Source organism: Tenrec ecaudatus, chromosome 3, assembly GCF_050624435.1.
Source record: "Tenrec ecaudatus isolate mTenEca1 chromosome 3, mTenEca1.hap1, whole genome shotgun sequence".
Classification (NCBI taxonomy): Eukaryota; Metazoa; Chordata; class Mammalia; order Afrosoricida; family Tenrecidae; genus Tenrec; species Tenrec ecaudatus.
Genome location: NC_134532.1, coordinates 54,031,207 through 54,103,295, shown reverse-complemented (window position 1 = coordinate 54,103,295; position 72,089 = coordinate 54,031,207).

Sequence of the window (72,089 nt, the reverse complement as noted above, 5' to 3'; positions counted from 1 at the left end):
CACTGGGTTGGGATGTTTTCTTGATGTGCACTTACCCTTTATATAAAACTCTCTTATTCATGTTTCTGTGGATTTGTTTCTCTAATGTACCCAGACTGAAACAATATAATTGTAGTTGTTTATTTTTAATGGAATAATGTACTGTAGTCTGAAATTGCAGTGCTAAGTGTGTCATCGTGTCCTGATACACAGTCTTTAAAACATGGGAACACAGGTACAATATTTCATTCTTGACTCTGTGAGAGCTATCGCCAGGGATTGTAACAGAAGTTCTGTGTTTCCTGGATGTCTAACAAATAAGGTGGTGAATGATCTTGGTCTCTATTCAAATATAGAGAAATGATCCAACAAAAGTAATTTTGCCAAAGAAGGGGCTTATGAAACACTTTTTTTGTGTGTGGGTGGGTCGGGAGGAAGTCTGGAAATGAGACCATTTAGCCACCATAGTGGGCTTCTGAGGGAGGTATAATGCCATCTCCTGTTTGAATATTTGGGTGCATGTGATTTGTTCTCTGCTTTTGGTAAATATTGGGGTTGGGAGAACTGACTCATATTGGAGTGGTTCTCAAGCCTCGTTACACAGCATAATCACTTATAATGAAGGTTTAAAAAAAACAGTGGATCATACCACAATCCAAATCAATTAAACTACTGAGGTGAGAGCTAGGTGATTCCTGATAGCAGTTCATACGAAGAACTGATTTGTCCACTTGCGGAGAATTAGTCACTGCAACCTCATGAATAGCAACCAAATATAAGACCTCAGTCCAGAACTCAACTCACTGCCAGTGAGTCGATGTCAACTCGTACTGACCCTATAGGACAGGATAGAAATTTCCCTCTGTGTTTCCCAGACTGTAACTCTTTAAGGGAGTAGAAAGCCCTGTCTTTCTCCCAAGGAACATTGGTGGTTTTGAAATGCTAATTAGTAGTTCATGGACCAATGCATGACTATTATGCCACCAGGGCTCTTTCTCAAGATAGAAGGCACTCAAAATATGGTCAGGGAAGAACTACCAGCTCAAAGCAGAGTTGATCATAATGATGTGAATGGAATAAGTCAGTTGAGACCTTCATTTGCTGATAGAAGATGTCTCAATATGAGAAGAAACAGTGACAATTATTTAATCATTGAAACTCAGAATTTTGAAGTACTAATATAGAAAAACTAGAAGTCATAAAATATTACATGGAACTCATAAAGATCAATACACTAGGTGTTAATGAGCTGAAACGGACTGATATCTGCCATTTTGAATCAGACAGTCAAACAGTTTGCTGTGCTGGGAATGACACATGCAAGTGGAATCACATTCATCTTCCTAAAGAACGTTTCAAGATCGACTTGAAGTACGATGCTAATGTGATAAAATACTATCTATCTGCAGACAAGAAAATCCAGTCAATACGGTTATTTAAATTGATGCACCAACTACTAAAGCTGATGATGAAGAATCTGATGGATTTTACCATCATCTTCAGTGTGAAATTGATCAAACACACAATCTGAATGCATGGATAACTATTGGCGATTGGAATTCAAAAGTTGGAAACAAAGAGGAAGGAATAATAATTGGAAAATATGGTCCTGGTGATAGAAATAAATCTGGAGATCACATGATAGAATTTTACAAGGCTAACAACTTGTTCATAGCAAATACTTGTGGGCACAGACAGGAATCAAATTGACTACATTTGTGGGAAGAGAAGATGGAGAAGCTAAATGTCAGCCGCTAAAATCTGTCCAGTAGTCAACTGTGGAACATGCCATCAATTGCTTGTAGCTAAGTTCAGATTCAAGCTGAAGAAAATTACAACAGGCCCACGGGAGCCAAATACAACCTTGAGTCTATCTCACCTGAATATTGAGATGTCAGGAGCATATCTGACTCACTAAACACTAAGGATATCACCGAGAACATGAAGAAAGCGAAAGGTCATTGAAGAGACAGGAAAGAAAGGCTCAAACTGGATGTCAGAAGAGACTCTGAAACTTGCTTTTAATCATGGAGTAGCTAGGGCACTTAATAAGAAATGATGTCAAGGAGCTGAACAAAAACTTTCAGAAAGCAGCCGGAGAAGTACTATAATGAAATGTGCAAAGACCTAGAGTGAGAAAACCAAAATAGAAGAACATGTTCAGTATATCTTAAAATAACTGAAGAAAAACAAATCTGAGCTTTGAGGTACTCTACTGAAATATTCTATGGGGTAAATATTGAATGATCCAGGAAGCATGAAGTGAAGATGGAAAGAATACACATTATTCTACCAAGAAGAATTAGTTGGCATTCCACCCTTTCAAGAGGAAGGATATAAACAAGAACCAACAGTACTAATGGAAGATACTCAAGCCACACTGATGGAATTAGCCAAAACCAGTTGCCAAGCATTGACTGAATTCAATTTAAAAAGTTTCAACAAATTGATGAAGCACTGGAAGCATTGGTGAAATGATGTTTTGGGGTTCTGGGACCCTGCTGGAATGACGCTCTGAGGGATCCATGACCCCGCCAGAATGATGCTATTTGGGGTCCGGACCAAACCAGAATGATGCTCTAGGAGTCTGGGACTTGCCAGAAAAAAAATTGTTGGTGTATCTGAGACCTCTCCAGAAAGTTGCTCTCCCACCAGAGAGATTCTCTGGGGGACTGGACCCCTCCGGAACCATCATCCACTAAGTGCATGCTTCTATGGGGGTGCCGAAAAGCCCCTTCCCTCAAGTATACTTCTTGCAGTATTCCCGCTCCACAACACTCCATTCACCTACTCTCAGCACAGACTGGTGCCGACAAAAATTAAGAACAATTATTGTTAGTAGGCATTGTGTTTGGTCCTAGAGAATCTTTATAATAAAAGACTTACTTGAAGCATAAACTCTCCAGATCAAGACAAACTATTTAGAGTGTAATAAATGTCAAGTTTATAAATAATGTACTATAATGGAGCAGAGGAGTGAACTTTGAATAAGATGTGAGAAGGCTAAACATTTAAACTGAGACCTGAGCAAAAAATGAGCCAGGTACAAAGCTGATGTTTTGGTGGATTGGTAGACTGATTATTATCCAGAGGCAATATTCTACAACTCATCTACAGATTCAACCTAATTCCTCTCAAGGTTTGTTTTTCCAGAAAATGACAAGCTGATTCTATAATTTTGATTCTAAAATTTTTATGGACATGTGACAGTTTTAGTATAGCCAAAATAATCCTGAGAGACAATAAAATATAGGTGGAGAATGCACATTGCCTGATATGAAAATTTACTAAAAAACTATCGTAATTAAGACTGTGTAGTAGTGACAAAAAGGTAGACATATTGATGGAATATAATTGAGAGTCTAAAAATTCAACCTCATACATCCATAGCTAATTGACTCAAAAAGAGTACACAGAGAAGTCACTGTGATTTCAGCAAATGCTGTCGAAACAACTAGATACAGGAAAAAAGAATGGGTTTTGACTCCCACCTTGCACCATATGCAAACACTAACTCAAAATAGATCTAAGACCTAAATGTAAGAGCCAAATCTATAAAACCCTTAATAGAAATCATATACATAAATGTTTGTGACCCTGGATTAGGGAATGGTTTCTTAAGATATCTTGCATTTTAAGCAATGATGACATCTTAAACATAAGCAGCCCAAGTTCAACATAAGTGGAACTTCCTCAAAATTAAAGTCCCTTGTAATTGGAAAGACACAATCAAGAAATTTTAAAAGGCAACCTACATCAGTAGCTATTCATGAGATACCTAATAATCTTGTATTCAGAATATATAAAGAAATGTTATGTCAAAAACTAAAACTCAATTAATTAAAAATTAGTCAAGAAGTTAGTCACTACTCTAAAGATACAAGTGTGTTAAATATAAACTATATAACTCTATTATAGATTTAGTCTAAAATTTCTGTAAATTGTTTGAAACTTAAAAATATTAAAATGAGTCTACAAGAGCTAAAATAATATTTTGAGGCTATCCAATCTGAATTTAGGTAACATTTAAAGAAGAGACTTAATGGAATGAACACTAATGGCCTGATGAGCTGGGATGTGGGGGGCGGTGATATTAAGAACATCATATGTGAAGGAAGCAAATGGTCATTAAAGACAGAAAAGCAAGAAAAAAATCAAAGTGGATATCAGAAGAGACATTGAAATTGCTCATTCCTTAGAGTAGCTAAGGCAAATGGAAGAAATGATGAAGTTAAAGAGCTGAACAGATAATCTCAAAGGGCAGCTCAGGAAGAAAAAGTATTAAAGAATTCATCATTTTTTCACCTTATATGCTACCAAGTCCTGCCAGCCACCTCCACCCCCATCTGCCCCAACCCCAAATGGCTCTGATATCTCCCATCAGCCCCCACTACAATCCCTATGCCACAGCCACATTCTTGAACTATCCAAACAACCTCCCCACACCTCTCCCTGCATCCACACCTGCACCCTTTCTCCAAGTACCTGCACCAGGCTCCACACTGAAGCCCCAGTGATATACCTCATGCTGCCATGGCCATGTCACTGCTCTGCTCAACTCCCTCCAAAGGTTCCCTGCCTTCATCAGGAAGCTGGATGAGTTCTGGGAGGCTGGTTAGCACCAGGAATGGCTAACCTGTGCTAGCTCCTTCTTCTTGTCCTTTCAAATGCCGGTGTCCCTGAGGCATTTGAAAGGGAGGACAGGCCCCAACAATTTTCCTTGACTTTCATCCTCAGCTGTAAGTGTCCCATGGCCTCATTTCCACTCAGTCCAGCATCATTAGGATGTGTGTGCATGCCTCTGCAGCACGGATCACATCAGCAGCCACTGACTGCCTGCCAGACCTGCACTGAGTCGCTTAACCCACAAAGATCTGGCCCACTTTAGAGACGAACCACTAGGAGCTCAGTGAGGCTCAAGGACTTTCCCAAGGAAATCAGCTAATGAATAGAAGCACTAGAATTAGATCTCAATTCTGACTGTAGGGCCTATCAGCCTGCACAGATATGTTGAGGGCTTTTGTTGCTACACAGGAGCTAGCATCTAGAAAGTACAGTGTGAACCTTCACGGAATGAACAAGAGCAGGTCTCTGCACATGAATCACCCTCCACACTCAGGCAGAGACTGGAACAGAACTTCCCCCTAGTGAGATGTCAAAGTTTATTGGTGGTTAATAGGGTCAGTATGCAGAAAGTGGGGGGTGAAAGGTAGAGGTGATGGAAAAACTACAAGGATCATGGAATGTTACCTTTCACCAGAGTTTTATAATTGCTGTCAATAAGGCTTAAACCTGTAAATAACTGAACAGGCAAAAGTTGTGAGAGAGATACAAGGGGCCTTCAAAAAGTTTGTGGGAAACATCCATTATTTTCAGATTTGTTTGGAGTCATCACTGGGGCTTTTTCTTATTCTGGTTTCTTTGTTGGTTCGCTTTTGCACCTGCATGACCAGGTCCAGGGCCTTCTTGAAAACTGGAATGACATGGTCCACTGGGGTGAGTGGTGTCCCCCAGGTCCCATACTCACTGAAGGCACAGCTGTCAACACCTGTAGTTGTTCAGGAGCCAGCAGAATCCCCACCCACTCCCCAGCCCCGAAACCCCACACCCCCTTGCAACCAGCCCCACCTTGCAAGTAATTGAGAAGCATGTCTACAGTGGGTTCTACTTTGTTGTCAATTTTCTCCAGGTTGTAGACTGGCTGCTTGGCCATCTCGGGAGAGCTTAAGTCAGGTTGGCCCTTGCTGCGACACAGAGGGAAAAGACCCAGCAAGTTCATTAACTGCCAGTCAATGTAGCAAGTTATTCCTGGGGTCATGACTCAGGTAAGGAATGCAAATGCCTGCATAAGATGCCCACATCCTGCCTCCTGATCCTCACCCAGGAGGTCCCCAAGCTTTAGCTACATCACGAAGCTGAGTGTCAGCTTTATTTCTTGATCCTGTATGCTACCAAATCTTGCCAGCCACCCCCCTCTATCATCTGCCCCAACACAAAATGGCTCCGGATATTTCCCGTCAGCCCCCACTACAATCCCTATGCCACGGCCACACCTCCTTCTTAAACTATCCCAACAAGCTCCCCACTGCTCTCCCTGTATCCACACCTGCCCCCTTTCTCCAAGTACCTGCACCAGGCTCCACACTGAAGCACCAGTGATATACCTCATGCTGCCATGGCCATGTCACTGCTCTGCTCAACTCCCTCCAAAGGTTCCCTGCCCTCATCAAGAAGTAGGATGAGTTCTGCGAGGCCGGTTAGCATCAGGTCCTGGCTGACCTGTGCCAGCTCCTTCTCCTCGTCCTTTCAAATGCCTGTGCCCCTGAGGCATTTGGAAGGGAGGACAGGCCCCAGCAATGTTCCTGGACCTTCATCCTCAGCTGTCATTGTCCCATGCCCTTCATTTCCACTCAGCCAAGCTTCATTAGGATGTGTGTGCATGCCTCTTGGCGGCACAGATCACAGCAGCAGCCACCAAGTGCATGCCACACCCTGCACTGAGTCACTTAACCCTCAAGTGCAAACATCCGGCCCACTTTAGAAATGAACCACTAGAGGCTCAGTGAGGCTCAAAGACTTTCCTAAGGAAATTAGCTAATGAATAGACTAGAATCTGACCTCAATTTTGACAGTAGGGCCTATCAGCCTACACAGACATGCTGGAGGGCTTTGGTCTCTACACAGGAGCTGGATCTAGAAAGTACAATGTAACATCATGGAATCAACAAGAGCAGGTCTATGCACATGAATCACATTCCACACTCAGGCAGGGACTGGAGCAGAACATCCCCCTGGCCAGCGAGCTGTAGGGAGTCTCATGTGGCGTGGGGATGAGCTTTTCTCGACCCGCTAGATTGGGAGGTGGAGAATTAAGACTACAGTATAGAGCAGGTGTCCTGGTGTCTGGTGGGTTGCATGCTAGGCTTCTAACCACAAAGCCATCAGCTAGAAACCACTGGCTGGAAAAAGATGAGGCTTTCTACTCCATTGAAGAGTTACAGTGTGGGAAACCCCAACCCTGTGCAAAGGGTCTCTGGGTCAGAATCCCTGGCAGTGAGTTTTCAGGGGAGTACTGCCTCTTGTCATGCCAGCACGTTTTCAAGGAATGGTGTGGAACACCAGGCCAGCCCCTCAGTCTCTCACTGGCAGAGCCACACCCCACTGGGATGATCTCCTTGAGCAACTCTACGGCCTCCTTCAGGTCCCGGATCTGGGCCATGGCTTCCTTAAAGCTGGAACTTTTCCTAAATCGCTGATTCAAAACCAAAACAAAAAGAACCCCCAAACCAAGCAACATACGCAGGGAAATCATTAGAATAAGGATAAAATGACTCCAGGTGGGAATACACAGTTAAAATGGAGTCAGCATAAATCTAAACATAGGGCAAGCTACTAGAAACTTCTTCAGAGGCAACAGAAAACATAAATTTCCCTCTGGGCAACAAGCAGGAGCAGCTCTCACACTCCCCCACACTAACAAATATGCAGAAATATGGATCCAGTTCAATTGCCTGAATGTCTTTTACTGGCTACTTTCTCTGCATGAAAAGCAATTCATTATTGATGGCAATTTTCTCCTGTTCTCTTAAAGAAACCTTCTCTCCAGCTGTCTGTCCTCCACTAAGAAGCTTTCCTCCAGCTTCTTTCTACTGTTAAATACAAACAAACAGGGTTTTGTAAAAATTAAAGAAGCAACATGCAAAATTTTTGAAGAGTGTATGTGGGACTGGGGGATCTTCCGTACTTGAGGGGTCTTGCCCTTCTTATATGCTTTCACAAAGAAAGACTGGCCCTCTCTTTGCTTGAGTTCCTGCTCACGGAACCCCCATCTTTGTACAGTTTGGCCTGTTTCTTTCTCCTTTTACTTGCCACCTGCCATACTGTTGACTGATAGCCACCAACCTGGGTCACCTCCCTTGAGGTCTCAGTCCTGGACTTACCCCCAACAACCTGGGAATGCCTGGAATATCACTTTAACACCCTCAAGGGTGAGCGCGCTCCCTGCCCTACCGGCTGTCAAGAATGAGCCAGGGAGTTTCCAGACCAGATTCACCCCTTCCTCTCCCCTTCACTACTCCTGGAGAAGACACCCCGCACAGGGGACAAGACTAGGCAAACCTCAGGAGGAAGCCCTAAAACGTTTTGTGCTCCAGCTGCAGCCACTGGCTTCCTGAGTAGCATTCACATTGTGGTGAGAGAAGCAACAGACCCACGGCTCACCTGTGAGCTGAAGACATTCTAGGAGTCTCAGGGAGGAGGCACCACTGTGTGAAAGGAAACAATGGAGGGGGGGAGACACGCAAAATTCCCGCAATGAATCAGAAACACCGACGCCCAAAGCCCCAGTCTGGGATCCTCCTTTCTCCAACAGGAATTCTCCCCAGGAACCCCAACCAATCCCAAAACTGGGGGATGGAACCAGCCCCTGGGTCATCCTCCCACATCTCACCACACGAGGGGCGCCGACGGAGCGGGCGAGGGGGAAGAAGGACGCTTGCACCCCAGCCAGGCTGCTGTGTGCACCAGGGTCACCCCAAACAGGTCACCGCGCGACCCCTCACCTGGCGTATACTTTAACTTCCATGTGGTGCTTATGCATGTCTGAGAGTGAGAAAATAAACCACTACATCACCGGTCTAGTTTTGGACTGTTGTTTATAAGGACACTACCTGCTATGGTAAAGATGAAACAGTATGTTCTATAAAATGTAAGGGAAAAAAACAAAAGCCTAAGGAGCTTTTACTCTGCTCTCTATTGTTCTATGAGTCTAGAATTCATATGACAGGTCTGATTTTATTGTTCTTTTAAATGTATGTTCTTATTCATAAACATAAAACCTTAGTGTGTTTGTGTATTTGAACACTGAAGGTAAATACAATAGTATTAAAAGTGGTGCTTGGTAAAGTAGAGGGGCAGCAAAAAGAAGATAACTTTTTAGAGTGACAAAGGCTCAAACCATGGGCTCAAATATATGAACAATTATGAAGATGGTATAGGACAGGTCAGTGTTTCTTCCTGTGGTACACAGGGTAACTATAATTCAGAACTCACTTAATGACACCAAACAATTGCAACTTCCATTGTACACTGGCTCTGAGTATAATAAGTACTAAAATGTTAGAGTATTTTTTTAAATAAGCATTAACATAATAATCATTCAGAACAGTTGTTGAAAACATATAATCATGATTTTAAAATATATAAATTCAAGATGAATCAAGAGTTAAGGACAATCTTGAACAACTGTAGATGTGCATGAGAACATTATTTTTTTATTTTCATGCATGAGAAACTTTAATACACAGTTGTACAACTGCAGAGAATGTGGGGTAAAAGCATTTAAAAATACACTCTACAACGGGATATATTACACTGGTGTTTTAAAAACACAGTAACAAATTTGATGATTTCATGACTCTAATTAATTGAGAATGATTACATCACACACCCTAACAGTTTATGTACAGATTTGTGGAAATGGGATGGATTGAGTTACAGAGCGCCTATCCCTGCCTTTGAGCTTATATTTCACCTTGACTGAGTGGGATTATTACCAGGGATGCTAGGATGTTTCATCATTAGAAAACATATTAATGTAACTGACTACATAAACAGGAGAAAATTAGAACCCTCTGATCATGTTAATAGGTGCAGAAAATATATAATGCAATATCCAACACCCATTCCTGATAAAAAACAATCAATAATATAGAAATGGAAGGGAGAGACATCAACACAACAAATGTATTAAAGGAAACACTGTTGGTGAAGGACAGTTAGATGACTGGAACTTCCTGGAAATAAGACATTTATGTACACAGCAAGATTGCATCAAAAGAGTAATACAGAACCCACAGATTGGGGGGAATACATCTTTAGCAATGAGGAGATTGAGACAGAGGGGGAGGGGTAGAGGAGGAGCAGAAGACAACTGCAGCATTTTCAGGAATCTCTAATTTATATGCTCACCTGAGCATGCACCAGGGAAAAGGAGGCTGGAGTCTGGGTGGTCTAGCATAGGGAGCAGAGCCTGAAATCAGTGTCTGAGGATGAAGTTTTGTGAAGGGTCTTTCCATTGTGGCTCTTGAGTCTACAAGGCTTAGGCCTCTTCTCTGACTTGCATGATTGGAGGAGTTCATGAGAAAGTCACATGGTGCCAGGAGAGGCATGGTCAATTGGAGCAGATGGCATCAGGTGCTGTCAGGTATGTCTCTGTAGTCCATGCAATGGGAGTGTCTCTTGGGGATATTCACAGTTGGGAAGCCTGCTCTCCACCCACCACTTTCTGTCAGCTTGTCTTCCTGTCATGGCTTGTGTGTTGTTGTGTTTCAAAGGCAGACAGGGTCACCCAAAATGAACAGGTTTCAGCAGGGCTTCCAGACTGTGCAACTAAGAAAGAATCAGTTGCCACTCCAGGTGCTGAAGCTCACCTTCGGCCATTCCCTCCTCATCTCTTCCAGGTCACACCCCTTAGGACAGACTCCACCCACCCCCTACCTAGGTGATGTAATTTCCTGCTGAACCTACTTCCTCTGACTGAGAAGCTTCAGAGTGAGCTTCCCATAAGGGTAGGTGAGTCTCTGTGTTTCTATGTGGATCCCATGCGTGGAGTCCCCTGCAGGGTGACGTCCCAGTGGTGTCTTGGTTCCTGAGGATGTTACAATTCCCGCATCCTATTGGCCCCAGTTCCAGGATCCCCTGGGACGTTTCCATTTAAATCCTTTCTGGGCTGGGTACAGGCCACAGAGCATTCACACATGGGAATACTCTGCCTCCTTTATCCTGCCCAGAACCCCTCATGCACCCTCACCCCTCAAGCCAGAAAGGCCCGATTGGAGGTAGGTTCTTGTCTGGTGTCCATTCCCTCCATGTCAGGTGTCAGGCATGAGAGCAAGGGACCCCAGAGTGACCTTACCAAAAGAAGAGGCCAGCCTTGCAGTCATCAGGTCACCCCATGAGGACTGAGGTTTGTATTAGAGCTTAACTTCCCAGCACCTTGCTTTGCAAAAGGTTGCCATAGCAGTCACAGCCCTAATCCCCGCACAGTTTAATTCCTCGCATAGAGTAAACCTCCACTGAGTGCTTTCTGCCCAGGAACTAAGGCTGTAGGTAATCTGGCCCTCGGGCAGAGGGCTTTGGAGAGTGGATTACTTTAACCTCTCCAGGCAGCCCAGGGGAGGGCAGTGTCTCTTGGAGGCTTGCCTGCATGTGTGTCCTTGATGGAGGTCACCAAACTGGAGACAGTACAGGGGTCTCCTAGACAGGAACCATGTCCTATCAGCCTTGGCCTGACTGCATTGGTCAGGAGGCCCTTGACCCATCTTGTAAGCCTGCTATCAAAGGATGGAAGAATCTGTCATTGTGATGTATTCATTGATAACCAATCATGCTTTTGTGGCAGTTTCCTTTGCCCTGTGCCTTCCCCACAACCTCTTTAATTCACATCTCAATTGTGAACCTGGGAAGATATTTCCACCTCCTGTTGGTGGCCTCCCTCATCCAGATAGATGCTTTGTTTGTGTCTTTACTTTGTCTTTGTCTCTTAAGATTTAACAAATATTCTCTTTAAACTATATTTAAAACGGGGTCTCCTTTTTACTCTAAAACATCTTGACTGCGTGTGCTTCCTTAATCATTTCTGCCCACCAGAAACTAGCTTGTGCTCTGTTTTATACAGCAAGAGGGACTCCAATCTCAAATAAAATTTAAGGAGAACATTTATTAATGATCAGAAATAATGCGGAGGAGGATTTAATCTATGGGGATACCCTTTAAATGGACTTTAGGCATGTACTGCCTTCCACAGCCCTTTACTAACTGGGGTGCTAAGACTTTAATCTCTAATACAGCTCCTGGGTTTTGTCTCTGCTGATGCTGTACCTTTCCACTTGCAGTGTGAAGAGCACCTCAGCTCAGAGATTGGTTCTGTTAATGGCTCATCCTCTTTATCACTATGCTCTTCCACCCGTGCCATCATCCCCTTATCTTCCCTCGTGACTCATAGAGCATTGCTGGCCCAGATTTAATGTCCACCCTTTTTATTAATAGGGAACTTTTGTTTCCTTTATCATCCTTTTGATGTGCAGAATTCAGCAAATATTTTATTTATTTTCAGGTCCTTTTTTGTATTAATCTGGAGAAAGAATAGCTTTTCTTCAACTGTAAAGAGTTTCAGTTTTGAAAATCCAGAGGGAAGTTCTACACTGCCCTATAAGGTCACTATGAGTCAGAATTGACTCGATGGCAGTGTGTTTTGGTTTTGTGCATTAATATTATCTTTTAGTGACACATGCCTTCAAGGTAAGCACTTTTTTGGTTGTTTTGAGTTATTTTCACAGTGACATGTATTTAAAGCTTTCACTTATCAGTTATCCTAGTGGATACAGACAATGTTTCATAGAACCCAACTCTAATTATGTAAACTCATTTAATCCTTTTGATTGATTTCATTTGTTTCTTCTTCAATTTGTTTGCTTTGACTGTGTAGGAACTGTGTCCTACTAAGGTTAGCTCCTCGTAAAAAAATTGGGTCACAATTATTCCTAATACAAGGTAACATTCAGATATATAATTCTTATATATAGTAAGATGTCATCTTATTTAAGATAAAGTTACCATTTTCTATCTCCCACTGCATGGGAATACTTAATTGCTCTAACCTTTTATCCAAGTATTCTTGATAAAAGACTTGTTTTATTCATTGCTTTATTGTTCTCAGGTGCGCTTTGGTGCACTCTGTGATGCCATAGGACCTTAAACTCTTCCTTGTGGTTTCTAGGCTATAATTAATGTGACCAGATTGCCACATCGTGCGATACAACTGCTTACATTTCGTGGAGCTGCCATATATTTACTGTAGCAGTAGGACTTCTTCACTAAGTAATTTAGATATGCAAATTCTCAGTAGGCTTACATGTTTTTCACTATGGGCACAGTGATTCTTAATGAAAATTGTTTTTGTGTTTCTGATTTAGCCATGTTTTCAGCATAAAACCAATGTGTCCATAGACATGAACATGCTTTCATCATGTTTAGTTTTCCCTTTTGTTAGGTGCCAAGTCATGTTAATTCCATCTCATGGCAACCTCATGTGTTATAGAACAGAACAGCTCCATAGCATTTCTGGAGTATAAGTTGTGGAAACAGATCTCCAGTCCTGTCTTCACAGTAATGCAGGCTGAATTTAACCCGTCAACCCTCATTGGAACTGTCTAGTTCAAGCTGTTTGACCACCTACAAACCTTCATTGTCCTTAACCCCAAAAAGCAAACTCACTGCCACAACGTCAATTCTCACTCATAGTGTTCCTATGTAGGTGTCTGAGATTCAAAATCTACACAGGAACCACCAGCTCGCTTTTCTTGTACAGAACTGCTGGTGGAGTTGAACTGACAGCCTTGAGGGTAGCAAATGAAACCAGCATTCTCCCCCACCCCTAGAAATGAAACCGGCCAAACAGATGCCATCAAACCCACACCAACTCCTGCAAACTCCATGTGTGTCAGAGCACAGGGATGTTGCAGAGGGGTTTCAGTGGCTGGTTTCTCAAAGTGCATCACCCAGGCTTTCTTCCCTGGAGACTCTGAGGAGACACAAACTTCCAATCTCTCCATGAACACCTATCCGTGTTAACCATTATGGTGCGGAAGCATATCAAAAACTAAGCCAGGCACACATGCATGCATGTACACACATACCAGAACCTATGGAACCTGGCATTCTTTCAAAGAAAGAAAACTCAAAACTGTACAATGAGGTTAAATTTTTATCTATAACATGAGAAACCACCTTTTGGAATATGCAAAATTTTCAGGACCCAGAAAAATTAAACCATTTTGTTATTTTTCAGCTCTCACAAGTTTCTATATGAATTGTACAGATACACTGTAGCCTAACTGGTCTCTTTACCATAGCTAGAGAATAAATTAATACCAATTTTAATAGATCTTCAAGAAAGATACTCTATGTAAATTTCTTAATATTCTTTCTGAGTTTTTATGGAAGATGAACAGGTTTCTTAAAGATTTTTAAGATGTATAATTGAGGAATTATAAAAGATTTATTGCATTATTCTGTTTAACATAATGATACTACACTGTTTAGCATTATCTATTAGGAACAGATATGCAGAGGCTTCAAAATGATCATGTATAAATTCCATTCATCTTTATTCCATTTTTCCATGATCTTTTTGAAACTCACTTGAGCATTCATGGCATGAAAGATTAGCTACCAATGAGCTCCTTGTATTTAAATTAGATGATAATTTGATAAATAGCAAGCATTTGGCCCACCATTTGATTCTGTATGGTGACCATTGTAGTTTCAGAGTAAATCTATACTCTGTATGATTTTTGTAACATATTTTTCGAGTTTTTCCTTGTCTGGGAAGACTTTTACTTCTCAATCGATAATTTGACTGGGTAGAGTATTCTTGTATTTGCATTGTTTTCCTTCAACTTTTGGAATATGTTACTCCACTCTCCTTTTTTTCATAGTTTCTGCTGATAGGTCTGAACATATCCTTATGTGGTGACTTTATATGTGATTGCTTCTTTTGCCCTAGCTGCTCTCATGATTTTCTCCTTTTCCTCAAAGTTGGATAGTTTAACTATTATGTGCCTTAGTGATTTCTTCTTGGGGTCCCGTCGTGCTGGTGTTCTTTCAGCCTCCTGGATGGTTGCTTGGTTTTCATTCATTAGGCTGGGGAAGTTTTCCTCCAAGAATTCTCTCGCTACTGTTGCAGATGACTTCTTTGTTGTGTCTTCCTACGGTAGGCCAATAATTCTAATGTTGTTCCTCTTCATAGCATCAGACATAGCTCTTAGGTTTTCTTCGGCTTCTCTGATGCTCTTATTAGATTTTTGTTCACGTTTATTAAAGTCTGCTTGGTTGTCCTCCAAGACACTGATGCGGTTTTCTGATTCCTCCAGTCGATTCTCAAGGAACATGATTTTGCTATTGTTTTTCGTTATTTCCTCCCTAAGCACCTGTATTTCCCTTTGGTGTACGGCTTTTATCTCCTCTATCGTTTCATCCTTTTTCTGTATTGTTTCCTTCATATCCTGCATGACTCCAAGCAGCATTCTGAGAGTTTCTTTGTATGGCTTCTCAATGTCTGCTTCTTCTATGTATGTTGCTATGTTCAGCACATCTACTGCCTTTGTCTTTTGTTTCTCCTGTTTTTTTGTTGAGGTCGTTGGGGCTGATGGCTGTTTGCATTGAATTGTTTTTGAGGAACCAGGTGCCATTTTCTAGTCTCTCTCTGGAAGACTTATAGGAATGCTTCTTTGAACTGCCTACAGCTGATTTTGCTAGGTTATTAACCTACCACTTTATCTTCCTGTGGCTTCCCTATCAGGGGAGTGCCCCAGATGGCAGGTCGGCTGCCTGCCCCAGTGTTGCAGGGACTGGGCTGAAGTTCCTGCTATTGGTTTAAATATTGATAAGTGTTGGCTGAGCTGCCTTATGTCCCCAGGTACACAGGCAGGAATTCCCTGGTGAGGAGTCAGAGGAGTATCCCCTGGAGAGCAAGCAGGCCTTTTCCCTAGCCTTGGGCTATCTATGCAGGGTGGAGCTCACCTAGCTGGGTGTGGCCCAGGCGCAAATGCCCCAGGGCAATGGGAGTGTCCCATAAGTCTGCAATGGAGTGTGAGAGAGCAGTTCAGGAACAAGAGGGGGAGCAAAATTAAACAGTGAGACCGGACTGTGCCGGGGTACAGGGAAGCGAGGGAAGGAAAAGCAACTATGCAGCTGAGTCCCACTCCCTGCCTGTGGACCTGCAAGGGACCACTCCCTGCCCCAAGCCCCAGTGGCAGTCCATAGCTGAGCCCCAAGAAGAGTCACAAGAAAGCTGCTGAGCAGCCCCCAGAGAAGTGGGGGTGCAAAGAGCAGAGATGTTAACTGGCACCGCAGTGTAGCTGAAGCTTGATCCCTGCCTATGGAGCTGTGGGGGTTTGGGTTCAGTCCCTGCTCAGCCCATGCGGCGCTGCAAGCTGTGGCTGTGCCCTGAAAAAGCCCCGGAGCAGCCCTCCAAGCCTGCGTGGGAATATAGTGCAGAGATGCAAACAGAATCAACAATGCAGCTGAACACCAATCCCTGCCGGTGGAGCCTCAAGGGCCCTGTCCCTGCCCTGAGGCAGGCAGGGGAAAACTGTGGATGTGCGGAGGCCAAGCCCTGCTACAGGTTCCAAATGGTCCCGTCTTGGGCAGACACAGCGGCTAGGCTAGGGTCGAGCCCCATCCGGCTTCCACTATAGTAAGCCAAAAGCCCCCAGCCCCTCAAAACCCCGTGGATCTGAGCCTACTTATCTTTATGTTGTGCCTCCTGCGATCCAGTGGCGTTGAATTTCCCTCTGAGGAACTCTCCTGGGCTGGATTCTGCGGAGTCCCTCTGGTATGTGTTACTCCGTCACCATCTTCCCGGAAGTCTCTATATGATTTTTAATGGATAACTACCGAAGATATTTTCTCCTGGAACAAATTATTTTGGTCTCACTTAGGTAATCCCATCACATTCTTCAAATCACAGTTTTCAATGAATTCAATTAATTAGATTATTAAGGGCATAGGGTGAAACCACCACTAAACAAAATGGTCCCATAGGCAGGGACATAGAATGATTTCACAGTAGAAATCAACTGAGAGCGTACCTACCTATGTGTACCTACCCCCTGTTTTGAGGACTGATGTTTGGTCTGGGTCCTAACTAGATTAATTAATTAGAGACATTGAAAAGAATACCTTTCTTATTGTTAGCTGCAATCTAGTTTTCTCCAGTTTATAAGAACATGATGTACCCATGGGGATGTAGTGGGTTATGTGTTGGATTGCTAACCACACATTCAGCAATTCAAAACCATTAACTGGTGATGTTTTCTAGTCCCTTAAAGAGTTGCCGTTTCAGAAACACACAGGGCCTTTTGTACTCTGCCCTGTAGAGACTTTATAAGTCAGAATTGACCCAATAAGAGTTCATTTTTTTTTAATGGACAACCAAACGAAACCATGACCTGTGACCTCTGTATTCTGAGTTTAATCTGGTCACCTTTTTTCTTGGGGATTGGAATGGTGACTTTGGGCTCTTCACATATTGGTCATAAACCTGAGAGTCCTCATTTGCATTTCTTCTAACTATTGCCTCTTTTGTTTTACTTTTTTGCTAGTGTTTCTTTATGATCCATTTATTTTGCCAGTGTGGGAATTCCCATGCATACTTATTGCTAATGAGCTTTTCATTTCATATATAGAATATTCATATAAAACATGTATAAACCACTTTATTTTGCCACCTTCCATGAATCAGATGCAAATGCCTTAAAAGTTTACTGGAAATGTGCTTGTGGTTCCTGGTTTTGCCTGTCTACCTACCTTAGTTCTGTACATTTAGGTAAAGTCTGAGAGAGCAGACAGTTCCACATACATAATTAGCAATGTGAGTTTCTTGATGGGTTAGATTTGGGTTCTGTGTAGGGTTGTAGAGTGCTAGAGTCAGAGTCTGTATTTGAGATTGGAATCTAGGCCCTGGGATTAATGCTCCCGGTTCAAGAACAAGAGTCAATGGATAGAACTAGAATTTCAGTGTCATGAGTGGAGAGTCAGATGTTGGTGGATGGATTAAAGGGCTCTATGTTTACAATGTGTCGTGCCTACCAGCTTATGTTTGGCGCTACTTAGGGGCTTATGTGTTATGGCATAAAGATAGAGAGTTATGGTTTAAACAGTATAGTTTTGGAAGGTGGTTTCTGATATTGAGACATTGTGTCATAAAGTTAAGATTAAGGTTGGAGAATATATTCAAAGTTGTGTTCCTGACTCAAACAATTGGGATAATTGAATTAGGTTAGTTTGAGCGTGTATGGCAGGGGTCTTCAAACTTTTTATGCAGGGGGCCAGTTCACTGTCCCTCAGGCGGTTGGAGGTCCAGACTATAGTATTTTTTAAAGAAACTATGAACAAATTTATATGCACACTGGACAGGTCTGCTGCTAAGCAGGACTGGCAGCAGCAACAAAAACTACTGGTGGGCCTGATAAATATCCTCGGCAGGCCGCATGTGGCCCACGGGCCTGGTTTGAGGATTCCTGGTGTATGGTGTTAGGATTTCTTAAGGAAATCCTATATTTTTTCCACTTAGCTGTGGCTATCAGGGAATGCTCAGGATGCTAATAGACATCGTGGATGTAAAGAGCTTTTCAGGTGGTTAGGGGTTCAATGTTTTAGGATATTATCAGTGTGCTGTAAGGATGCTCAGCGTCTTAAGGTGTAAGGGTTAATGGTTTGGGAGTTGTTGATTAACAATTAATAGTTATTGGGTTAACTTTCAAAAGTTATTTTTGTGTGTTGAAATGTAGCCTACAACGTTTATATATTTATTAGCTATTTATGGCATATTTTGCATATTTTATGGATATGAACATTAATTTATGATTAGAGGCAATTTTATTTCATTTGGGAAGCCTCTTTTCTTTTTTAAAAAAAATCATATTTTGATTGCTCTAGTTAGAACATAGTCAATTTTTAATATCAGCAGTGAAAGTGCACATTTATGTTTGTCCTTTTTCTGAGGTGGGGTGATGTTTTTCTCTTTCCTCTAAGTATGACATTTTCATTTTTTTAAAATAGGAATGTGTATTATCATGTTCATATATTGAACTATATTGTTTCATGTTAGATTTTCAGAGGTGTTTTTTTTAACATAAAAAGCCTCTGACTTTGTTTAGTATGTTTCATGTGTCTATTTAGATAGTTAATCCTTTTTTGCATTATTTGTGATATTACAGAGCTTATTTTCTTATGTTAAATCAACTCTGGGGGAGATTCCAATTAGTCATGGTATATAATTATTTCAGTGTGTTGTCTGACTCAGTTCCCAATATTTTCAAGCACTTTTTCATGTAGATCCATTATAAATATTGGTCTACAGTTTTCTTGAAGTATCATCATCTAACCTTGTTAACAGTTTATTACTGGTCTCATAGAAAATGCTAGTAAGTGGCAAAAAAAAGAAAAGAAGAAAAAAGAGGGCCTGATGCAGGGGGCTTGAGTGGAGAGCAAATGCTTTGAGAATGATTGGGGCAGGGAATGTATGGATGTGCTTTATACAATTGATGTATGTATATGTATGGATTGTGATAAGAGTTGTATGAGTCCCTAATAAAATGTAAAAAAAGAAAAGAGGAGAAAAAAATGATTAGGGCAAAGAATGTACAGATGTGCTTTATACAATTGATGTATGTATTTGTATGAACTTATGAACTGTGATAAGAGTTGTATGAGCCCCTAATAAATTGTTAAAAAAAAAAGAGGAAAAAAAAGAAGAGGTGAAGGAAAAAAAAAACATGGGTGGTGCTGTCAGCCATCCAAACAGATGAGTTTGAAAAATGTTTGCAAAAATGTAATCACAGGTTTGACAACTCTATTAAGTGTAATGGAGAGTACTTTGAAGGTGATAAGATTGTTTTGTAAAAAAATATATATAGATTTTAAAAAAAGAAAATGTTAGTAAGTGTACTCTCACAACTATTGTTATGTTTTCACCCAATAACTTGAACTTAAGGGAAAAAGTGTTTATTCATACTGTGTGAATCCTCTGGTCTTTAATCTACTTTAGATTTAGCCTTGAAGTTTCTCATGGAATTTAATTGTGATTCAGTTGATTCTGGACCCTCTGAGCATCTTGAAACCCACTCACCTCATAGATCACTTGTTCTGGAGGGATCCTCAGGTCTTGCAACTGACCTCCCAGTGTAGAGCAGTGTTTCTCAAAATTCCTAATACTATGACACTTTAATACAGTTCCTCATGTTGTGGTGACTCCCCAACCATAAAATTATTTTTGTTGCTACTTCATAACAATAATTTTGCTACTGTTATGAATCCTAATGTAAATATCTCATATGCAGTATATATTTCTATTGTTACAAATTGAGGATAAATAAAGCATAGTGATTAATAACAAAAACAACATATAATTATATATTATGAAATATTTCTTTCTAATTATAAATAAATGAAAATTTGTCTTGAAGCCTGGTGTAGCATGGGTAACAGTCTTCACGTCAGGGACTCATGTGGGTGTATCTGCATGTTGGCAGACCTACCTGGAGATGGATAAGGTCTCAGTTCCTACGACCATCAAAAATATGTGTTTTCCGATGGTCTCAGGCATCCCCTGTGAAAGGGTCATTCAACCCCCAAAGGGGTTGTGACCAACAGGTTGAGAACTACTTGCATAGAGGGATAAATGATTTACAGTACCCTTGATGGACAAATAGTCACTCACACCAGAGTGACTGTGTGCTACCCTCACACTTGAGCCCAAGATGAGAAATACTCTGCCATAAGACATGCAGCGTGGATCATAGAGAATTTCCTTCAGTTCACCTCCAGGAGAATGGTGTACATCAATGAGGGACAGGAATTCCTCAGTGATTTTATCATCACCTTGTTTATTTTTTTATAGCAAAGGCAAGCCATTCTTTCTTTTTAATAAGAGAGTTTATGTTGCAGAAAACTTCACATGAAAGGTTTGGCATCTGTTATCAAGGAAATAACTTTTATAAATATAACTATCACACAAGTATTTTGCACCTCTCTTGTGTATTGATTAGTGGTTTCTGAGGTTGTCAATGTTAGGTGCCATTGAGTTGATTCCACATTGTAGGGACCCAATACACAACAGAAACACTGCGTTCTCCTTTAACAGACTCGCAATTTAGGTTGAACCCATTACTGCCGTCACTGTCAATCCATTTTGTTGAGGGATTCCTATTTTTCACTTCCCCCCTACTTTACCGGACATATTGTCCTTCTCAAGGGACTCCTCCCTTCTGACAACATTGTCCAAAGTATGTAATATGGCCTCCCTACTCTCTCCTCTAACTAACATTCTGAGCTCATTTATTCGAAGACAGACTTATTTGTGCTTTTGGAGAACAATGTTATTTCACTATTCTTGGCCATCACTACAATTCAGTCAAATCTGTTCTTCTTCAGTCTTCCTTATTCAGTGATCAACTTCCACATATGAGGCCATTCATAATAAGGTAGTTTGGGTGAGGGGAACCTACTCTTTAAAGTAAGATCCCTGCTCTTCAACAATCTAAACAGCCAAATAAGGTTTATTCATCCAATACAATGTATCTATTGATCTCTTGACTGGTGATAGAATGACTATCACCATTCTGTTGTTTTGTATTTTTTACATAGGCTAACAGTTTTCTGGAAGGAGTTAGAACTTAGTCAAGCTTAGATTAAGAATGTTGCTCACGGAGGGGTCTGGAAGGCAACTGTTCTCTGCAACCGACCAAAATAAGATCCCTGAGTTGAAACCTGTTCTTAAGACTTGGTGGTATGGTGAGCCTTATATTTAAGGTATGCTTGATGACGGGACATTAAACAAATTGTGTTTTTCTCTAGTAGCCTGACTTGCTGATTAATTTCAGAGGAGCACTAGTCTACACCCTTTATCCTATAACTGCAACCTCACACATCCCTGCCTTCAGAGACATCCTGGGGATTGCAAAAGGGCAGTGCCAATGATGTCCAACTATCCATTCAGGCTACTGCCTCCCTATTTTATCACAGCATAGCCTCTTCCCAGCACTTTCATTTTGTTTTCTTGCCAAACTATGTTCCTGGAGGAACATGTTTTACATGATTAAGCCTAGGCACTCAGTTTTCCCCTTCTCCCTTGCAGACCAAGACTATGGATTGGCTATCCTTGAACCCAAACCAATAACCACTCTCCTACAGTTTGTGTTGTTTGCCATCTGTCAGCATTACCTAGAAAGCTTGGGGTCCAGAATCTAGGCACAAACATGTTGATAAGTCATCTCTTTCCTGGATGCGTCTTGTATTTTTAAGCTTCTGCCATCACCTTGGCCCATGACATCACCCATCTACCTACCCATTACCATTCCTTTACTGTAGGCTGCAGTCTTTCACAAAGGCTTTAAAAATGGACAACCATAAACCCAAGAGCTTAAGAGAGGAGCAAATAAGGTTTCTCCTGGCTTGTTTTCTTGTTCAGGATATCTCTGTCTTGGCCAAGGTACATCTCAGATGTCCTATTGGTGTTCCTCTGTCTCATTGTCCACCTCTATAGCATGTTTCTGTAGTTATCACACTCTACTGTTCATAAATGGGCTACCTAACCATAGGCATTTCTTCACATACAGTAGATATTCTAAAGAATACCCAGAAGACAAGTGGATTGGAGCAGGTTAAACTTGATGAAAAGCTCAGCATCGTTGGAATTGAAGTGCAACCAGAGAATTTCTTAGAAGCAAGGATGGTGATACTTCACTTTACACACATTGGTCATGCTATGAGGAGAGAGCAGAACCTGGAAAAGACACCATGCTTAGTAAAGTTGACAGTCAGTGAAAAAGAGGAAGCTCCTCGGTGGCATGAATTGATACAACAGATGTAGCAGTGAGATCAAGCATAACCAGTGTGATGATGGCACAGCATCAGACTGTGTCCTGTTCTGTTGGACACAGGGTTGGTATAAACTGGAACACACTCAAAGATAACTAAATAAGTAAAAATATGTAGAAACATAAAACAGTACTCCTCACAGGACCTAGTAGAATAACTGTTCTGGGAGGACACGGTAGGGGCAGGCGGAGATGAATATGTAATGTCATATTGAATAAACACAGCAAGAGGAAGTGTGTCCCAAGTTACCAATCAAACTCCTGCTGAGAAACAAAGGCAGGGGGCTATATACAAATGAGATGGGGGAGCTCTACTTGGAACAAGCATGTAGTGAGCCAGAAGACTCTCCAAGGCCAGCTCCTGAAGGAAAAGCACAGTGGAGGAGGGGAGTTTAGAGTTTTAGGCACGGACACGACAAAGGAAATGTAGGCAATAACAGATATGCATCAATTTCACAGCAACAGTCCTGAGTGTGCATCAGGGTGGGGTTGTGACTTTTGACAAGAAATGAGTTTTTCATAATTCTTCCTTCTAAATGTCTTCTGGTTTGATGTGGCGATGTCTTTCTAGCACATTCTGGATCCTTGACCAAAGTCCTTCTGTTCCATGGTGACCTGAAGTTGGGAATGTCCTTTCTCTGCATGTTTGCCCAGCATATTTAGACATAACTGATAGTAGGTTGATGGAATGGTATACTTTTCTAGAAAGAAATGCATCCAAAGAGTATCAGGAAGAAAAATACAGAATAATTGTTGGCACTACATGAGGTATATGTATTTCATCATCGTGTATCAATACGTCATATCCCAGGGGAGGTTTCTTGGGTAAGTGTGAAATTTACAGTGTTACACAGGGTTAAGCTGGTTGGGCAGTGGTCTCACACAGAATGGCCAATGACTTTATTGTTCTTATTCTGAAATCTGATTCCTCTTGGCTAATTTATTGGTAGTAAATACATCCTTGTCACCAAAGATTAGCTACTAGATTAATAAAAATAAAATTTCCTTAAGATGGCAACTCTATTTCCATGTATTGTTGCTTCTATATTACTCTCTCTCCCTCCCTTCCTTCATCCTTCTCCCCTCCTCTTTCTTTCCTTCAGGATGTAGCAGCGATTGATAGACAGCCATGAGAAAAAATGTTCATACCATTTCATCTTCCATCATTCCTGTCAAAGAGCATACTGGGGTTTCTGTTAAAAATTAAAGAGCTTATTTGAGTAACAAAACAATCCAGGGGTTGGCAGTAGTACCTCCAAGGATTCACAAAGTACTGACATGAAAATAAATTTTCAGAGAGTATAAATACAGAGGATCCAGGAACTCACAAGAACATTCTGATTGCTTAGCTATTTATAAAATTTGAGTAATTGCACAATTATATAGATATAATATATAATTATATATATGTATGTATATATATTATATATATATAATGGATATCGTTCCTGGTAGTGTGTTGTGAGAGGAAAGAAATACTTTTCTTAAAGACTTCTTGAACTATGATTAGTTTCAAAGGTCTGTTAAAAAAACACACTAAATATCATCAACAACAAAAACTGAAGTCAGGTCTTTTTCTTTGGCAGAAAGCCTCTCCTTACACCGAACATGTAGTTCTTTTGAACTCCTTTACAGAATTCAAAAGAAAGCAATAATGATAGGTAGATCAATTAAACACAATCAAATGTGGGACTACAGGAGCAGGGAAAGGAAAGGGGCCTGATTGGGAGAGGCACAAGACTGTCAATTGGAAAAGCTTACAAAATTGGGTCAGAACCCTCTGATGTCCAGTACATTCTTAAATGAAAGATTGTCTCACCCTGTGTTGGCCAGGGGACTCTCAGCAACCTCGCTCCATCTGACACTCCTTACATTGCTTTACATTGCAAGTCAGAGATCAGAAATAACTCAGTAGAGGCTGAGTGTATGTGAAGATAGAATCTGAGTTTAGCTGAGTATTTATTTTAAATACTTTCATTGGGGGCTCTTACATCACTTATTACAATCCATACATTCATCCATTGTGTCAAGAACCTTTCCATATATGCTGCCATCATCATTTTCAAAGCATTGTCTTACCCCTTGAGCCCCTGATATCAGCTCCCCATTTCTTCCTCCTCCCTCCCCTGTACATCCTCCCTCACAAACCCTTGATAAATTATGGATTTTTATTTTCATATCTTACATTATCCTCCATCTCCCCTCACCCACTTTTCCATTGTTTATACTCCTCATAGAGGTTTCTAGATTGATCCTTGTGATCAATTCCCCCTTTCTCCTCCCCTAATCCTCACAGTATCTCTAATCTCATTTTTGGCCCTGAGGGGTTTATCTATCCTGGATTCCATGTGTTTTTCCAGGCTCTTATCTGGAGCCAGGTGCATGCTCTGATCTAATCCAATTTCTAAGGTAGTACTGAGGTCATGATAGTGGGGTGAAAGAAACACCAAAGAGCTAGAGGAAAGTTGTGTGCTTCATCGGTGCTATACTGCATCCTGACTAGCTCATCTCTTCCCTGTGACCCCTATGTGAGGGGATGTCCAATTGTCTACAGATGGGCATTGGGTCTCCACTCCATGCCCCCCACCCCCATTCTCATTGGGTATAATTTTGTTCTGGGTCTTAGCTGAGTGTTAACTTCACTGAAAGCCCCATTTGAGGCTTTTTTTTCTGGCCAAGAATGTTGAAAGTATCATGAACTCGAGAGAGAGGATCTTGAAGAATCAATCTACTGTTGTTTTGGTAGAAATATAAATTAGTTAGGAAAATGTTATACTTTGTTCACCTGTAACTTAGCAAGAAATGCTCCATAACTCCAACCCCAAGTTAACCCCCTCCACCTTGTCTCACTGATTCTCCCATGACTGTGTGCAGGAGCAAGTTATCATGGGTACTAGCTAAGCCAAAGGCTTATCTCAGTGCATAAAGTTCTCTCTCTCCTTGGCATTAACTGGCGCCTATATACCCGGCCTTTCTCACTGATATTTAGGGCTTTAGAAATGGAAGCTCTGAAAAAAGAGCTTACTTAAAACAAAATTATTTTCATAGTTTGTAGCTTTCATTCCAAGATTTATGTCTGTCTTAAAAAACTGTTTCACTCAGTCTATGTGTATGTTAGGCCAGGGTGACTAGAGAAATAAACCTAGTGAACTCATATATGTTTAAGAAAGGAAGTGGTGTTAACAAACCCAGGGACAAGGGAACAACAAGGAATCCAAAATCAGTGGCAAGGAGGATTTAAGATGCTTGGTAGGGATTGATCAATGACAATGTAACTGAGAGGAATTACTAAAACCAAAATGGAGGCTGAGCATGATAGTGGGGCAAGAGGAAAGTAAAAGGAAATAGAGGACAGAGCTAGGAGGCAAAGGATAATTATAGAGATCTCAATGCAGGCATGCATATATGTATATATATATTTATATGCGATGATGGGGAAATAAATCTATGTGCATATATTTATTAGTTTCATATTAAGGTAGCCAATTGACATTGGACCTCCACTCAAGTACTCCCTCAATGAAAGAATACTTTGTTCTATTAAACTAGCAATCCATGATGTTCACCTTCCAACACTATCACTGAAGACAAATGGGTGCTTAATTAAATGTGGTGAAGAAAGCTGATGGTGCCCAGTTATCAAAAGATATAGTGTGTGATGTCTTAAAGGCTTGAAAGTAAACAAGCAGCCATCTAGCTGAGAAGCAACAAAGCCCACATGGAAGAAGCCCACCAGACTGTGCGATCACGAGGTGTCAAAGGGATCAGGGACTAGGCATCAAAGAACAAAAATTCATATCATTGTGAATGAGGCGGAGTGCAGATTTGGGAGCCAAAGCCCATCTGTAGGCAACTGGACATCCCCCTACAGAAGGGTCTTGGGGAGGAGAAGAGTGCAGGGTGCAATGTAGCAAAGATGGAACATACAATTTTCCTCTAGTTCTTAAATGATTCCTCCCCCCACCTCTAGTTCTTAAATGCTTCCTCCCCCCATCTTATCATGATCCCAATTCTACCTTACAAATCCAGCTGTACACTGGTACAAACAGGAACTGGAAACACGTGGGATCCAGGTCAGATGATCCCTTCAGGGACAATGGGAGAGAGGGGTGATACTGGGAGTGTTGAGGGATGGTGGAAATTTAAAGGGGAACAGATTACAAGGATCTATATATAACCTCCTCCCTAGGGGATGGGCAACAGAAAAGTGGGTGAAGAGAGATGTCAGACATTGTGAGATATGACAAAATAGTAATAATTTACAAGCGTTCATGAGTGAGGCAGGAGTGGGAGGGAGGGGAAAATGAGGAGATGATGCTAAGGGCTCAAGTAGAAAGCAAATGTTTTGAGAATGATGTTGGCAACAAATGTACAAATGTGCTTGACACAATGGATGGATGGATAGATTGTGATAATGTTGTATGAGCCCCCCCCCCAAATGATTTTTAAAATAAAGATAGGTAGTGTTTTTCTAGAAATATGTCCACTTATTCTAAATTTTCAAATTCACTGTTGTGATCTTCATAGTTTTGGTTCTGTTGTGATATTGGATTTTTTATTTCTTATTCTTTATATTTGCTTTTCCTATTCCTTTTACTTTAATTAGTTTACCAGTAGTTTGTCAAATTTTGTTAATATTTTTAAAGAATTAACTTGTCTTATGGATTATTTCCCTGTTCCTTTTCATTTATTTCTGCTCCATTCTTTAATATTTATTGCCTTCTTATGACTGATATTTTACATAACTCTTTTTGTTCTAATTGTTGAAGGTGTTGTGTTACCATACTGACTTTGCTCTCTTTTTTGATATCTTCATACATTGTTCACAACAAGTGTTCTTAGTACTGCTTCTGCTGTGTACCAAAGCTTGTGGTATGCTTATTTTCATTTTTGTAAGGAATTTAAAACCTTAATCCCTTAATCCTACCATTTCCAAGCAATTTAATGCACAAAATTTCTCATTTTCCATGTTAACTTTTTATTCTTTTATCTTCCTATTGTTTATATCTAATTTCATAATGTTGTGAAGTAAAAATTTTTATTTATAATATCACAAATTAAAAATTATTAAGCCTTCATTGTAGCCTAACATGTGGACTATTCTGAAGAATGGTACATATGAACATGAGAAGAAGATACATTGAGGTTTTCCCGGATAGCATGCACCCTATATGTCTAAGAGGTCAGTAATTATAGTATTTAGTTCTTCTGTTACTGTATTGATTTATTATCTAGTTGATCTTTTGAGTTGTTCTGTAAAACCCAGTGAGGTGTATTTAACTCTATTCCTGTAAAATTATGTATTTCTCTCTTTAAGTCTATAAGAGTTTGATGAATATATCTTGAGGGTCTGCCATTGAATGTATATATATTCATTAATATTTTTTTCTTCTTGCTCTTTTGTTCCTTTTATCATATGATGCCCTTATTGGTCTCCCATTAAAGATTTGGTCTTGAAGTATATTTCACTATTAATTTGTATAGCCAGTAACAGATTTCAAAATTGTCATTGGTTAATATTGCTATCCTTGTTTTTTATTGCCATTTTCTTGATGTATTTTCTTCGACCTTTGATTTTTAGATTCTATTTCTCTTTATGTCTCAATTGTGTTTGTTGTAAGCATAGATTTATGGATCAAGTTTCCTTACCCATTGTGCTTCTCACTGCCTCTTGAGAGGTACATTGTATCCATTAACATTCCATTTCATTATTGATGTGTATGCATTTATTGCTGTCATTATGCATTGGGTTGTCTTTATGGTTCCCCCGCCCCTTTGTGGAATTATTGTGTTTTTTCCTCAGTTTTCTTGCCCTGAGTTCATTTTCTTATCTTTTCTCTTAATTTTTGTCTTTTTTTGGTTATTATTTTGTAAGGCTTCATGCTTTGCTCTTGCTGTTTTTCTTTTGGATTAGCTTTATTTTTTCTTCTTCATTCTTTCCATTTTACTTGAGAATCTTGTTAATAATTATATGATTCCAAACAATAATATTGCATAGAAAATCTTTTCTGGATCATTCTAAGGGAAATTTTTTGAATAAATATCTATTTTTGAGTATTCATTAGGATGAAAACTTTCAAGATACATCAGAGGGTGTGAAGAAAATTTCCACTCAGCATGAGAATATTTTCTTTTTGCATTAACTATTTCTAACTTTGACAACAAATGGCCTAGTTAGTATCCTGGAGTGAAAACAGATCTCATCAATACCTATTATTCTGAAGTCTGCCTTTGGATCAATGGTGACAGACAGACAAAGCCCATTCCAATGAAGAGAAGGCAGATTCCAATGCAGGAAGTTTCCCAAGAGCCACTGTGCACGGTGTCCCTAGAGAGGTACTGACAAGTTGGGGAAACCACAGCTTCTGAGAGGAAAGCATCACTGACTACATTCCCTGGCATCTGCTGAAAACATGGCCTAAAGAACATTTTGAGAAATCAGTTTGCAATTTCCTCCTCTTGTGACACATTTACTATCCTTTGGAATCAAAGATGTCTTCCAATGAGTGCTTCCTTCGTTGTGACTCCAATGAATGATCTTTCGAATGACTCAACCCAACAGACAGGTCATTCAGTTCACCTGTTCCCAGTGGCAGGGGTCTCTCTGTGCCTGGAACCTTTGTTTCTGCATACAGGGAGACAATGGGTAGCAAGCATCACTAAGGACGTGTCAGAAATTTAGCCCCAGAAGTCACCACCATTGTTTTCTCAGACATAGAGATCATTAGTCATTCACTGCCAACAGTGCACAGAGAACAATGCAGAAGGAAATCTTCATAGACCTGACCCTGGACTGTAGGAGGTCACTGAGTTCAGTACATTTGAAATCATTCATTGCACGCATGAATATGGACATGCCTGTATTTTATTGTCAATAGGTTTTGAGTAACAGATAGGGTGAGAATTATCATGATAACCTATTTTTCAAGAAGGAAACTGGGTTCTATAGGATGAAAATGAACTCTTAGAGTCACTTTACTATTTGTATTGCACACAGAGAATGCTAATTTCTCCTTCAGGTCGGCAGTGAGGAGAAAATTTAGAGAGTAAGAAAAAGAAAAAAATGTCCGTCGACATGCTGAGAGATGAAAGACGGAAGGAACCCTGATTCCAAAAGGAAATGCTCCATCATCTATCTGTGCCTGTCTAGGGCTGGATGTGCGCGCTCAGTGAGTTCTGCGCGCCCCCTGCTGCCCAGTGTCTTCCCTGCAGGGGAGGTTTGTGTCTGGGCTCACACTGACTTCCCCTCACTGTGTTTCCCTTGCACAGTAATACATGGCCGAATCCTCAACAGTCACGGAGCTCAGCTGCAGGGAGAACTGATTATTCGATGTGTCTCTAGTGATGGAGAGTCTGCTTTGGAATGATGGGTTATAATTTGTACCGCCACTAGAGCATATCCATGCCATCCACTGCAGCCCTTTCCCTGAGGGCTGGCGGATCCAGTGCCAGCAGTAACCACTGCTTGTGATGGAGAAACCAGAGACAGTGCAGATGAGGGACAGCTTCTGGGAGGGCTTCACCAGTCCTGGACCCGACTCCTGAAGCTGCACCTGGGACAGGACACCTGCAAACAAAAACAGATGGTCCCCATTATTCACTTGAGTTCACAACCATCCCCACAGACCCAGGTCAGATATCTGAATCTCCCACCTTGGGGAACTGTCAGGAGGCACAGGAGAACACACAGCAATAGCATCTTTAGACCACAGCTCTGCATTCCCAAGAGACCTGAAGGCCTGTCTGAAGAGAACTGATAGCTTTCCTGCCCAAGGGAAATTTATCCTAGTGCCCGAAGAATGATTTGCATGTGAGCGAGCACTGTCTTTATAAACAGAAAGTGATAGAGACCAGACAACCCTCTACCTCCTGAGCCCATGCTAGGGTAACTGTGTTTGAACTCGTATGCATGTTAGTCTATAATGAGAGAGCACTTGACCTAAGCGGTGTGTATTAAAGATAAAAGGAAAACCAAATATTTCTGAGCTCAATATTCTCTCCCTCCAGCCCCTCAAAGTCTCTGCCCTGCCTTGGGCTCCTGTATGTCCTGTGCCCCAGAGAGTGGACAGGCTATCATTTGTTGAAAACATCAGGTGGACACCAGGGTATCTTCATCACCCACGCTCTCCAAACACCTTTTCTTTCCAAACTACCACTTCCTTATCAACCTCCTCAAAGTCTTCTGGGGTTTTCTTTGAGCCACTGCCATCACCAACTCCAGCACTCCTACCAACAACACGTCTCAGGTTTTGATAACTAAGGCCAATCTCAGTGTAAATAAAGAGATGCCAGTGTCATAGGGTCTCAGGGAGGAGGTTTCCAACTGGAGAATGTGGACCCCAGAAAAGAAAAGTTTCAACTCTATAACTTCTAATTGATGCAAGACTGTGAGATGTCAGTCACTTGGTTTTCCAGAGCACATCCAAAATTAGGGCAAAACCTGTCAGGAGTTCAAGTGTAAAGATACAGCAGAGAAGTGAATGGAAATTCAAGTTATCAGGGGGGCAGAAAAAGAATAATGATATTTCAGGTTTTGAAAAAAAGACACCTGCTTGAGACTCAACAGGCACCCTGGATTAAAATAAGGTCTATTCAGGCAACTAGTCCTCAAAATTTAGGGGACAACCATACATACTGTTTTAAATGCCCCTTTCCCAGGGGATTCTGTTCTATATGAAATGTGAGCATTTCCAACCAAAATCATCCTCTTCATTTGCACGCTGGGCACAGCCCTCTGAAAACTACTCAGAGATCTAAAGCTTGTGTTTATTTCCTAGACTCAAGGAAAATTATTCACCTTAATGCCTATGGAATCTGTGGGATTGTCTCTAGACATGCAGTTTATAAAGCCATTCCCCATTCAGATTCCTTCCTCATTTCTCTCCCTCATATCATAGATTATTTCCCCCAGATTAGGGTTGGCCATATTAATTTTCTGGTCAGTTAGAATATCTTTAAATTTCTACATAAATATATATTTCAACACTGTGAAAATCTGAGCATAAGATTATGGTCACCTGAAATTCTTTGGCCCAGAATTTGCAGAGGGATATTAGCCATAAGATAATATTGCTGCACATATACTTGACAATACAAATTAAATAGGAAAACTTAAAAAGAAAAACAACCTATCACTTCCTCCCACACAAGCATCAGAAATCCCAAACTCGAACCAGACACCAAAGACTATAGCTATATTGGTGAGAATATGGTGGCATGTTCAATGTATTTGCCATTAGGGAATTGTAAAGTATAACAGTGACATACCATATTGTTTAAATGAATGAATCAAGCAAACATAAAGGGCAAACTAATGATGCCTTATGTTGTTTATTGTTTTGATAGTTGTATAAAAGACACAAAATCATAAAGTTCTCTAAAATCTGGTCAGCTGTTTTAATTTTGGTTTTGTATTTTAATGCACTGTGGTCTTAAATAAGTGGTAAAAGAGTTTGATGATTTTCACAGTATCTGTTGAGGACTATTATAGTTAGGCTTGTGTCAACTTGGCGGGGTAGTGTGCTTAGTGGTTTGGTAGTTGGCACCTAGTAATTCCTCATCATGTGAAAGAACACAATTCAATCAATTCCATAATGGGGTCTGCTGTGCGTAGCCAAGCAGTTGTATGATTAGGGTAGAGTGTACCTCCCTTACTCAGGACACAGCTCTGAAGCAACTGGAAAACAAATATTCTGTGTGAATGTTATCTACTTCCTTTATAAACAGATTGGTAGGGAAACTTGTTCGTTTCCTTCTGGGTTTGGATCCTGCATCTGGGCTCTTCAAGCTCTAGGTTTTGAATTTGACCGAAAGCTTGAAATAACCCCCGCCAATCCTGAGAGTCCACAGTGGCTTGGTATCTGACATGTGATCTGACCTTGAAGTAATATACATCTTCAATAACAAGTATGACTTGTTTTTATTTACCTGCCTTTGAAACTATCATCAAGTTGTGCTCCAGCCTATTGTAGATTTATCAGCCCCTGAAGCTACGTAAGTCAGGAGAAGCCTAACTAAGACTCGAGGACTTCGGGTCAGAATGGAGGTGCCCACTTCTACAACTGCATGAGCAGTTCTCTTTATCTCTCTATGCAGCTCTGGTTTTGTTCTTCTAGTGACCTTATCCTTACATAGATGTTGAATGTTATCACATTGAATTTATCATTCAGTTTAGAAATGGCAAGATTTAGAGTCACTGAGTTTTACAATAAATACCGTGACATGCTCCTCCATTTATTTCTGTTATATTTCATTTACTACAATAATATTTTAAATTTTATATGGGGTTTTAAATATGTATATTGTATAATCTCTTATTTTATGAAGCACATAATCTTGCTTTTTATTTTCCAAAAACCATTTTTGGTTGTGATAATGCAGATATCGTATAATTCCATAGCTCAATCACATCAAGACATATTGTACATTTGCTACCAGTCAGTTTCAAAATATTTTCTTACTTCCTAAACTCTTTAATATCAACCCCATCTTACTCTGTCTGTCTCCCATAGCCCCACCCCACCATATCCTTCAGGAACCCTATTTTACTTGCTGTGTCTATAGGTGCATCAATCCCAGGTTTCATATTCTGAGAAAAACAGAAAAGATAATAATATAAATTCAGTAGGGTTACCACCAATGACAAAATACATCTGAGTAGAGTATACCCAATATGAAACAGAGGGAGAGAGAGAGAATGTTGAAAACCAGATCAGGTCTGGCTCATGGCATGGAGGAACTTGGAGCTGTGTGCCGGGCGCTGGGGTCACGCTGCGTTGCTGACCAGAGGCTAGAGCCCCTCCTCTGCCCATGGCGGAGTGGCACCCAAGCTCCTGACAGGGGACTGAGGCGGCTAGGGACGTCGGGGCTCCGGAGCCAGGCACTGGGCCTGCTTTTGCAGCCGCCTCAGGGGCCAAAGAGCACGAACCCGTTCATGCGCGCGCAGGAGGAGGCCTGGCGGCGCCGCAACAAGACTGTCCTCACATACGTGACCTCGGTCGCCATGGCCATGCTGGGGGCGTCCTACGCAGCGGTGCCCCTTTATCGGCTCTATTGCCAGACTACTGGACTTGGAGGGTCAGCTGTAGCTGGTCATGGATCTAACCAGATTGGAAACATGGTGCCTGTTAAGGATCGCATTATTAAAGTCACCTTTTTTTTCTTTTTTAAACATTTTATTAGGGGCTCATACAACTCTTATCACAATCCATACATATACATACATCAGTTGTATAAAGCACATCTGTACATTCTTTTCCCTAATCATTTTCTTTTTTTTCTCCTCTTTTCTTTTTTTACATTTTATTAGGGGCTCATACAACTTTGTCACAATCCATACATATACATACATCAATTGTATAAAGCACATCTGCACATTCCCTGCCCCAATCATTCTCAAAGCATTTGCTCTCCACTTAAGCCCTTTGCATCAGGTCCTCTTTTTTTCCCCCGCTCCCTCCCTGTTCCCCCCTCCCTCTAAAGTAACCTTTAATGCGGATGTGCATGCAAGTCTCCAGTGGAACTTTAGACCTCAGCAAATGGAAATATATGTAATGCCAGGAGAGACGGCACTGGCATTTTACAAAGCTAAGAACCCGACTGACAAGCCAGTCATCGGGATTTCTACATATAATCTTGTACCATTTGAAGCTGGACAGTATTTCAATAGAATACAGTACTTCTGTTTTGAAGAACAAAGGCTTAATCCACAAGAGGAAGTAGACATGCCAGGGTTTTTCTACATTGATCCTGAATGTGCTGAAGATCCAAGAATGGTGAATATTGATCTCATCACTCTTTCTTATACTTTTTGTTGGAGCTAAAGATGGCCATAAATTGCCAGTTCCAGGCTATCATTGAAGTCAGCAACTAAATCTGCGTCCCATTTGTGATTTTTGAGAAATCATGTGTCTGACTTCTCAGAGATGAAATATCTCTACTATGTTGTATTTAATTATTGTGTACTGGTGATGGTTCAGCTTGCTTCCTTCCATGCCTGGACATCTTAACCACATTTAAAATCGAGAAAACAGGTTTAGCTTTTACCATAAGGAATCCACTTAAAGAGTGCCTACTTAAGAGTGACTGCCACCAAACTCTTAAGAGCTTGATAGTAGTAACTGTTATATATATAGAGAGAGCTTGATAGTAGTAACTATCCTAACCCTAACCCTAACCCTAACCCTAACCCTAACCCTAGCCCTAGCCCTCGCCCTCGCCCTCGCCCTTATATATAAGAGCTTGATAGTAGTAACTGTTATATATATATATATATATATATATATATATATATATATATATATAGGGTTAGGTTATATATATATATAGGGTTAGGATATATATATATATATATATATATATATATATATATATATATATATATATATATATATATATATATATATATATATATATATATATAGAGAGAGAGAGAGAGAGAGAGAGAGAGAGAGAGAGAGAGACTTAATGGTATGGTTTAATTCATTAGATTGCTTCCAAATTTTGACCCTTCATACTTGTATCATTTGAACACTTGATGTTTATTTTTGGCTGTGCACCAGACTCTGAACAGGTTGATTATTAAATCTCTCAAACCAGTGGTGTTACCTGCCTTCAGTGTGAATAGTCATTATTGTTAGTCCTTAACATGAAAGAGGTGTGTTACTTGCTCAAAGATTGCATGTTTTCTTCAAATTCTTATTTGTTTTACTTTTAAGATCTAGGACTGCTTTATATTGATTGTACCATGTAAATAATTAGGTTGCAATTGTGGTACCATGAAATCTCTATATATGATTAACTATGATAGTTACAAGTCCTTCAATGTTAAAATATGTGTGGGGTTGTATACATATACTGATATCGAAAGTCTACCTGTAAACAAACTCTAAAGACACATTAAATTATTTTAATAGTTAAGAAAAAAAACCAGATCAGACCCAACATGTATCAGTAGGGGGGTTAACTGAAAAAGTTTTAACCATTCAAGCCAGGTTTATCATTTTGATCTACTATAATCATCTCTCCAATGCAATCTGATTAGTAACCAGGTGATTCCCATCCCTCTATTATGGACAGAGGGTAATCACCTGAGGTTTATTGCCTCGGTAGATCTCATAAATGTATCTTGCCTTTAAACATGTATCTTCCATTCTTTCTAAAGTTTAGAATAGTGTTATCATCTATTTCCTTTGAATCTGGTGACCCTAGAAAGGGACAATGCTATTTCTACTTTATCCTTTCTTTATTCTGTGAACACAATGATATCCCATCAAGATAATGAGGGGTTTATTGCTCATTCCTCAGATATATTAATGTATTTCCTTAACACTTGGAAACTTGACTTGTATTCACGCTAAAAGCTGCTCAGGTCTCATTCAAAATCACTAAATTTTAATGATATACCATGAAGTGTGACAATTTTATTTTACCTCACTTTCCCTAGATATATTATCATTTATTTTCTTAATATATTGAAAGCTGGTGTGTATTATTGTTAAAAGCTGTTCTCATCTCATTTAAAATCACTAAAGTAAGCTTTAATTGTATCAGATGAATTGTGATGATTTTATTTGTATAAAGCCTTTATTATTTATTGGTTCCACATTTTTCTGCTTACTGATAACTATTTAGCTTTTCTTTTATAATTGTGATTTGTGTTTATTGAATTTCTGGGGTCAGGCATGGATAAAAATCCAACTGCAGTCTCCAAAATGCTCTGTGCCATCAGACACACACTGGGAAGTGGCCCACTGAAAGGGTAGTGGCAGCTCCCAGACTTCTGTGAAGCAGCAGGGCCCCAGAAATGCCAAACCCCACTGTCCTGCTGGGAAGAGTCCTGGGTGTGGTGTCTGAGAGGAGTGCTTGGGGGCTGTCTGCTCAGGAATGATGTCTCTGTCCACTTCCATAGGTGAATCCTCATTGATGCTGAGAGACAGCGGCATGGAGTCTGAACCCTGCCATTCCCGGCTTTTGCTCAAGGATCCTCCAGATGCCCACCCCAGTAAATCCCCTAGTTATACTGCCAATCTCTTACTGAATCTGTTCTAGACCACGTGGTACACAGGGTGGAAGCTCTTGTCAGTTTTTCCCTGTGATCTGTTATCTCAGGCACAGAGAGAAGAATCAACTCTGAAGGTGCTGACCTAAACTGGGAACAAGAAGAGAATGTATAATTAGGAAAATATAAAATATTGGAAATAGGACTTCATTTTTAAGCCTCATCCTGGAAAGAATACAAAAGCACATATAATCAGATTTTCAGTGGTTTATTTTTGTTGTTTTGTTGTCTGGTTGCATACTGTTGCTTTGTTTTCCTCTGTCTTGTTTTCGTGCATGTTAGTGTCTCCACAGGTCTGTCTGAATAGGACAGGCTGGATGAACTATCTGTAGGGAAAAAAACTGGACCGACAGTTCTGGGGGGACTTTGGGTGGGGGGGTAGGGGGGTAAGGAAGTAGTGTTAACAAACACAGGGACAAGGGAACAACATGGGACCCCAAATGGTAGAGAGGGGGGAATGGCAGGCCTGGTGGGGAATGATCAAGGGTAAGGTTGTGTAGACAAGAGGTATACTCTAGCCCAGGTGGCAACGAGGCATGGTAGTAGGGCAGGAGGAAAGTCAAGGGAGATGGAGGAAAGAGCTAGGAGTCAAAGGGCATTTATGGAGGTCTAGACAAAGACATGTACATGCAAATATATATAGGAGGATGGGGAAATAGATCGATGTGTCTATATTTATAGGTAAAGCCCTGTCTATTAAACAACTCTTCCCCCCTCCTTGCTCTGCTGTGTCTCTACACGTGAAGTCATGACACCTGACTGGTCTGCACTCTTCTGAACGTTCTCTGTCAAACAGAGTCTCTCTTCAGAATCTTGCATTTCTCGCAGAGTTAAAACCTTGTCTTGTCTGGGGACCAACTTTTCTAGTTGGCAACTTCTTCCCTGAAAAACGGTGGCACTTGACTCACTTGACTTACCCTGAGGTTTTCCTTAGCAATCAGGCACTGGATGAAGTGATGGTGTTGCTTGTAAGAGCGGTGGGGTTTGTGATGATCTTGGCCAAGGTGGGGAAAGACATGGCTGATGAACATTAGTAGGGAGTCAATGCCAACTGCAGACATCCTGCCAGAGGCCTCAGGGCATATGTACATTAATGAAATACAGGGACAAGAGTGAAGGGCAGTCTCTGGTCGAGCTTACCGCTGCCTGTCCTTAGTATCTGTTGGACATTGCAACAATTCACAGAGCCCAGAAACATGAGGAAATCTACTCAAGGGAGGAGTGGGTGGAAAAAGGCACTGGATGGCATCATGGAAGAGGTGGATATTTGTGGGATAACCAATCCCCAACTCCTTGGGACAGATCTAGTATTAATTCTTCTAAAACATTTATTTACCACATATGAAAATGACCAAGGACATTGAGAAGGTTGATTAAATGGCGTCAGTGTATAAAAAAGCAATGTGTTTGGAGAGTGTGAGGTAATGAGGACACTGTGGGGTGAACCTGATGGTTTCAAAGAACTCTATACTGCCCATCCTCTGATGCACAGGATATATGGGAGCCTCAGTCAGGGCAGGAGCAATGAAGGGCTGGAGGGGAAGAATACTTGGCTCAGAAATGCTGGGCTGTCCTTTGACCATTCACAGACACCTCCTAGAAAACGTGCTCTCTCATTCAAAACTAACACACAGATGAGTTCAAAAGAAGAATTGCCCTATGATGGCCTCAGAAGAAACAAAGGAGCCTCTATTTATAAGCACAGGGCTTCCTCCTATGCAAATCATTCTTCAGGCAGTAGGTTAAAATCCCAGCCTTGGGCACTGAAGGCTATCAGTTCTCTTCTGACAGGGCTGTGGGTCCCTTGGGAAAGTACAACTGTAGGCTAAAGATGCTTGTATTACAATTAAATAAAACTATTTAATATGCACCTATAAAATTCTGACACGTGGATTTTTAAATGTTTGTGAGGGGTGGGGACAATTTGCAATCAAAACGCAAGGCAAACAGTGGACAAGATGTTTGCTCAAGTGAAGCACCTCTCCTTACTCTGCACAAGGTAGCACAATGCTCCAGGCCCTCAAATGTGTCCTCCGAAAACCATCACTTGTTTAGTCCTGATTCCCAGCCAGTGTCTGAGGATGTCCAGGGCATTAAGACAAGCCAGGTTTTGAGATACACAGGACAGCTCTGATGCACAACTATGGCTTGAGGACATTGTGATGTGATTGCTAGTTCATGCTGGACTGTGCTGACTTTATGGAAATCCCAGCCACCCTTTCCTCTCAAAACCCTTACTGGACACAGATTTGCATCATAGCTGAGAGATCCCTCATCTTTGCCTTGTCCCCTCTGTGTGTATCTGACTCCATTTGTGTCCTTCTGCACTTTAGAAATGGGAGCCAGTTTCCTCACCTTACAATGCAAAATTTATAATTGAGCAGTTGATACAAACCCTGACATCGTGAAAATCTCCAATGGAAGCTGTAAGATGGAGAGGAAGCCAGTTCTTAACTCCCCTCCACACTGTCTGCCAGACTGAGTCCTGTGAATCAGAGTCCTGAGCAATCCCTGAAGTCCATACCTCCCTTTAGGGAGGTTTGTGTACAGATTCTTACACATTCCCTATTCCGTGTCTCCATTACTGAACTAGATTGAGGCTGTCCATTTGAAGATAAAAAATGTTCTTGGCTTTTCTCTGGTGACTGTCAATCAGGAATTCACAGTGTGTAGGTAGGATATGGAATAACTATTACTCACTTCAGGCCCTTCATGGAATTGGCTGATGACATCCATGCCATCACTGCTGGGGAGGGGTCCACAGGTTGGACTGCAGAATCTCAGAAGGGCCCTAGTCTGCCTCAAGTCTCCCAGAGCCACCAGCTGCATTGGACCATGCAAACACAAAGACATCCTGATCAGGAAAACCATCACACATGGTTTCACTCTCTTGTTCAACACCTTTTCTGTTCACTTTTAATATTGCCACAAGGGCATCTTAGGTCAGCAAAAATTCCACTGTGACTTATGTATAATCTTAGCTTTCCAGTAAATGGGGAGAACTGGACATCCTATGGGGTGTGTCCTCTCTCCTAGAGTTGAATACCTTTGCTAGTCTGGTTTTCATCAGCAGAATAACGTGTCATTGTGTGTGTAATTTACTATGAAAGTAGCTGACAGCAGAAATAGTGTCCTGGAGGAAGTAGCTGGCAACTAAATCTGTGGGAAAATATGATTTATTATTATCACATTTAACTGTAGTGTTAAGTCACACAAGAAACCAATAGAAACAGAGGACACCATATGATTCCCCCCCACCCCCCAGAATATAGGCCCTCTCATCTATAATATACAAATACCAAGATGTAGAAGTTAAAGACTCCAAAACAGGAAGTTATGGTCTCATGTGGTAAACTATAGCAACTGTGGGGGAAACAGATGAGGTAAAAACAGAAGAAGGTCGATCCTGGAAAGAGAGCAGAAATTTCTCCTGGACCCATATTGCCCCTGAGGGAGAAACGTGGATGTTTGTAAGGCCACACCTCAGACCTAGGTTCACAATGTTTCCCTAAGAATGACAGAACTTCAGTTAATTACCTCTAGCTTTAGCGGAGCTCCAGACAAAACTTACACTCATCAAACACAAGAGTGCTGGAATCCACCTGAGGGTGCTAAAAAGGTAAGTGCAGAGTTGTTTTCTCCCTTGTCAGACCAATGCCAAGAGAGAAAGAAAATCAACAGCACATCAGTAGAGGCTGGAAGACCTTGGCGTCCAGAAAGTAGAGAACCTCAACAATGATAGTCCTGAATTGAACCTCTAATTCCATTCCCTCCTCTGATCTTGGTTTTACCATTTGAAATCATGTGATCATACCTTGAAACTCATGAATTTAGAATAGCAATCAGCTGTGCCTCCCACGTTGGAGATTTTAAGCTTTAAGTTCAACACAGTAATTTGGTTCCTTTGAGAACACCATCACAGGAGACTCTATGAAACTGAAGTAACGCTGGGACGCTGCTGAATGTCAGAAGCCCTTGCCATTTCCCAATTCCTGCTATATGACAACATGCCCAAATTTGAGTGGAGCCTCCTTTGTAGGTGTTTTTTGTTTTGTTTTTGCTTCATTGTTTTGTGTGCGTGTGTAATTGTCTAGTTACACTCATGTCTATGTCCTAATGTGCTTTGTGGTCTCTCTGGTACTTTTTTGGCATGTATAGCATTCTATTGTGTGCATGTATCAACGTTTCTATAATTTGAATAAGTGATTGTCATGAAACCTTACAAAGTGATGGAAGAATATACTGTGAAATTTTCAGTCAATAATGTTGGCACTTAATAGTGACCTTTTCCCAGTCTCCCATTTCCCCTGAGTCTGATTGGAAAGTATTTATCTGAGCGTCATGAGAACTCTGATGCAGGGACACCTGACAGAGTCATTTCCTGCCCTTAAGGGACAGACTGTTTGTTGCTGTAAGACAGACTATATTCTCCCATTACAATATACTATTTGAATTCACAGATACCAGAAGTAGGCACAGAACTAATATTCTTAAATTAGAGAGAGATTCCCTAGGGAAACAGATTTAGCAGAATCCGCAGATCCCCACAGGAAACCAGCCTTGAAGCTCCAGCTGCACCTGCTCCTGGGTCTGAGTCCTGTGCTCTGTGGGTCCTGGGCGCCCCCTGGAGACCACTGTCCTCTGTGCAGGGAAAATTTGTGTATGGCCTCTCACTGATTTGCGCCCATTGGGTGTCTCTTGCACAGTAATACATGGACGTGTCCTCAGCTTTCAGGCTGTCCATTTGAAGATAGAGTGTGTTCTTGGAGTTGTCTCTGGAGATGGTACATTGACCCTTCCACCACTATTAATACCCGAGAACCCACTGCAGGCCCTTTCCTTGAGCCTGGCGGACCCAATTCATGCCATCCTTTTTGATGTTGAATCCAGAGGTTACACAGGAGATTTTCAGAGACCTCCCAGGCTTTCTCATATCGCCCCCAGACTCCACCAGCTGCACCTCACACTGACCACCTGCAAACAGACCCACATACAAACTAAATCACTCACCATCACACACACACACACACACACACAGTACGGTACACCACAATTACCATGTGAAATAGCCAAAATGAAAGCCAGTGTTGCTGCAAAATTCATGATGTGTCCTCTGGACAAGCTCCTGTCACGAAATGGTAACAGCAGAGACCCGGAAACTGGAATGTCCTCTGAGATCTCAAACATCAGGGGCTGTGGCTGGTTTATCAGCAGGCAGAGAGCTGCATTTGCATCTTCCCTGATATTTAGAAGCGATTGTGTAGAGATTATGGGCAACTCTTCTCCCTCAGACTCAGAGAAACACAAGCATTCTCAGGAAAATAGAGCTCTTAAACAGGTTCTGTACCAAGTATTTCTTTGTTGCACATTATTAAATTTTTTAAGAAAGTAACTTTCAAGTTATAAGCTTTATATGGCAGACACAACAGCCTTTGCCATCTGAGAGGTCACAGTGCATCCCCTCTCGTTCCCCTCAACCGCTGGATAGGCATGATGACAGTGAGCAGCTCTATGATCCGTTTCTTATGTGGGGACATTATTAGATTCTTTTTCTCCTTTCACTGTCCATAAAATCTGTGGAATGGTGTCTCTTCTCTGATTTCTGATCTGGGAGATTCCAGCCGCCTTTCTTTTATCATGAGCATTAAAACTGGATATTTATCACTTTAATTCGTCTTCTCTGTTTTTGTTTAATTGGGTTATTTGCTGTGCGCCTTCTGTGTTGTTAGGTGAGTTTTTAATATTTATTAGTTTCTACCCACCTACGCCTGCCCTGCTAACCTGAGTTTTCTCTCTGATTCTCTCCCACATGAGTGGACAGCTGTGCCCTCAGTGTGATTGAGCTCAGATGCAAGATAACTGATTTGTGGGTATTCTTCTGGAGTTCGAGTACCAGTTCCATAGGGATGGGAGGCTGTTTTCTGCTACTAGAATATATTGCTCACAACTACTCCAACCTCTTCTGCAGGTTTTGGCAGCTCCAGCTCTGGCATTCAGCAGTCACCAGAGATAGCAAAGTTTACGTTGAGAATCTGAGGGATTCATCAATCCTAGGCCCAAATCTTGGACAACTAGGAAGAGGGAAAATAATTACTGATGACAAGTAATGGAAACCTTATTATGTCAACCCATTTTGGGAATCTGGAAACTATCAGAAAGAAGTAACCACTTGGCAGAAGAATCTCCACAGGTAATTCATGACTACGGACAAGGTTTGTGGATCCTAGAGGACCCTGTCCATGACGTAATGTTTTCCACTAGGTTTGAGATTTTACCTGGAAATTGATGAGATGTTCTGCATTTTGGAAGCCCCAAGAATGAAGTAGAGACAATCCAATTCTTCTCAGAAACTGAGAAGAGAAAGTCTGACCCCCATCATCTTCTTTGTGATAACACCAATCCCAACCTCACTGTCATTAAGGTGATTTCGAATCTATAAGACAGAGTATATTTTCACATTGAAAAACACACTCAGCCAAACGAAGTGTGAAACAAGTTAGCGACACCACTCTAGCTGAGAAAAAAGACAGGAGCAGCATGAAAGTGAAAGGGTCTGCTTTACTTGAATCAGGCAAGAACTAAACCAGAACATTCCTGAAGGAAAGCTCCTGGGGAAAAAAAGGTGGGAGTGGTTTACAGATTTAGCCAAGGAAACAAACAAGTAACTGGGGTGTTCCAACATGCTGTGGCACCATCTCATATCCTAAGGGGAGGTTCCTTGGTCAAGCTGTGGAGTTTACATTGCCACACAAAGTTAAGCATGTTGGGGTATGGCCTCAAACAGAATGTCCAATGTTCTTAATTGTTCTTACACTGTAGTAAGATTCTCCTTAGTTATTATAATCACAACAAATATAATCTTGGAACAAAAATTAGTTATTGAAGATAACTTTTTCAATCCCTTGGTGTTTACTACATTTTGCTCAAATAAATAGTAAGTTTATTAATATTTATTGTTTGTTTTATTTCTTTTTAGGAACTTGATAGTGATTGGTAGACATCGATGGTCATGAAATGTACATATTACATTTACTTTTCTATTCTTCCTTTCAAAGACAAGCAAGAGCTTTCAGTAAATATCAAAGACTTTATTGAAGGAAGAAAACAATCTAGGAATGGACAATAATAATTGTAAAGAATCACAAGGTCCCACAATGAAAGACAATTTTCAGAGTTTAAATGCAGAAGGATCCTGCAACATAAAAGAAATTTTCAATCCTTTGAGCTTTATTTCACTTGGTTCAAACAGACAAGGCAATATCAAGGCCACTTATAAAGACTGAGTCATGTAACACTTTTTTTGTTTTGCTTTGACTTGAGCTATTGGGAGAGAGAGTGAATTCTCTTCCTGGCAGCTTGTTGTGAGAGGAGCTGGAAGGAAGGCGGGTGTCTGGAGTCTTCATGAAGTATGCTGACTTTTCAAAGTCAGTTCAAAATAAACAGTAATCATAAACAACAACAAAATTGGAATCTGGCCAGCATCGTTTGGTCTTCTTTACATTGAATCCTAATACATAATGACCTCTGCAATCCTTGATCATCATCAGCAAGTGTTTCAAGTCCTCACTTTCAGCAAGCAAGATTGTGTTATCTTCATATCACAGGTTGTTCATAAGCCATAAGTCATAAGCCTTTTTCCAGGCCTGATGCCATATTCTTCTTCATACCAGTAACTAACTGGTATCAGGTCTGGGATCCATGAGCAGTTTGTTAATGCCACAGCACCACTGCTCCCCCAGGAAGTTTCTATAAAGCTGTTTCTTGAATCAAGTTGAATGCAGGCAACTGAATCAAGTTAGAAAGCAAGCAAAGATCATGGCTACTTCTTAGGAAGAAATTCTAGTAACATTGGGAATGGCCTTAATGAGGAAAAGGCCAGGACATTTGAGCTGATTTTTTTTTCCTATATGACAACGCACCTGCTCAATCTTCAAGAGCATCAAGGGCTGAACTCTGAGAATTTCATGAAGAAACCTTACGTCATATGCTGTATAGTGCTGCGGTTAATCAGAAGTTACACAGTGGGCCACTCCAGAGAAACTCTTACTGGTATGATACATCAGTGCTCCCATGTGGGGAGATGTCGCCCTGTCGTGCCAGTGGCCTGTGTTATTGGTTTCACGAACTGGGAGACAGCAGACACTCTGTTCTCTGGTGCTGAGTTGAGAGATGCTCTGAGACTCCTGCTCTGCAGCTGCATCAGGCTGAGGGTTTCTGCCCCTCTCAGGAAGGAGTTTCTCTCACTGTGTCTCTTGCACAGTAATACATGGCCGTGTCTGAGTCCTTCAGGCTGCTCCACTGCAGGTACATGGTGCTGATGGAGTTTTCTGTGGAGATGGTGACTTTTCCTTGGAAGGATGGGTTGTACCTGATATCAGCATCACTAGGATAAATTATCCCTATCCATTCCAAGCCCTTTCCAGGTGTCTGCTTAATTCAGCCAATCCAGTTTCTATTAAAGCTGTACCCAGATGTCTTACAGGAGATCCTCAAAGCCTCCCCAGGTCTCTTCACCTCTGTCCCAGACTGCACCAGCTGCACCTGAGCACAGACACTTGTGGAGATAGGATTGAGAGATGAGAGACTCCCTCTGCACACACATCCTCCATTCATCTCAAACCTGTGGTTATCCTGACCTGGGAGAAGAGCAATGAGGAGATCTAGGGTGGCAGACCCCATCTTGCAAGGAGGATGCAAAGGAATCACACTGAGTTCACCAGCTGGGTGATGAGAAACCTTCCCCTGTGGAGGTGGCCTGTGGGTCTAAAATGGATGTCTTCCACTTTGCATATTTCTGCCCTGCCCTACGTGTCAGACTCCTCCAGCCCTATAACCCTGGATACCCAGGTCTTGGGACTCCTGGGAGGGACAGAACTTAATCCTAGTAACATCCTGCAACACACACATGCAGAGAGAGAGAGAGAGAGAGAGCGGGGGCGGGGAGACAAGACTGGCACTAGCACTAGAACCTCACACACAGAGAGCTTTGAACTGTGACTCCACTTAGTGCATCTCTCATTCACACTCAGGCGAGAGTGGTTTCAAACCCAGTGTGAATCTGCAGCCCAAGGAGCCTGGGTCCCTCCTTACTGTCTGTGGGGAATGATGTCCATGATGGAAGGTACCTCTGTCTCCTTAGTGAAGACTTTGAAGAATCTCATCAACTGAATGACCCCTTCTAAATAGACTCTCAATAGACTCTCAGGTGTGTCCTAGCGCCCAGGTCTCTCCTGTACTTCCTGCTGCCTGAGAAGAGGAAACAAATCTCAGGGAATGTCAGCTTTACTCGGAGTGTCAGACAAATCTGTGCAGATTAAAGTCAAAGATGAGTGTGTCACTCTGAATACTCATGGTCAATCTGGCCCTTGTCACCGTCTCTCTGACAGGGTAGCTGTTTGTTAGAGAAGTTAAAAATCCAACATGGAGAATATCTCACCTTCATCAGTTTCACAATCTCATAAATTTCATAATCTGTCTAAACATTTCTCTGACCTACTGTGATCTAAACTAAAGAAAACCATCAGTTTGTTAACTTTTCTCTCTCTCAGGAGGAGGCCTTGGGGCTCAGGGACACAAGACCCGCTGAGATAACGGCGCACAAAGACAATGTCCTACATCTGGGCTTTGAGAGTAGTGACTGGGGACTTTAAACCACACTAGGTGCAGCTAATTGTTTCACCCTTTCCAGAGTGATGATCCTTGAAGACACAACGAAACCATTCGTCCAATGTTGTAATGAATCATGGATAGGAGTCTCCTGATCTCTATGACCAGAAGAAATAGGTGGTTCCTTGCTATCAGTACCCACTTCTTTGGAAAAGATAGCGTTAGAAGGTCTTGGGTAGAGTGGGACAAAAAGTGAAACAATACACACACACACAAAAGAATAATACAAAGACTAGGCTTCCTTGTTGGGTCGATTTGTGGAAGTCCTGAGACCATGGCTTCCAGCATCGCTTCAGGTGTGGGACTGAACTCACCCCTTGGAAAAACTTCCAGTCAAATAATTGACAAGCCTACCTGGGAGCAATAATCCTGGGTAGATACAATTACCTTAAAATAATCTAAGTTCTGTGATTAAAAGGGCAACATTTATCCAGGGGAACATTCAGAATATTTGGAAAGCAAAGGTAATTGTAACAGGAGTTTGTGTGTATTACAGTCAATGAAATGAAACAAGAGTGTATGAATAGTTGAATGAGCATTAATCTTGGTAAATCTTCCCACAATCCACAAGCAAGTGTAAAGATAAAAATAAAAAATAATATTAAAACGTTTCCCTTCAGTTCTCCTCTGATGGGGAGAAAGCACCTCAGGTTTGTGCACTCGGGGTCTCCCAAGAAAAGAGCAAGGACCCAGAGAAGATGTCCTAATTCCATGCTTCATTCTCCTCCCTCTGTTCTCTGGAGTTGACGGTTATGCTAAAAACATCTAAATCTTGGTTCTCAGAGACAGGAAGAGGAATAAAAACCATGACACAGGGGAAAATTGAATAGGGAGGCCCCAAATTCAGGAAGGAAACCTGTATCTTGCTCCCCATGCACTGAGTCTTGAACTGGGTCATGTGCTGTTTGTCCCGAGACCCTATGCAATACATCCCAACCTTCCCTTCGTGGTGCTTACACTCTGGTCTCACATAGCTTCCCTGACCTACTTTTATCTGCATCACCACACACATCAAATAACTGAAATGTTCCTGTTGTGGGGACCCAGGTACTTGAGACAATCTCTTGAAGAGTGAGTCATTGTTTTATAACATCCTTCCTCCTTATGACACACTGCATGTAGTAGTTTGTGCATTTAGTCTTCAATTTATCTCAGTATAGACAAGAGTGTTCTGTGAACACCATCTGTCTGGACTCAGCCCAAACCCCTGAACCTGAATGCACAATGACACTGGTGTCTGTTGAACGAGTTTCTCTTTCTCTCTGTCATCCATCTACACATATTCCTATCTCTGCTATCTTTCTATCTATTTATCTATCTATCTATCATAAATCTATTAATTGGTCCATCAATCTGCTGAACTATTGATTTAGCTGTCAATTTTCTCTATATAGCCTGTCCATATCTTGTATCTCTCATCTATCTGTATTTCTATTAAATATCTATGTGTTTCTATTCGTTTCATGCTTCACTTTATTTCTGAAATAAATTCCAGCCTAACGGGAGCAATATGTTTTGTTTTTGGTTGAGTATGCTATATATTGGTCATTGATTCTAGTTTTCTAGACCCATTTATTTGTTTGTTTACTTATTAAATTCTTGTTGTTCTCATGACTTAAATTCTTGATGTCCTCATGGCTTTTTATTTAAATGTTAAGACCAAAATTGAAAATATTGAATTGAATTACTCCACTATTTGGTGGAGTTCGGCAATTATTTATTTGTTGTAATTAAAATATTAGCCAGAATTTGTATGGTGTATTTTGAAGGAATAATGTTATATTCTCACCACCTGTCTGTTAGTTCATCATACTGTGGTGGCTTGTGTGTTGCTGTGATGCTGGAAGATATGTCACTGTTATATCAAATGCCAGCAGGATCACCCAAAATGAACAGATTTCATCAAAGCTTCCAGACTAAGACTAGACAATGCAGAAGGACCCCACTACCTTCTTCAGTGGAAGAAGCTTTGAAAATCTTATGCATACTTTTGAAGCATTGTTAAATACTGACAGCATAAGAAAAGGAATTAGGAAATTGTTGAAACTACTGTTAGAGGATGGACCCCTCATGTTCGAGGGCACTCAAAATGTGACTGAAGTAGAGCTGGTTTCTTGGAGGGGATTCAGCCATGAGGATGTAATTTGGGTAAAGGCTTTGGGAGTGGAGCTGTCAGGATCTTCCTTTGCTGCTGGGGCATGACTCAAGGTAAAGAGAAAGAGCCGCAAAAGTCTTCTAATGATCAAAATTGATAATTTGCATACTATAAATTTAGGAAGATTGGAAGGGGCAAAAGATGAAATGGGATACTTAGTTGGTATTCTAGGCATTAGTGAGCTTAAAAGGACTTAAATGGTATTGCAAGTTGATCAGGAAACCATAAGATTTACTACGCAAAGAACAACACAATGAAGAGAAGGAGATGGCATTCATTGGCAGGAAGGATCTTGCTAAACACATCATGAAATACAGTACTGTTTGTGATAAGATCATGTCCGCCTTCAAGGAAATCCAACCAATTCAACTATTATCAAACAGTACTTGAAACATGCATTTGCTGTAAACACTAATATACAAATAAGTGAGGTATAACACTAAGAAATAAAAATTATATTTTATCTGCTCCTTCCCACTTTCTGCCGTTGAGATTTCAATTCCATTATTATACATCGTACCTGCAATAGTCTGATTTTAAATATTTCTTATACAATAATCTTGCATTCCTTTGTCATAAAAAAATAGATAAATTCCTTGGGGGAAACAGTGCGATGGAGAAGCATCCCCAGATCACAAGAAGAAACCAGCCCTGAAACCATGCATGGGCACCTGCCCCTGGGGTGTGACCTGTGATATGTGGGTTCTGAATCCCCCCTGCAGCCCAGGTCTCTCCCAGCAGGAAGTTTGTGTCTGGGATCACACTGACTCCCTCTTCCTCTTTTCTCACTGGGTACTAGATGGTCTTGGCTTCCATTTTCTCACCTTCTCTCTGCCAATAAACTGTGTTTTTTTCATTGTGTCTGGAGGTGGTAATTCGAACCTTCATGGAGTCGGCATAGTTGTCAGTACCGAGATGTAAGTGTTTACACAGAGAGATAAGGAAAGGCTACATACCAAGGTATTTTTAACCTCCCCCCTTGAGGGGCTGATTTAATTTCACGGTATTATAATGATAATTTCACAGAAAGTAATTGTCTTTGTTTCTCATCTCTAAGTTCATAGGAGGTAAATAAAGAGAAGATTCAACTAAATATTCTGAGTCACTGCCTCAGCGAGTACAGCTGCCCTGCCCTCAGGTGTCCTGACGCTCTCGGGATGTGGATTTCTACAGCGTGTGTCTCACACAGGAAGAGGTGGCAGTGTCCTCGAGTTCAGGCTGCCAGTCTGTAGATAAACTGTGCTGAATGACGCATCCCAGGAGATGTCTTCCTGCCTTGTGTGAAGCCCGGGGCGTATGTTGACTTCCCAGCGTGGGTACTGATCCAGTCCTTCCACTAAAGGCCTTTTCCTGGTACTTGTCACACCCAATTCGTACCATAGCTGGAGAAGGTGTATCCGGAAGTCCTGTAGGACACCTTCACCTACTCTCCTGGCTTCTGCACCTCTGCCTCAGATTGCACTAACTGCATCTGGGCATAACACCTGTGAGGAGGTAAACCAGAAGGTGAGGGCTCTGGAGCTGCCACAGTGTTTTCTCCAGCCTCATCTCTGTCTTATCTTACCCAGGATGACTGCCAATAGGAAAATAAAGCTCCATAGTCACTCCTTGATGAGTGCACTTCGGTATCAGTGGTTCAAGAGCACCCTATATGGCAATGTCCTTGCTTATTGCTGTATCGGGGTGATGGTTTCAGCTTTCAACTCTATAGGGCACTTATACATGCTCATAATTCACATTCATGAATGCAGTTCTGGTCTACATCAGGTATAAATAAGAGATAACCTCGAGAACTTGACAGAGCCATACACCAGGATAGCTCCGCTGCTCATCTCAAATGTGGTCTGGAATCCTGATGGCTAGTGGTGGGTGTATCTCATGATGTGGGTTGACAGCTGGTCATGACGGGTACAGATGTATCCATTTATACACGACCCCTATAATTTCTCTCACTTCATAGATGAGATCTGACACAATCAGCTTCTCATGGAATAATACAGATCATTCAAGGGGGCCATTCCTCTGTGTCTGTGATGAGGTATAGTGATTTTTCACTGATTCACTGTGGTGGGTGTGGGGTAAGTCTTACTCATTTTACTGTATCATCCTCAATATTACTATACATGTAATGAGTGTGTTTTCATAAATAGTCAGCTATATCTTCCATGAACTTCTATTTTTTTACTCATTTAAAATAATGTGTACCAAAATGTTATTTTAATAGGCATAAAATTTTCTTATTTCCTCTCCTCACATAAAAACCAGCCTACAAGTGGAGAGAGGAAGATGGCCGACAGGGACACCCGCATACTCTGAGAGCTCCTCCAAACAAAGCGGGATTGGCGACCAGGTAGCTGAATAGTAAGAGTCTGGTGAGTGAAATATCCCCCTGGGACAGCACCCCAGTCCTAGCAGGGGTCTAGGTGAAAGAGGACCTGACTCGTGGGACGTCTCTGGCCACTAAGCTGCCGTGAGCTCACTGGCGACCGGCTTAGGGTCCATCCCCAAACCGGACGCCAGCCCAGAGCCGCTTGCCTGCCCTGCCTACTCCAGCGGCCCACTCCCCACTCCCCACTGGCTGATCTCCACTGGGAGAGAAGCTTTCCTCTCCCACAGTTCCCCTATCCCCGCAGGGCAGCGATCTGCCCTCGGGCCCACGTCCCTCCCTCCATTCATCCAAGCTCAGGGGAGCGGACCCGCGGGTTGTCTGGCGACCCCCACGGGGGACCATCCACCCGCACCGCTGCCGCAGACATCTCCACCTGCCCTCCGTGCGCCGGCCTCCCACCCCCGCCCGCCCCCACCAGCCCCTGGCAGCCTAGCGCCAGCTCCACTCCTGGCGGGGACCCTGCGCTGAGCACCTCCCGCCAACAGGAGCCATAGCCCAACCCGCGCCTGTCCCGGACCCTGAGCTTCCGCGGAGCGCCGCGCCCCGCGCTGCTGAGTCTGCCCATCAAGGGCCCCTCCATGCGCAAGGCACAAGAGTAGGTGCCCTCCCCAGGGTGCTGCGGGGACCCCGGCGGCCGCGACTCTGAGCCTGAGCAGAGGAAGGGTGCCATTGCCCCCTGCGGTTTCGCGCCAAGCCTCCTTTGCCGGCGCCATTACCCCCTGTGGTTTCGCGCCAAAAGGGCGGAGAGCGAACACCATTGTTCCCTGCAGTGTCCCGCAGCTGCCTGCGCAGCTATCCAAGGGGCCTCCCCGCACCCGCTCACAGCCCGGGCAGATCAAACACTCCACCTGCAGTGGAGCCTGGGTCTCGGCTTTGCAGTCCCTGAGGAGCCGTCAGTGAGCTCCAGCCAGCTCTCACCACCTGGGGCCCTGTTGGGTCCCCAGTGCCAGCCCTAAGCCTGCCGCAGCCCGCCCCAGCCACCCCAGGAGACGGCACAGTGGCCTGAGCCTCCACACAATAAGGTTACTCCTGTCTCCCAGAAGCATGGGGCCTATTAAAGGATCAAGGAAAAATCAACAGACCACATCACTCCCAACAAAAAAATCAGAAAAACGAGGCACTTTAACAGACCTAACGTCACTCATAGAAGAAACAGATATAGATCAGCCACAAAAGGAAATCTTCAGAACTCTGCTTGCAGTAATACAGGAGCTAAGAGAAGCAAACCAAAATAAGGATGCAACGATAGAAGGGATGAAATGCACAATAGAGGGGATGAAGTCCACAATAGAGGGGATGAATACTATCCACCAAAAGGAACTGCAGAAACTAACAGAGGAGGTAGCAGAGGCCACACAAAAGGTCACAGAAGCTATATCTAGGCTTGAGGAGGCTGAGAACCGTATCAGTGAACTCGAGGACGCTCAAACCAAACGAAGCAAGAGAGAAAAACAATCAGATAGGAAAATTAAAGAAACAGAAGACAGCCTGAGATCAATGACAGATGCTATGAAGAGGAATAATATTCGAATAATCGGTCTACCGGAACACAACATAACACACAAATCGACCGCCAAGATAGCAAAGGAATTCCTGGAAGAAAATTTCCCCAACCTAACAAAGGAGAATCCGACTCTCATACAGGAAGCAGAGAGGACGCCGGCTAAGCTAAACACCAAGAAGAACACGCCAAGGCATATAATTGTAAAATTATCCAACTTAGAGGAAAAAGAGAAAATTCTACGAGCATCAAGAGAAAGGAAGACAGTCACATACAAAGGAGCGCAGGTAAGGTTATGCTCAGACTTATCAGCTGAAACCATGAAGAGGAGGAGAGAATGGAGCAGCATCTTCCAAAAACTGAAAGATGAAAATGCCTCCCCCAGAATCCTATACCCTGCCAAGTTATCCATTAAGATAGAGGGTAAGATAAGGGTCTTCCAGGACAAGGAAGAACTCAAAAAATATACTGCAAGTCACCCGACCCTGCAGAACATACTGGCTGACTCACTATGGCCAGAAGATCAAGCTCCAACTAGAACCACCAGGAGACCACCATATAGCCCATCTCCATCTAGAAGCCAACATGCCAGCAACACGTACCAGGACAACACGGTCTCAGATGGAAAAGAGGACAGGATAGAAACCCTCCACTCAAACGCAGTACACTGATATGAAGGAAGATAGGCAAAGACCCAAAACACAAAACAGAATATGGCAACCATGAAGCCAGAGATTGTAATAATCACTTTGAATACAAATGGGCTCAATTCATATGTTAAAAGAAAGAGGCTGGAGGATTGGATTAGAAAACATAACCCATCAATCTGCTGCCTGCAAGAGACACACCTTAAGCAAGCAGACAAGCATATGCTGAGAATAAAGGGCTGGCAGAAAGTTTACCAAGCAAATGGTAACTCCAAGAAGGCAGGAGTGGCTATCTGAATCTCCGACAAAATGGATCTCAAGATCCAAACCATAAAAAGAGACAAAGAGGGACATTACATAATGCTCAAAGGCTCAGTAAACCAGGAAGCAATAAGCATACTGAATATTTACGCACCTAATAATGGTGCGGCAAATTTCGTCAAACAAACTATTAAAAAAATGACAGAAGAAATCACGGAAACAACAATAATAGTGGGGGACTTCAACACTCCACTATCAGAGAAAGACAGGTCACAGGGAAAGAAGCTCAGCAAAGAGGCCAGAGAGCTAAACAATGTAATTAGGCAACAGGGCCTGATAGACATCTATAGAGCCTTTCATCCAAAAGCAAAAGGTTTCACATTCTTCTCCAATCCACACGGATCTTTCTCAAGAATAGATCACATGCTGGGGCACAAGGCCAGCCTGAGTAAATTCAAACACATAGATATTATCCAGACGTCTTTCTCAGACCACCATGCCATAAAGCTGGAGATTAATAGAAGGGCACCCAGAAAAACAAGGGCCACCAATTGGAGAATAAACAACGATCTCCTGCGACATGAATGGGTTAAGGTCCAGATCAGAGAGGATATCAGGAAATTTCTAGAAACTAATGAGAACGAGCATACAACATATCAAAACTTATGGGACACTGCAAAGGCAGTTATCAGAGGTAGCTTGATATCACTGAATGCATACATGAAAAAAGAAGAAAGGCGTATGACAGATATGTTAACACAAAACCTCCAACAACTAGAACAGAGTCAAAAGAACTACCCCTCCAATAGCAAGAGAAAAGAAATAATAAAAATCAGGGCGGAGTTAAACCAGTGGGAAGACAAAAGAACAATGCAAAGGATTAACGCAACTAGAAGCTGGTTTTATGAACGAATTAATAAAATTGACACTCCCCTGGCAAAGCTTACCAAAGATAGAAAGGAACAATCATCAATAGCCAGGATGAGGGATGAATCGGGGGCAATAACAACAGACCCCAATGAGATAAAAAGGATAATCACAAAGTACTATGAAGGTTTGTATTCTAATTAATTCAGAAACCTGGAAGACATGGATAAATATTTAGAAAAATAATCTATCCCTAGATTATCTGAGACAGAGATCAAGAACCTCAACAAACCCATAGCGAAGGAAGAAATAGAGAGTGTCATCAAAAACCTACCAAGGAAAAAGGCCCCAGGGCCAGATGGCTACACAGCAGAATTTTACCAAACATTCAGGGAAGAGCTGACACCGATCCTCCACAAAGTATTCCATAACATAGAAAAGAACGGCAAGCTCCCAAACTCATTTTACGAAGCCAGCATTACTTTGATACCCAAACAGGGAAAAGACCCCACAAGTGTAGAGAATTATAGACCAATATCTCTAATGAACATAGATGCAAAAATCCTTAACAAAATATTGGCCAATAGAATACAAAGGAACATCAAACATATCATTCACCACGACCAAGTAGGATTCATCCCAGCGATGCAGGGATGGTTTAACATCCGAAAATCCATCAATATCATACACCACATCGAGAAGAAAAAGGATAAAAACCATATGATAATATCCATAGATGCAGAAAAAGCATTTGACAACATCCAGCATCCATTCCTAATCAAAACACTCATGAAGATAGGATTGGAAGGTAAGTTCCTCAAGCTCATACAAGCTATCTATGAAAGACCAACAGCCAACATCATAGTCAATGGAGAAAAGACAAGAACAATACCACTGAAAAAGGGTACAAGACAAGGATGCCCCCTGTCCCCTCTTCTATTCAATATCGTTTTGGAGGTCCTGGCTAACAACATAAGACAGCGGAAGGACATCAAAGGGATCCAGTTGGGAGAGGAGGAGGTGAAACTATCGTTATTTGCAGATGACATGATCCTATACATTGAAGACCCCCAAAACTCCACAGTTGGAATACTTACAGCAATAGAGGAATACGGAAGGGTAGCAGGATACAAGATCAATAAACAGAAGTCGGTAGGGTTTCTATACACATCGGACAGGGCCATGGAAGAGGCGATTAAGAGGGAAGTACCCTTCACAGTAGCCAAGAACAAACTGAAATACCTAGGAATATACTTAACAAAAAATACTAAAGACCTATATAAGCATAATTATAAAACCCTATTACAGGAAACCAAAAGTGACCTTCACAAATGGATGAAGCTCCCCTGCTCATGGTTAGGTAGGCTGAACATAGTAAAGATGACAGTTCTTCCTAAAGCACTCTACAAGTTCAATGCTATACCAATCCAATTACCATCAACCTTCTTCAAAGAATTGGAAAAACTGACCACCAACTTCATATGGAGAGGGAAGAAACCCAGAATTAGCAGAGAACTCCTCAAGAAGAAGGACACAATTGGAGGACTCGCCCTGCCTGATTTTAATGCCTACTACACAGCTACAGTGGTCAAAACAGCATGGTACTGGCACAATGATAGACACTCAGACCAGTGGAAAAGAATAGAAAGCCCAGGAGTAAAATCATCAGCATATAGACAACTGATCTTCGACAAGGGTCCCAAAAACGTCAAGTGGGAAGCAGATGCCCTCTTTAATAAGTGGTGCTGGAAACAATGGATATCCACATGTAGAAAGTTGAAACAAGACGCCTACTTCACCCCATGCACAAGAATACACTCAAGGTGGATCACAGATCTAGAAGTCAAACCCCAAACCATCAGGACCATTAAGGAGGGAATCGGGACTAATCTCAGAGCACTGGCCCAGGGAGCACATAGGCTCACTGCAACAGGGAAGGGGACACACACAGGTGATCTGGAAATCGACAAATGGGATCTAATAAGAATAAAACACCTGTGCACCTCGAAAGACTTTGCCAAGAGGGTGACAAGGCAACCCACAGACTGGGAGAAGATTTTTAGTAATGACACGTCAGACAAAGGGCTCATTACTAAAATCTACAACACCATCATGACCTGCAAAAAGAGGAAAACAGTTAACCCCCTAAGGAAGTGGGCAAAAGAAATGAGAAGAACTTTCACTAGAGAGGAGATCAATATGGCCAATAAATATATGAGAAAGTGCTCGAAGTCCCTTGCCATAAGAGAAATGCAAATCAAAACAACCATGAGATACCACCTAACACCCCTGAGGCTAGCCCAGATCAGTAAATCAGAGAGCAACAAGTGTTGGAGGGGCTGTGGTGAAATAGGAACCCTCCTCCACTGCTGGTGGTCGTGCAGATTTGTACAGACACTGTGGAAAGCAATCTGGCGATACCTAAAGAAAATGGAAATTGATCTACCTTATGACCCAGCCATCCCTCTACTGGGCCTATACCCGGTTGAAGCAGCAAATAAAACACGACCAGTCATATGCGCTCCAATGTTTATTGCGGCACAATTCACAATAGTAAAGACTTGGAAACAGCCTAAGTTTCCATCGATAGACGAGTGGATTAGCAAACTTTGGCACATACACACAATGGAGTATTATGCAGCACTAAAAAGCACCAATGAGCACATGAAACACGTTATTTCATGGGAAGAGCTGGAAGGAATTATGCTAAGCGAGGTAAGCCAGTCCCAAAGGGACAGGTACAACATGAGTCCTCTGAGGTAAGTACAATCAGCATGACAGAAATGGGGCATTAATCCACCCAAAGGGAGGGTATGGTTTATATCTCCACAGGGAAAGTGGGACCAGACTTCAACCCAGTGTCGCAAGGTGTGAATGCAATATCCCGGCGTGGAGGACGGAACCGGTGGAGAGGTCTGGGAGGCAGGCCCCAGCACCATAAATTAAGTGGATTCCTGCCCCTCCCCCGAAAAGAACTTGTTCCAAAGGACGACATTGACCCTGCAGCTATGGGAGATGGACATATTTGATCAGAGCACACGGGAGCAGATGAAGGGGCAGGAGGAGAGAGTGGAGCACAGCCTGGCCCACCAGGCCGTGATGATGATGTTCCTGAGCAGAGCAGCCAGTCCACAGAGAGAACAACATGGCTGGCCCTACTATGAGACATGATGCCCCTCAGTGACTAAGGGCGATACAGGGGACAGCACCGGAGACACAGTGTGGGAATTGCACCTGACCTGATCCCACCACACCGAGGCAATGCACTGGGGGAGTGCAGCGGAACAGCAAGGGAATGGAGTGGCAAGGTCCCCAGGGAATGCTGAAAGTGGACTTTGGGGCCAGGGCGTGGTGCCCCAACAGACTGGACTGGAAAATGCTCCTAAGGGCCAGCAAAGATCCCTGAACTAACTACAAGCTTTTCTCTTGTGAACTGTTTTGTTCTGTTCTTTTTCAGTGGTTTGTTTTGGTTGTTTTGTTGTCTGGTTGTATACTGTTGCTTTGTGTTCCTCTGTCTAGTTTTCGTGCATGTTAGTGACTCCACAGGTCTGTCTGAATAGGACAGGCTGGATGAACTATCTGGATGAAAAACAACGGGACCGACAGTTCCGGCGGGACTTGGGGTGGGGGGTAGGGGGGGGCTAAGGAAGTGGTGTTAACAAACCCAGGGACAAGGGAAAAACATGGGATCCCAAAGGGTAGAGAAGGGGGAGTGGCAGGCCTGGTGGGAAATGATCAAGGGTAAGGTTGCTTAGAGAAGAGGTATACTCTAGCCCAGGTGGCAATGAAGCATGGTAGTAGGGCAGGAGGAAGGTCAAGGGAGATGGAGGAAAGAGCTAGGAGTCAAAGGGCATTCATGGAGGTCTAGACAAAGACATGTACATGCAAATATATATAGGAGGTTGGGGAAATAGATCTTTGTGTCTATATTTATAGGTCAAGTATTAAGGTGGCGGAAGGACCTTGGGCCTCTACTCAAACACTCCCTCTATGCATGAATACCTTCTTTTATTAATTTGGAACTCTATGATGCTCACTCTCCCGACACAACAGCTGGAGCCAAAATGGGTGAACAAGTAAATGTGGTGAAGAAAGCTGATGGTGCCCGGCTATCAAAAGAGATAGTGACTGGGGTCTTAAAGGCTTGAAGATAAACAAGCGGCCATCTAGCTCAGAAGCAACAAAGTCCACATGGAAGAACACACCAGCCTGTGTGATCGAGTGGTCCCAAAGGGATCAGTTACCAGGCATCAAAGAACAAAAAATCATATCATTGACTGCACACCTCCATGATAGGATCGCTGAAGACAAATGGGTGCACAAGCAAATGTGGTGAAGAAAGCTGATGGTGCCCAGCTATCAAAAGAGATAGTGTCTGGGGTCTTAAAGGCTTGAAGGTGAACAAGCGGCCATCTCGCTCAGAAACAAATAAGCCCACATGGAAGAAGCACACCAGCCAGTGCGATCACGAGGTGCCCAAGGGACCAGATATAAGGCATCATGCAAAAAAAAAAAAGATATAAGTGTGTGTATGTATGTGTATTTATGTGTATATGTATATATGTATGTGTATATATATATTATATTAAATGAAGGGGGAAGTGCAGAGTGGAGACCCAAGGCCCAAGTGTCGGCCAATGGAGATCCCCTCATAGAGGGGCTTAGGAGAGGAGATGGGTTATTAGGGTGTGAGGTAGTATCGATGAAGTACACAGCTTTCCCCCAGATCCTGGATGCTTCCTCCCCCCAACTACCATGATCCGAATTCTACCTTGCAGGGCTGGATAGGACAGAGGCTGTGCACTGGTACATATGAGGGTTGGAGATACAGGGAATCCAGGGTGGATGATACCTCCACGACCAAGGTTGTGAGGGACGATGCTGGGAGAGTGGAGGGTGAGTGGGTTGGAAAGGGGGAACTGATTACAAGGAGCCACATGTGACCTCTTCCCTGGGAGAGGGACAGCAGAGAAGGGGGGAAGGGAGACCCCGAATAGGGCAAGATATGACAAAATAACGAGGTATAAATTACCAAGGGCATATGAGGGGGGGGAAAAGGGAGGGAGGGGGGAAAAAAAAGAGGACCTGATGCAAGGGGCTTAAGTGAAGAGCAAATGCCTTGAGAATGATTGGGACAGGGAATGTATGGGTGTGCTTTATACAATTGATGTATGTATATGTATGGATTGTGGTAAGAGTTGTTGGAGTCCCTAATAAAATGTAAAAGAAGAAAAGAGGAGAAAAAAATGATTAGGGCAAAGACTGTACAGATGTGCTTTATACAATTGATGTATGTATATGTATGAACTGTGAAAAGAATTGTACCAGCCCCAATAAATTGTTAAAAAAAAAAAACAAAAACAAAAAACCAGCCTACAAAATATTTTATAAGAAAAATTGAAAAGCAATCAATTAAATAATATAAAATATGTAAAGTATTCAGAAAACATACAAAACCAAGCAATACATTCTTTAAAATATAACGAAATATTATTTTATCATGATAAGTCTGATAGAACTCCCCAAATAAATTTAATAATTTTGCAAGATGTATTAAAGACAGATTAACAAGATTAACATAAGTTGTAAATTTTAATGTAAAAATGATATCAGTGTTGTGAAAAAGATTAGTGAGAGCCCATAAGATTAGGACATATCTCTCCAAACTCAGATATTTTTCTAGTATACAGTACCTATTTTCTGGGGCGGAGGGTGTGGGAATCCTTCCTTGCTGAATAGTCCTAAAACAATTCAAGTGCTCAGGGCTCGAGGAAACTTAGTAACCATTGGATACACTTCATTTCAAGGCCAGGGAACTGGTTTCTCAGGTTTCAGCTTGAAGAACCTAGGGACTGAGAATAGGGTTGATCAAATGTAGATCAGTTTCCCAGTTCTGGGTGATGAAACATCCTATACTATCAGTCCATCCATCCCTCTATAATGTGTAGTCACGTGGAGATGACCACAACTTTCTGCCCACGTACAAACTCTAGGCCTTCTCTGGATACCTGCCCCTCCATTTCTACTCTGGACCCCTGCTCTGTCTCTCTTGGACTGTCTCCTCCTCTCTGAGTCAGGCACCTGCTTCTTATTTTGCAACATGAGCCGTGGGTGCACTGATGCTAGGAGTCCGTGCATGCACCATCAGAGAACTGAGGTGAATTGGCATATCAAATGCCATCTGAAATCTAGAGGAGGTCTATTCAGATGGGAACAACTGTGTTCTGCTTACCTGAATCAGAAGCTACTAAACACATGTTTTTGATAAAACAAAAACATAAATTAAAATTTTATAAATTGCTAGAGAGAGTACTGTTTACTGAGACAGTGAGAAAGTTCTGGGGCCAGTCATTAGTGGAGCCCCGAACTTTGTGAGCTTTGAGTATAAAACCCCTCCAGATTTTCAAGTGAACATTCAAAATAAGCCCTGTGTTTCAGACACTGGAGGGAGAGACTTTTATCAACTCAAAAGATTTCTCACCAGAGAAAGGTCAAATCCATTGACTTTTCATAGCTGGAGGTAAAATATTTCCCCTATCAACCAGACACCCCTTATCCTACCCATGAGACCTACGTGCGAAGGTATCGTGAACAGATATTAAAAGTTCAAACATAAAGGAGATTTTGCAATGAAGGAAAGGAGCATGGACAGGCCAAACTATAAACTACACCACAGGCATGAAGGTCAGAGCCTTACTGCCCAGGTGATATAAAAGGTTCAGACTCAATCAGAAGAACACACAGAAACTCCCTGTTCTCCCACTTCATCACCATGTAGATTCCCAGCATAACAATCCTGCATTACAATTTAGAATGGGAAGAATCTGCTCCCCTGAGGAGAAAAAACAAAACAAAACAAAGCAAATGACATATAGCAAACACTTCTATGGTCTAACTCTTCCAGGTTATCATGAATCCCCATAAAACGTAGTTCTGAGAACAGGGTGAAAAATGTTCATACCTCGAGGAAACACTAAGATAAATTGTCATTTATCTGAGTACATCCATCTCATTTGTAGACTGATTTTCTGTGTTGCCATATCTCAAATTTAATTCATTATTCGTATTGAAGGTTTTCAAATTTATTTTATGTTGAAAACTGAACTGAGTATTTTTTCAATCTCTGAACCTATTAATATTCTTTGTTAAATCGCTGTAGCTTGTCCAGTAGAAGTGCGCAGGACACATGGGTCTGGAAATGGAGTGCTGTTTGAAACAGAGTCCTTCTTCCTAGAAGAGGAGACCGTGGGACAAAATTATCTGCAGAGCACATTGAAATCTGCAAACTAAGAGTGAGGAGACGACCATGATGGATGCATGGATTGTGATAAGAGTTGTACGAGCCCCCAATAAATTGATTTTTTAAAAAGAAGAAAAGAAATGTCTAGGAAATAGTGATGATGACATACGTACAAATTATCTTGATACAATTGATGAGTGGGTACAAGAACTATAAGAGCCTTCAAAATGTTTTGTTTTCTTCAAATAGTGAGGACACTTAAGAGATGATCACATTCTAATAGAGAGTAAGTGAAGTGTAGCAATGAATACAGAAAACAGAAATGACAATTAATTAATTTCAAAATATAATGAAAGTAGTATATGAAGCCATAAGGTTCAGGAAAATCTTCCAAGTTTAAAAGGCAAAATGAAAATTATTTATGATTCCACTAAGTAGTATCATAAAGAGCAAACTTGCCATTATCCAAAACAGTTGACTAGACTAGAACTCAGATTAGGAGCACCAGGAGGAAACATGTGTTTAATATCTGTTAGGGAGAGTCCAGACTGCATCACTGATATGTTGTTTTGTATATGTATCGTCCATTTTGACTACAGGTCACCCTTTGTAGAGACTGGAACTGCCCCCATAGGGATCTCTAAACTGTAATCTTTTTGGACATAGATTGTGAGTTTAATTGTGCAAGGGGCCAGCTGGTGGGTGGTACCTGCTCACCTTTCAAATAGCATCCACGATCGTGAACTTTGTGGCACCAGGGATTGCTACATCATCACTTACAAATATGTAGAGAAACACAGTTTACAACAACTATTAATTGACATGTATAATATTTAACTGTAAGCAAGGGTTTTTCCATCTCAATCCTATCCTCCACCTAATCTGGGCTGAGAACAGTAACCTCTATCAACAGTTTCTGAGCTACAAGCCGGAATAAAGGGAGAACATGCTTTCTGTGACGTTCATAAAGATGACTTCATTATTTTCATTCCTCTTTTTATTTAGTACTGTTACACCTGTCTTACATTCCTATTCATGCTTATGCAAAATGAACCACATAGTAGATTTCAACAGATGAAAATGTTTTTCTCTATTATACTATTATTTATGAAAGTGCTTATTAAGAGAACATGTGTTCACAATCTATTTTAAAAAGAGTTGTTGGTCCTAGTTTGAAGACAAAAAAGAAATTACCTACCTTTGCCATGTTCACACTCAAAATCCAACATTCATTATAAAATACATAATCAATAGAAAATGTAGACAAGAGCCTTGAATGACTTCAGGGTATGTAATAAAATTCCCAGAAAAGGATAGAGGCATCGGTCTTAAACAGAATTGGAAGTTGTCTCACATCTGAACGTCAGTAGTTTGAGAAATACCCAACTCACCATTATCAATAGGAGAAATATATCCCAAACATCGATAGGTATGGTAAGAGGGAAAATAAAATAAAAATCTAGGTTTTCTATATAAGAATCTATCAAGAGTGTACCAGGCCTAAGAATGGCCTGCCATTTTGTCAAACTACAGTGGACACAAAAGGCCACGGAACCCATCGCCTAAATTATGCAGAGATATCAAGCCAAAAGAGGAGCCCCCACTTAAAATGAGGAGCACAAGAAATAGTCTGTCATCTCTAAAGGAGAATTTTCCAATTAGAACACCGAAATGGCAATGGTGAACCTTCCTTGAAATGCACAATGGTTAATATATTTCTGCCCAACATACTCACCCTTCTCTTTCCCTCAGGATCATAAAGCAATCTTCCAAAAGTTGTGGGAAAAAAAAAGAAATCTGGTTATTTTTAATTAAATTTCTCAGTGAACTATTTGAAATCCAATTATCCTCTTTTCATAGATTAAAAGTTCTTCTCTCTTCCCTGGCATCCTCAGAATGGTATGATTCACCTTTAAAATAGAGTGCCAAGAAATCATTTCTTGACAATATTTGAAAAAAGATTAAGATTTCCTTTTCTATCATTTTTCAGCCAGTAATTAATACAGTAATTCCTCCTGTCATCATTTAAATCCAAGGAATATATAGAGATAATAGTGTATAAGTTTATTAGCTCCAAAAAATATATTGACTTAATTCTGGAAAATTACATGTTACTACTGAAAATGTTCTCTGACGGAAATCAATTTAATAATAAGGAAAAGCCACCATTCCTGGCAGGTATAGGGCAGCTATGGGAGGGTCTCAATGAATGACAGCTAATATCATTCCAGATTTCTGAACAATGCCAAGTATAAGAATTTAAAAATAATTACCAAGCAATCCTATTTAATAAGTAGCCTACTTATATCAGAGTATAAACTACTGTTCACTTTGCATGAGGCAAGGTAAATAATTTCTAACAAAAGCTGCCTCTGCAATTATTATATTAGAAATAATTAATATGAAAAAATATAAATAGGTCCTAGTAAGTGGCAAAATATTTCCAAGACAAAGTTTTATAACAAAAATAAGGGAGGGTGGGCACATTTAATATAAATACTGAACATATTGTGATGGAATTCTAATAATGCTGGCTTTTGAGAATAACATACTTTATTGAATGAGACTTTTTTTGAAAATTTGGGGTCAATTCTTCAGTTACTTAAACTGTTCTACTTGAAGACTAAAAACATGTGGTTGGATATACAAAATAGTTATCAACACAGGTAATTTTAAAGAGCAAAACATGCATCAAATGAAATTTCTGAAGTTACATTCTCACTTCAGGATCGTGTGCCATATGCACCTTTTTCCAACTTTGGCTTAAAATATCTACAAGACTGTGGTCTTTGAGGCCTTGCTCCATCTGCCAGTTCTTTCTGATCCTCAGGAGACAGTAGATGATACCGCATTCCATTCATCACCATCTTAAGGCACTCAGGATTGTCTTGAATGAGGGATTCAAATGGGATGGTTTTACATAAGAAATTTTTTTGAGATAAGAGGAAATCTGACGTTAGCAAGGACATCCACCATAAAAGGCTGGCGATTCGGCGCATCATGTCTCAGCCACCTGACGGCAGCATCATAAACCTCCTCCTCTGCGCTCACGGTCAGGGAGTCCTGGTTGAGCAGACTTGTTACTAGCTCAGCATCAAGGTGGAGAAACTCCTCAGTTTTGGAAACGTCAGGGAAATTATGGTCAATAAAGGCATCTGCAGTGGCTTTCAACTCAGGACAGTCTAGACGCTCTGCTAGAATGCTTAGACCGAGACAGTTTGAAGCATCCACTTGCTCTTTCAAAAAATCAACACACATGTTCTTCACAGGTTCCATTTGGTACTGGTTTGCGGCATCCAACAGAGACTGCACATTGTTGGTATTCACAGAAACCCTTGCAGTGTAAGCAAATTCCACCAGGTGTTCAATAACGTCAGGGTCTGCGTCTTTGAGTTCTACTTCAGAGGATTTTGATTCGAGCATGCCAGTTGTGAACATGACATTAAAAACTGGGCTGGCTGCAGCCAAGACCACACGATGAGCAAGGATCTCTCTTTCCTGGACCACGAGAATCACATCGCAAAAAGTTCTCTGCTTTCGCATGCCATTCATGACTGCCATGGAGCCCACCAGAAATTTCGCTTCTTCCCAAGTGTCAGGTTTCTTCTTGGTCTTTCTCTTGCTGCTCTGTGACACCCTGGAGCCTGACATCCTCCCTGAGCTCGACTCTTGTCTGAGGCTCTCCGGGCTTGGTGCAGATTGTGGACTGCAGACTGCGTTCCGGCAGGGGTCCCTTCTGTGTGAGCCGAATGCTGAGGGCAGGCTGACTGTGGAGGCGGCGGCGGCTCACCCTCTGCGGAAACACCAGGCTGGGCTGTGTGGTTCCGGCAGCAGCTCCAGGGCAAGCTAGGCTGCGTCCGGGACAGAGCTGTAGCAAGGTGGTGGATGAGCCTAGGATTCCGAAAACAAGACATTTTTTGGTAGGGAAGAAAAAAAGGCTAACAAAGAGAGAAAAATAAAAATTCTTCTATCCATAAAAAAAAAAAAAAGATGATTTGGACACATACCAGAGGGACTCCGTAGAACCCAGTCAAGGAGAGTTGCTTAGAGGGAAATTCACCACTGCTGGAACATAGGAGGAACATCACAAAGGTAAGTAGCCACAGACCCATGGGGTTTTGAGGGCTTTTGGCACAGCTCAGTGGAAGCCTGCTGGGGCGTGACCTTGGCCCCGCCACTCTATCTGCTGGAGCAGGGACCATCTGGAGCCTGTAGTGGGGATTGGTCTCAACACAGCCACAGTATGCTTTCACCTGCCTCAGGGCTTGGACAGGACCCGTGCAGCTCCACCTGTAGGGATCAGGGTTCAGCTACACTGTTGCTTCTGCTTACATCTCTGCTCTCTGTTCCTCCACAGCCCTAGAAGGCTGTTCAGGGGCTTTTTCACAGCACAGCCACAGCTTGCCACTTCTGAGTCTGGGCAGGGACTAAACCCATACCCTGGCAGCTCCACTGGCAGGGATCAGGGTTCAGCTACATTGTTGCTTTTGTTTATATCTCTGTCTCTGTCCCCCATGGTCTTTGAGGGCTGCAGAGGGACTAAAGCCTTGCAGCTCCATGGGTGGGGAGTGGGACTCAGCTGCATAGTTGCTTTTGTTTCCCTCTCTTCCTTATATTCCCTGCACAGTCGAAACAGTCTTATTTTTAATTTTTTTCCCTCCTCTTTGTCTCTTTCTTGTTCTCTCACACTCCACTGCTGACCTCCAGAACACTCCCTTTGGCCTAGGGCATTTAAGACTGTACCACACCCAGCTAGGTGAGCTCCAACCTGTGTAGCTTGCCCGAGGCTAGGGAAAGGTCCTCTTTCCTTCCATGGGAAACTGCCCAACATATCACTGGGGAATTCCTGCCCGTGGCCTGTGTACCTGGGGGCATAAGGCAGCTCAACCAACACTCATTAACATTCCAAGCTGTTGCAAGAACCTCTGCTCACCAAAGAAGGCAACCCACCAGCCTTCTGGGACTCTCTCATGATAGGGAAATGACAGGAGGATAAAGTGGTAGGTTAATTCCATAGTGAAATAAGCTATAGGCAGTTCGAAGAAACACTCCTACAAGTCTCCCAAAGAGAGCCAGTGCCCTCCGACTCCCTGGAAAATGGTATCTGGCTCCTCTAAAACAACACAATGCAAACAGCCATCAGCCCCAAAGACCTCAACATAAAAATGTGAGAAACAAAGGAAAATGGCAGAAGATGTCCTAAACATAATGACATGCATAGAAGAAGCAGACATGGCGCTGCCACAGAAAGAAATTTTCAGAATGCTACTTGGAGTCATATAGGATATGAGGGAAACAATACAGAAAATGGATAAAATGATGGAAGAGGTAAAAGTCATAAACCAAAGGGAAATACAGGAGTTTAGGGAGGAGACAACAGAAACCAGTAGCAGCCTCTTGGACTTTGAGAAGCGATGGAGGAATCAGAGATCCGCATCAATGACTTGGAGGACAGCCAAGAAGACTTTAACAAACACAGACAAAAATCTAATAAGATCATCAGAGAAGCTGAAGAAAACTTAAGAGTTATGTCTGATGCTATGAAGCGGAACAATATTAGAATTATTGTGTTACCAGAGGAAGACACAACAAAGAAGTCATCTGAAACAATAGTGAGATAATTCTTGGAGGAAAGCTTCCCCAGCATAATGAGTGAAAACCAGGCAACCATTCTGGAGGCGGAAATAGCACCAGCTAGACTAGATCCCAAAAAAGAAGTCACCAAGGAACATAACAGGTAAATTATCCAACTTTGAGGAAAAGGAGAAAATCAGAAAGGGGAGCAGCTAGGGAAAAAGAAGCAATCACATATAAATGTTCTCAAATAAGAATATGCTCAGACCTATCAGCAGAAACTATGAAGAAAAGGAGTGAGTGGATTAAGATATTCCAAAAATTGAAGGAAAATAATGCAAACCCAAGAATACTCTACCCAGCCAAATTATCGATCAAGATAGATGGAGAAGTTAGAGTCTTCCCACACAAGGAAAAACTCAAAGAATACGTTAGAAGAAACCCAGCCCTACAAAAGATCCTTGCCGACGCAGTATGGGCAAAAGAGCAACACTGAAAAAGCATATATAAGAGACCAACACCTAGAACAACCTCACCCAGAGGGCAACAAAGAGAAAACAGACTTCAAGATAACATTGGCTTAAGGATGGAAAGAAGTCAAGAATGATACTCACACACATGCACAACACACTAATGAGAAAGGAACGTGTGAAACTCCCAACACAAAAGGTATAAGATGACATCACAGAATCCGCAGATGGAGATAATAAACCTGAATATCAATGGACTGAACTCAGGCATTAAAAGACTGAGACTAGCAGAATGGTTTCGAAAACACAACCCATCTATCTGCTGCCCACAGGAGACACATCTCAAAGCTACAGACAAAAATCGCCTGAGAATCAAGGGCTGGAGAAGTCCTACAAAGCAATCAGCAATACAGAAAAAGCAGGGTTGCAATTCTAATCTCGGATGAAATTGACCTCCGAGTGCCAACCAAAAAAGAGATAAGGAGGGACACTATATAATGCTCAAGGGAATGGTAGGCAAAGAACCACTAAGCATTGTAAACATATATTCCCCGAATGAGAGACCCGCTGAATACGTCAACCAAACACTACGAAAAATTAAAAATGAAATTACAGACTTGACGATTATAGTGGGTGACTTCACCACACCACTCCCTGAGAAAGATAGATCACAGAGAAAGAAACTCAACAAGGAAGCTAGAGAGCTGAACTCCACAACTAGAAAATTTGACCTGATAGATATTTACAGAGCTTTTCATCCAAAAACAAAACAAAAAAAATTCATGTTATCTTCAAGTTCTTATGGCACATATTCGAAGATAAACCACATGCTGGGGCATAAGGCAAATCTACATGAATTTAAGCACATTGAAATAATACATATCTCTCGCTCTGACCACTGTGTCATAAGGCTGGAAATCAACAAAAGGAAGACAAAGAAACAAGAGCAAACAATTGGAGGATGAATAACTCTCTACTGCAAATGGAGTGTGTACTGGCGCAAATTTGAGATGAAATTGGGAAATTTCAAGAAACCAACGAGAATGAGCACATTAAGTTCCAAAAGTTATGGGACACAGCAAAGGCAGTCATCAGAGGAAGTTTCATAGCAATACATGCACATCTGAGAAAGGAAGAGAGACTCAGGACTGATATGCTGGCACAAAATTTACGACTAGAGCGGAGTCAGCAGGACAATCCTACTACTAGAAAAAGAAAAGAAATTATAAAAATCAGGGCTGAGATTCAGGAGAGGGAAAATAAGAAAACTATACAAAATAAACTATAGAAAAAACGAACCCCAATCCTACACAAAATCTTCCAGAGCATATAAAAAGATGGCAAACTCCCAAATTCCTCCTATGAAGCTAGTATAAGTCTGATACCAAAACCGGGCAAGAATCCCACAAGAATCGAGAACTACAGATCAATATCCCTAATGAACATTGATGCAAAAATCCTTAACAAAATACTAGGCAACAGACTACAAAAGAATATAAAACAAACATTTCACCATGACGAAGTTGGATTCATTTTCAGGGATGCAGGGATGGTTCAACATACGAAAGACCATTAGTATTATTCATCACATTGACATGAAAAATTATAAGAATCACATGATAATATCCATAGATGCAGAAAAAGCATTCGACAACATCCAACACCAATTCCTGTTTAAGACACTAGCGAGTAGAAATGGAAGGAAAGTTCCTGAAGACAATACAAGCTATATATGAAAAACCAACAGACAACCTGGTAGTCAATGGAGAAGACTAACACATTCCCACTGAAAAGGGGGACCAGGCAAGAATGTCCTTGTCCCCACTCTTATTTAATATTGTGCTGGCGGTTTTATCTAACAGCATAAGGCAAAGAAGAGACATCAAAGATATACGTCTGGGGAAGGAAGAGGTGAAACTATCGTTATTTGCAGATGATATGATTTTATATATGGAAAATCCCAAAAGTTCCACAAGGGGAGTACTAGAAGCAATAGAGGAGTTTGGCAAAGTGGCAGGATACAAGATCAACAAAAGTCCATCACATCAGATAAGGCCACAGAAGGGGAGATAAAAAAAGGTGTTACCTTTCACAATAGCCAAATACAAATTGAAATATCAAGGGATATACCTGACTTAAAAAACAAAAGATCTATATGGGGAAAACTACAGAACACTATTGCAAGAAAACAATAGTGACCTCAACAAATGGAAGTGTATGCCATGCTCATGAAATAGAAGACTCAATATAGTCAAGATACCAGTTCTGCCAATGGCACTATATAAGTTTAAAGCAATCCCGATACAATTACCCTCATCTTTCCTCACAGAAGTGGAAAACTAATGATGAACTTCATATGGAGAGGGAAGAAACCTAGAATTAGCAGAGAACTCCTCAAAAAAAGGGCTTGATTTACCTGACTTCAGCATATACTATACAGCCACAGTTGTCAAAACCACATGGTATAGGTACAATGACAGATACTCAGACCAATGGAAAAGAACTGAAAACCCAGAAATAAAATCATCAGCATACAGGCAACTGATCTTTGATAAGGGTCACACACATATCAAATGGGAAGCAGATTCCCTCTTTAAAAAGTGGTGCTGGCAGAGGAGGCACAAATTGAAAAATGGGATATACTGAAAATAAAACACTTGTGTACATCTAAAGAATTCACCAAGAGAGTGATAAGAGAGTCCACAGACTGGGAAAACATCTTTAGCAATGACACATCAGACAAAGGCCTTATTACTAAAATTTACAATACGCTGCTAGATTCCAAAAAGAAAAAAAACCAATAGCCCACTTGAAAGATGGGCAAAGGACTTGAACCGAAATTTTACAGGGACAGAAATCCGAATGGCCAACAAACATATGAGAAAAAGTTCCCGATCTTTAGCCATAAGAGAAATGCAAATTAAAACAACAATGAGGTACTACCTGACACCCTCAATGGTAGCCCAATTCAAAAAACCAGAAAGCAACAAGTGTTGGAGGGGCTGTGGGGAGACAGGAACTCTCATCCACTGCTGTTGCACTTGTAAGTACATACAGCCATTATGGAAATTAATCTGGCGATACCTAAAACAGATGGAAATAGAGTTACCATATGACCCAGCAATCCCCCTACTGGGCATATACCCAGAAGAGGCAAGAAACAAACCAAGACCAGACATCTGTGCTCCAGTGTTCATTGCGGCACAGTTCACAATTGCAAGGACTTGGAAGCAACCCAAATTTCCATCAACTGACGAGTGGATTAAAAAAACTGTGGTATATACATACAATGGAGTACTACGTATCACTAAAAAGCAGTGATGAACGTATGAGGCACATAGCGGCATGGGAAGAACTGGAGGAAATCATGCTAAGTGAAGTAAGTCAGGCACAAAAGGACAAGTACAACATGAGCCCGCTGAGGTAAGAATTTAAAAATTTTTTTAAAAAACCAAAGTGGCATAGGGGGAAAAGCTACTGTATACAAACATTTGTGGGGTGAAGACTGTGTAGTATGGCAGAGACCAGACCAAAGCCAGGGATGCACATGGTAGACAATGGTGGAGGAGGGGGGGAAAGGAAAACAAAAGGAAGAAAAGAGTAGTGGGGGAATGGGGCACTAATCCACCCAAGGGAGGGTATTGTTTCTATCTCCACAGGGAAAGTGGGACCAGACTTCAACCCAGTGCCGCAAGGTGTGAATGCAATATCCAGCGTGGTGTAGGGAACCAGTGGAGAGGTCTGGGAGGCTGGCCCCAGCACCATAAATTAAGTGGATTCCTGCCCCTCCCCCGAAAATAATTTGTTCCAAAGGACGACATTGACTCTGCAGCTCCGGGAGATGAACATATCTTATCAGAGCACACGGGAGTAGATGAAGGGGCAGGAGGAGAGAGTGCAACACAGCCTGGCCCACAATGCCGTGAGGATGATGTTCCTGAGTAGAGCAGCCAGTCCATAGAGAGAACAACATGGCTGGCCCCACTATGAGAAATGATGCCCCTCATTGGCTAAGGGCTATACAGGGGACTGTACCGGAGACACAGTGTGGGAATTGCACCTGACCTGATCCCACCACACTGAGGCAAAGCACTGGGGGAGTGCAGCAGAACAGCAAGGGAATGGAGTGTCAAGGTCCACAGGGAATGCTGAAAGTGGACTTTGGGGCCAGGGCGTGGTGCCCTAACAGTCTAGACTGGAAAACGCTCCTAAGGGCCAGCAAATGATCCCTGAACTAACTACAAGCTTTGCTCTTGGGAAGTGTTTTGTTTTGTTCTTTGTCAGTGGTTTGTTGTTGTTTTGTTGTCAGGTTGTATACTGTTGCTTTGTTTTCCTCAGTCTTGTTTTCGTGCATGTTAGTGTCTCCACAGGTCTGTCTGAATAGGACAGGCTGGATGAACTATCTGGAGGAAAAACTACGGGACCGACAGTTCCGGGGGGACTTGAGGTGGTGGGTAGGGTGGGTAAGGAAGTGGTGTTCACAAACACAGGGACAAGGGAACAACATGGGACCCCAAATGGTAGAGAAGGGGGAGTGGCAGGTCTGGTGGTGAATGATCAAGGGTAAGGTTGCTTAGAGAAGAGGTATACTCTAGCCCAGGTGGCGACGAAGCATGGTAGTAGGGCAGGAGGAAAGTCAAGGGAGATGGAGGAAAGAGCTAGGAGTCAAAGGGCATTTATGGAGGTCTAGACAAAGACATGTACATGCAAATATATATAGGAGGATGGGAAAGTAGATCGATGTGTCTATATTTATAGGTTAAGTATTAAGGTGGCGGAAGGACCTTGGGCCTCTACTCAAACACTCCCTCAATGCATGAATACTTTCTTTAATTAAAT